The sequence below is a fragment of the Nicotiana sylvestris genome, chromosome 1 (genome assembly GCF_000393655.2).
Source record: "Nicotiana sylvestris chromosome 1, ASM39365v2, whole genome shotgun sequence".
NCBI classification, from domain to species: Eukaryota; Viridiplantae; Streptophyta; class Magnoliopsida; order Solanales; family Solanaceae; genus Nicotiana; species Nicotiana sylvestris.
Window position 1 is genome coordinate 105,051,815 of NC_091057.1, and position 51,145 is coordinate 105,102,959.

The window sequence follows — 51,145 nt, forward strand, 5'->3', positions numbered from 1 at the left end:
GAAGTCTATGAAGCCGTGTCCAATAGAGTTTCCTTTATATATATGTGCTGCCCATGCATATAAATGGTTAACTTCTAAGACATTCAGGATTGTCTCATTTCTTTCTGCCCTAGGTCGTGTCATGAAGCTTAGAGCAATAGGTAAACTTCGTTCCTATCGAATTCTAGACGTATCAAATGCCTAAGTGACGGGCAGGAAAAACTCAAGGTCCTAAAGAGGATGAATGCCTATTGGGGTATAATTATGGAGTATTGGTTGGTAACAAATGAGACTTGAAAGGATGTAATGTATAACAGTACAAATTAGGGCATTACATTATCAAAAAGTACAAAAAACAGTTATCATATTCTATGGTGTAACGACCCGACTGGTCATTTTGAGCATTTGCACTTCGCTCGGTATTTTGGGGGCACGATTAGCTCCGTATGATGTATTAGGACTTGTGTGCAAAATTTGGGTTCATTCCGAGTTTATTTGATATGTTTCGGCGTGAGTTTTTAGAAGACGCAAGTTCGAAAGTTCACTAAGTTTTATTTGAGGTGCATTTTGTTGTTTCGATATTGATATGTGTGTTTTGAGGCCTCGAGTAGGTCCATATTATGATATGAAAGTTTTTGGTATGTTTAGACGGGGTCCCGAGGGGCTCGGATAAGTTTCGGATAGGTTTGGGTTGTGTTGGGCTCGTTTTTCTTATGTTTCGACATCGTTTCTTCAAGCATAAAGCATTAGATCCGTATCGTAATTACGGAGCCATAGCAAAAAGAATCATCAAATTTAGACATCGTATGAGAATTTTATTGTCATTTTACTATGAATTGAGTTGCCAGATTTTTTTAGATTAATTACAAAATTGTCGCTGCTGCGTATTTAAAAATCTGCACTATTTTCAAATATTGAAACTAACATATCTTCTTCAATATAAGGTCAAATAGAGTGATTCAAGAGCCTAACTTGACTAGAATTCCATAAGGAATCTATTGGAGGTATCAATGTGAGTTGCAAGGTCTTATGGCACAAGAAACAAGATAGAACAGTGTTAAAACGAGGATTTTGTTGCATTTAACATATTTTGAGTTGGGGAGCTCGGAATTGAGCAATATTTCGAGGCGCTTTTCAGCATATAAATTGGGGTACGTGTTCTCTACTCGGTTTTGGTTATATTTCATGAATCTATCTTCGATTTTAGCTTTTAGTTGATGAATTTTAAAGAAGAAATTGGGGGCTTTGGCCTAAAGTTTCATCATATGAAATTTTGAGTTTTGAACACCGATAGTTGGATTTGAGTGAAACTAGTATGGTTGAACACATAATTTAATGGGTTAACGGATTTTGTGAGTTTTGTCGGGTTCCGAGGTGCGGGCTCGGGTTGGGCTTTTTGGCCAATTTTGGGCTTTTGATTAAAGATTCAACCTTTTTCGATTGGGATTGGTTCCTTTAGCACTATTTGATGTATTTTAGTTATTTTTGATTAGTTTCGAGCCATTCAGAGGTAGGAAGGCCCGTGATGGGATTTTTGGAGCATCACTTGGCTTGCTCGATGTCGGAATTGGCTTGTTTAAGATAAGTAACTCTTCTAAACTTAGTGTTGAGGGTATAAAACCCTAAATTATGTGCTATATGGTTGTTTTTGAGGTGATGCACATGCTAGGTAACGGGCGCGTGGGCATACACCCCATGAGTTGTGACTTTGTTGTTTCCGGGGCACTGAATAGTTGCCCTATTTTATTGATATATTTGTTTTCACCATGTGAGAAGATAAATGAGTTGTACATCATGCTAGATATCATGTTTAGGCTTTATGCTGATAATGCTAGGACCCATAGTGGTCGTTTCTTGCTGTCATCTCATTGAATTCGTTGATATTTCGTACTCAGTCACATTCATGAATTCATATCATATCTCAGTCTTAGTTGTTACTTATTGATACATCATATCATTATTCCGGGTTAGTTTTCATCACATTGTGAGCCCATGGGTGAGACTGGTGAGATTGATGATTAAGTGAGGCCGAGAGCCTGATTATGAGTGACAGCTATGGGATCGGGTTACAAGCCGCAGCAGATTATATATTATGTCTTCGTTGGCTTGTTATAGCACTTGGGCTGAAGGAGCCCCTCTGGAGTCTACACACCCCCAGTGAGCGCGGATGATATTATTGAGGGATCTTTTTCTGGACATGGATTTTTCTGAAGTATTGATTATATTCAGGGATGGATCTTCCCTTGGTATGGAGATGGATCTTCTCCATGAGGCTGGATTAGTATATATTACGGGATGGATCTTCCCTGGGCCGAATGGGCCATGTACAGTACTGAGTAGTTGATTATGATGAGTGAAAGGTGTGATACAGTGAGGTTGAGTACTTTGAGAGTGTGAATACATGATTTATCTCTAAGGTACATGGCATTGACATGCATATATGACATGCATGCATAGAGACATATTTTCCTCATTCTATACGGTATCACGTCATTCATGACATTTTTACACACATCGATATGTGGTCATATGGAGGTATCTCACACTTGTTACTTGGAAAGAAAATGAAACATCTTATTTATTGTGAAAAAGGATTTTCTGAAAAAGAAATACAGTTTACAAACTATCTCATATTTCATGACATTTTCGGTAAAGAAATTGTGTTTTTCACTGATTTTCTTAAAAGGCGGAATTATTTTGGAAAAATATGAAAAGGCTGAGCATTTTATCTCTAAGCAACTTCTTATGTACTTGCTTTACACTGTTATGAACCGCTATTGGTTATTGGTGTTGGACCCGACCTATGTTCCAGCTTGTCACTACTTTCAACCTAAGGTTAGGTTTGTTAATTTTTGAGTACAAGGGGTCGGTTGTACTCATACTGCACTTCCTGCACATTGCGTGCAGATGATGTCGATGTTGTTGCGTTCAACGATTGCTTGATTAGAAGGCGTACCTGTGTTCCTATTGTATGTTGCCTCTTGTTCATGGTAGCTATAGATTTATAAAAACTCTATTTATGTACTTTTCAAACAGAAGATACATTTATTTCATACCATCTTTGTAAACTCTATAATTAGAAGCTCATGATTTGTACTACCAGTCCTTGGGAAATGTAATAGATCCAGATAATTTATTTTGTTTAATTGACTTATTAGCATTATTGAACTGGATAGTTATTAGTTGGCTTACTTAGCGGATTGGGTTAGGTGCCTCACGACCAGTGGATTTTGGGTCGTGATAAAATGGTATCAGAGCTCTAGGTTCATAGGTTCTACAAGTCATGAGCAAGTGACTAGTAGAGTCTTGCGGATCGGTATGATGATGTCCAAATCTATCTTCGAGAGGCTACAGGACATTTAGGATATACTTCCCATCTTTCTTTCCTTTTCCTGCGACATTGATTCAGCTTGAAGTGTAACTCTTTGAATTCCTTCCACGCATTCGTATGCGCATGTGAGCGCTCGGTATCAGTTGTACAACGACGGCTTGTGATTCCATGGAAGAGGTGCAAGATGTAATTTTGGTATGTTGATGATGGTCCAGTCTGGAGGACTTGAGGCCGGGTTTTGACTGTGGTTTGATCATAAAGGTGTTGATTGTGTGAGCATGTGCTTTTGGAGTTATATGTCCGGCAGTGTCCCTATTCATAAAATTTATGGCTCGATGGCTACGTGATGAGTATGATGTGACTGTGATATATGTTCATATGGTTGAATATGACGAGAAAGATCTGCTTGGAGTGTAGAAAGAACTATTTGGTGCTTGATTTCCATCTTGATTTAATGTATAGTCCCGAGTTATGGGTGTGTTAAAGGGTATTTTCATGTTGATTAGTTGAGGAGTGAAGTAGATTTTATGTCGAGATATGAGTTCAGACACAGGAAGATTAAGTGATAGCAAAATATTTATGACCGTGGAAGGGTACAGAGAGAGGTCGGTTTGAGGCAAAGTAGGTGGGCTATCTTCTACAGATATGTTTCAGAATTATCTTAGTGTTTCCGCACTTAATTTATATCATTCAGACTTTCAGTATATCAGCATATTTAGTTTATCTTCCGCATACAATATGTCATGATACCATATGTTGATTAAGCCAGCCAGTTAGTATGCTCGGTCGCATGTAGTAAGGCACCGGGTGCTGTGTTATGTCTAGTATCGTATTACGTCTAGGCCCAGGTTCGAGGCGTGACAAAGCTTGGTATCAGAGCACTAGGTTCATGTGTCCTAGGGAGTCTATGGAGCCGTGTCCAATGAAGTTTCCTTTATATGTATGTGCTAACCATGCATATAAATGGTAACTTCTAAGACATTGCAGGATTGTCTCCTTTCTTTCTACTCTAGGTCGTGGCATGAAGCTTAGAGCAATAGTAAACTTCTTTCCTCTCGAATTCTAGACGTATCTAATGCCTAAGCGACGGGCAGGAAAAACTCAAGGTCCTAAAGAGGATGAACGCCTATTGGAGTATAATTATGGAGTATAGGTTGGTAACAAATGAGACTTGAAAGGATGTAATGGATAATAGTACAAATTAGAGCATAACCTTATCAAAAAGTACAAAAACAGTTATCATATTCTATGGTGTAACAACCCGACTGATCGTTTTGAGCATTTGCACTTCGCTCGGTAGTTTGGGGGCACGAGTAGATCCGTATGATATATTAGGACTTGTGTGCAAAATTTGAATTCATTTCGAGTTGATTTGATATGTTTCGGAGTGAGTTTTGGAAGTCGAAAGTTCGAAAGTTCATTAAGCTTGATTTGAGGTGCATTTCGTTGTTACGATATTGTTATGTGTGTTTTGAGGCCTCGAGTAGGTCCGTATTATGATATGGAACTTTTTGATATGTTTAGACGGGTCCCGAGGAGCTCGGGTGAGTTTCGGATAGGTTTGGATTGTGTTGGGATTGTTTTTCTTATGTTTCGATGTTGTTTCGTCAAGCATAAATGGTACCACCACTACTACAAAAAGGGCCTTTGGCGGCAATTATTTAGCGGCAATAAGGTAATTGCCGCTAATAGATTCTATAAGCTGAAATATTAGCGGCATATGACCATTAGCCAGTAAAAAATATCCTTTTACCGACAATAAAAATAAATTTCTACTAAAAATTACTAATTAAAATTAAATTTTTTATTATTTTAACTTTCCCTCCGCATCCGAAAAAAATTATCTTTCCCTCCAATTTTTTGGACAACAATGAATTATTCCCTCCAATTGAACATGAAATGGGTTTATCTATTCTCTCAGTTTTTGGGGCTTTTTCCTCTGGCTTTCGTACATTTAATTGATTATTACGTCAAAAAATTGAAGGCACATTCATAATAGCAAGGAATCAAAAAAGGCATCGGTCTCTCAATATTCTTCGAAAATCATTCCAAAATATTTCTCACCGCTTCAAATCTGGCGAACATATATCAACAATGAATAGAACCGCTTCCATTGCAGTGGCACCAAAAATTGATAATAAATCAACAATCAACAAGGAGAAGAAACAACCCAGCAATCGTTTCAAGCTAAATCTCAATTCCAGATGCAATAGCGAGAAGAAATCAATTTAACCATTTGTGAGAAAGATATGAAGGTACAAAGCTTCATATTTTGTTGGTATTTGTCTTTATCAATTTAATCAATTTGACTTTTACATCATTTGTCCTATGGAAAGAGGAAAAAAACTGGGAATAACATCTCCAACCGGTGTTTGCAGCATTTATAAAATTTATAATTCTGTTTCTACAAAAAATGATGGATGTATTAGAGTGACAAAATGAGCTAATCAACAAAAGGAAAGTGTTTTTCTTGTGATTTTATCGGATAAAAGAATGACAATTCAGAAGAAGATATAAGAGAGAGGAAATGTGATATGTCAAGATGATGGTAAGGTAAAAACTAGCTTTTTTAATTTCTATTTTTATATTTGCTATGAACTTTTGCTGAAGAGCAAAGACATGATAAATAGGAGTTGAGAATTTTTTTTCAAAAAGGTTAAATAGTGTATTTCTTCCCTCATTTTGCAGCGTATTTTTATATTGGTTATGAATCTAATGATTGTTCTTTAGCTGTATGATAGTAAAAATGCAGAAAAGATAGTGTAACAATAACAATTCCTCAACTGAACAAGAAGACAATAAATAAAGGGTGAAAAAATAAAAGACATCAGAGTGGTAGGAAAATCTTTGTTAAGGTATTATTCTGTTAATTTTTAAGAATAGGAAGAATATTTTAGGTGTATATCAATCCTAAGTTTCCTTTGGTATGTAATAATGATAACCATTTTACTTTTCCTTTACCTTTTAAGACCGATTCTTCGATGACCAATTGTGTTACATTTGCATCTTTGCCTTCTTCCCTTAGTTATTTTCAACTTTCTAGCTTTGCTTCTGCCTGTTGCAAGAAGATATTCAACGAATCACACGTGACGATGGCTGATTACTAATGCATCTTCTGATATGTTCATTTCATTTGTTAAATGCTGACTAATCTGGAGATTTCACGCTGAGCCATGTTCTTTTTCTTAATCTAATAGATGGAGGCATTTTTCCTTGAAAAAACTCGATTTGTTAGGATACTTGTCTGTCTTAATATCTAGGAGTGAATTTTTCATTTTTTGCCTGTGCTTCTTGATTAGAAAATTGTCGAATGCTATCCTAATGACTTTATTTGTGAAATAAATTATTTGTCAATTAAACAGAGTATCGTTACCCAAAGTTTGTGATAGCAGTATTTTAATATTTTTGTAGTTTGAATGCAATAGTATTCTCTTGATTGCTTCTTAAATTACTGTGTCATTTGTTTATGTAGAACTTGGATGTGAATTGAATTTATTTATTTTTACTAAAAGAGAAGGCTTAGCTTGCAAGTTGCAGTGTATGTGTAAAGTAATATAATACTTTGTGGATGACTATGTGGTTGATTATTTTTCTGGAAAATATGTGAATTGTCTGTGTAGAATCCACCTATTATGACTCTATTATTTGAGTACCTCAATCTAATATGACACTATTTTTTTACCTTCCTGTAGGTATTTGATCTAATTATGGGACGAAAATTTTGATATGTATGGATTCTTATATGTGCAAGTATTTACAGTTTTAATAGTGATTTTAATTGTTTATAAGATTTCTCTGTAATTGTAGGTAACTTGCAGAGGAGTTGCAGATGGTCGTGACTGAAGTGGAACCACTGAGACCAATGAGGTGCATAATATGAAACGTCTCAAGGTGTTTTTTTGTACTTAAATCATTGTTCATCTCTTAAGTTTTCATCTATTCCGTAAAGTTATTTGAATGTGCGAAAAGCTTATGGTAGTTCTCTGCCTCTCTCATATTGCATTCATAGACTCCGTGACATAGTATATCTGAGCAATTTTTGGACTAAGCAACAGTCCCTGAAAACTATAATCCTCAAACCTTTTCAAGTACTCAGTCTCTTTTTAATATACCATGTTGGTATTAGTCATGGCCAGCTTGCACACTAGAGAGTTGTTGGGATGGAGCATGAATTGTCACATCATATGATGAAGTTTACAACAGCTTTTATGCTTGTGTGTGCAAGAAAAGCTTGTGAGAAAAATCTATGCCTGTGATTTTGAGAATTCTTTTGCTATTCAACATATGACTATTCTTCTCTACAAAGTCTTGATGCTAACCAACAAGCACAATCTGGAACTAAAAAGCAAATTTCACGTTTACTTTATACTATATGGAGTATGTTTTCTTGTAAAATAAAGGGAGAAAAAAGAAAATAGTGATCTTTAACCAATCTCAAAATAGGAACATGAAGCTTCTCACCATATTATATGTTTGTTTGGTTATAATATAATTTATCAATGTTTGTGGCCATGAGGTAATGTTACAGAATATTTATCAGGAACATGATGCTAATAGTGTCCATGAACGAGTACCACAGACATCAAGGATACCTAATATTATTGAAAATACTTCAATGTCTTACGGTATTACTCATCTTTATCCTTCGGCAAGCTACTATTTGAGTTTTCTATTGTTTGAATTTTCCTCCAATTTTTTTTTTTTATCATTGGAGTCTAATTTCATGCAAACTTGCAAGAGTTAGCATGAACGGCAAAATCTTGCAGCTTTCACTTATTTATATTATAACAGTAACTTCACTTGCCTAAATAAACCTCCAGGGTACAATTTTGCATGTAACAAACAATACTTGTTAAGATGGTTGCTGTTGTTCTTTTCACTACTTGTAATTTCAGAATACATCATTTTCTTCTCATGTTTCTCTAATTTCTCCTGGAAATCTGATCCATTACAACCCTCAGTGGCTGCAAGATATTTGTGTTCTTTTAGGCATGGAAAGTCCATGAACTTGTGCATATTGGTATTTAACATGTAGTTGGTTTGCAGATGTGATAACTTATTTTTTTCCTGCTGGATGGTTGGTCTGATGGTGCTGTTCATTAGACAATGCACATGTTCTTAATGTCTAAATTTGTATGATCATCTCTCTCTTGCATTCCTCTTATATTTAGTGTTGCGCTAGTAGGAGAAGAAGATTTCTTGCTTATGTGTACATCTAAAGTGCATCGCAAACCTTTTAATTTGTGTTTAACTGATTGTATGCATACCTTACTCTCCTTTTATCTAATTTATTGTCGTTAAGATTTGTTTTGTTAGGTTTCGCATGATACCTTGTCATTTCAACCCCAACATATGTATGACTAGTGAAATAAATTAATGGTGAATCTTGCTCTATTTGTCATTCAATCTCTCTATTCAATGGAAGTACAAACTATACAAAGAAAAATAAAAGATTGGCCAACAAAGATAAATAACAACTTGATCATTTGTTTACCCCTTGTTTTTGGTGTTTTTCTGCTTTCATTTACCTATAAGAAAGATCAAGAAATTGAGATTCTATAACGTTATAGCCACTTCGTTTATCAAGAAACTAAATGAATCATGTTACTGGAAGCCTTTTGATACACATTTGTCTTTGGGACGAGAAAAAATGTTGCATATGCAGAGACTTCCTTCTATTCCCCGACAGGCATGGAACCAAGCCATAAGGCTAGCCATTGAAAGCTATAAAATGGGAACAATCTTTGGCAATGTGAAGTTTGTCAAACTTGTGATAGACAACTCTAATCCTTCCATACATAATCTTCCATCCTGCTGCACCAAGTATTAGGGGGTAAAGTTCTTAGACAATGACTTCTGACCTTTTCTGGAAAGATGGACATAGTATTTTGTAAACATCTCTGTATACCCTTTTTCTTTCTTTCCCTAGTGTTCTGTGATTCATGCTCATATTACCTCAAGCTCATATTAACTTACATACACTTTCTTTGTCTAATCTATTTAGTATTATGAGCAGATTAAGTGACATGCTTCACTATTATCACCGTTTCTCTTCCCAACATTGAATGAGCATTGTGTGTTCTCTTTTACTATATGGAAAAATTGACTTATCTAATCATAATTTCAAGCAAGATTTAACTTAGCCTGGAATTGAGGATTATTGTATTTCATCTATTGACATATTTATTTTATAATTTCAGATCATACAGTCTAATGTTCGATAATTTAGCGGGTGGAAGATTTTAATATGACAAAGAGTTGCAGAAATTATTTGAAGATTGTTATTCGTTAAGATTAGTTATATAATGACATTAGCTATTTACTTCAAACAATATAAATATATCTTTTAAGTTACAGTGATATTAATACCTTTTACCAGCTTTTGTTAGAAATACCGCTAAAGGCTTTACCGACCCCGGCTTCAGCGGCGAAACACCAATTGCCGGTAAATGATATAGTGGCTATTGTAATTCCGCCAATGCTATTTTTTATTGCCGCTAAAGTCCCTTTTTGTTGTAGGGCACATTGAACAAATGAGCTCCAATTATTGTTTTTATTGAAGCATTAGATCTATATCGTAATTACGGAGTCATAGCAAAAAAGGAATCATCAAATTTGGACATCGTATAAGAATTTTATGGTCATTTTACTAAGAATTGGGTTGCCAAATTTGTCAGATTAATTACGAAACTGCCACTGCTAAGTATTTAAAAATTTGCACTATTTTCAAATATTGAAACCAGCATATCTTCTTCAATATAAGGTTAAATGGAGTGATTTAAGAGCCTAACTTGACTAGAATTTTATAAGAAATCCATTGGAGGTATCAAAAGCAAGTTTAGAGATCTTTTGGCACAATAAACGAGGTAGAACAATTTTAAAATGAGGGTTTTGTGCATTTAACATATTTTGAGTTGGGGAGCTCGTAATTGGGCAATATTTCGAGACGTTTTTCAGCATATAAATTGGGGTAAGTGTTCTCTACTCAGTTTTGGTTATATTTCATGAATCTATCTTCGATTTTAGCTTTTGATTGATGAATTTTAAAGAAGAAATTGGGGGATTTGGCCTAAAGTTTCATAATATGAAATTTTGAGTTTTGAACACTGATAGCTGGATTTGAGTGAAGCTAGTATGGTTGAACTCATAATTTAATAGGTTAACAGGTTTTGTGAGTTTTGTCGGGTTCCGAGGTGCAGGACCGGGTTGGGCCTTTTGGCCGATTTTGGGCTTTTGATTAAAGATTCGACCTTTTTCGATTGGGATTGGTTCCTTTAGCACTGTTTGATGTATTTTAGTTGTTTGTGATTAGTTTCGAGCCATTTGGAAGTCGGAAAGCGTGTGATGGATTCTTGGAGCATCGCTTCGCTTGCTCGGTGTCGGAATTGGCTTGTTTAAGAAAAGTAACTCTTCTAAACTTAGTGTTGAGGGTATAAAACCCCAAATTATGTACTATGTGATTTGTGTTAAGGTGACGCACATGCTAGGTTATGGGTGTGTGGGCATGCACCTTGTGAGTTGTGACTCTGTTGTTTCCAGGGCATTGAATAGTGGCCCTATTTTATTAATATATGTGTTTTCACCATGTGATAACATAAATGAGTTGTACATCATGCTAGATATCATGTTTACGCTTTATGCTAATAATGTTAGGACCCATAATGTTCGTTTCTTGCTGTCATCTCATTGAATTCATTGATATTTCGTACTCAGTCACATTCATGAATTCATATCATATCTCAGTCTCAGTTGTTGCTTATTGATACATCATATCATTATTCCGGGTCAGTTTTCATGACATTGTGAGCCCGTGGGAGAGACTGGAGAGATTGATGACTAAGTGAGGCCGAGAGCCTGATTATGAGTGACAGTTATGGGATCGGGTTGCATGCCGCAGCACATTATTGATTATGCCTTTGTTGGCATGTTATAGCGCTTGGGCTGAAGGAGCCCCTCCGGAGTCTACACACCCGCAATGAGTGCGGATGATATTATTGAGGGATGGATTTCTCTGGATATAGATTTGTCCGAAGCATTGATTATATTCAGGGATAGATCTTCTCTTGGTATGGAGATGGATCTTCTCCATGAGGTTGGATTGGTATATATTTCGGGATGGATCTTCCTTGGGCTGAATGGGCCATGTACAATACCGAGTGGTTGATTATGATGAGTGGAAGGTCTGATACAGTGAGGTTGAGTACTCTAAGAGTGAGAGTACATGATTTATCTCTAAGTTACATGCTATTGACATGCATATATGACATACATGCATAGAGACATATTTTCCTCATTCTATATGGTATCACATCATTTATAACATTTTTACACACATCGATATGTGGTCATAGGGAGGTATCTCACACTTGTTATTTTAAAAGAAAATGAAACATCTTATTTATTGTAAAAAAGGATTTTCTGAAAAAGAAATACAGTTTACAAACTATCTCATATTTCAAGACGTTTTCGGTAAAGAATTTGTGTTTTTCACTAATTTTGTTAAAAGGCGGAACTATTTTTTGAAAAATATGAAAAGGCTGAGAATATTATCTCAGAGCTACTTCTTATGTACTTGCTTTACACTATTATGAACTATTATTGGTTATTGGTGTTGGACCCAACCTATGCTCTAAATCGTCACTACTTTCAACCTAAGATTAGGTTTGTTACTTTTTGAGTACATGGGGTCGGTTGTACTCATACTGTACTTTCTACACATTGCGTGCAGATCCCGGATGCCGATGTTGCTGCATTCAACGGTTGTTGGATTAGAAGGCGTACCTGCGTTCCTATTGTATGTTGCCTATTGTTCATGGTAGATGTGGATTTATAAAAACTCTATTTTTGTACTTTTCGAACAGAAGATATATTTATTTCATATCAGCTTTGTAAAGTCTATTATTAGAAGCTCATGATTTGTACTACTAGTCTTTGGAAAATGTAATAGATCCAAATAATTTATTTTGTTTAATTGACTTATTAGCATTATTGAACTGGATAGTTATTAGTTGGCTTACCTAGCAGGTTGGGTTAGGTGCCTCACGACCAGTGGATTTTGGGTCGTGACAGATTGGTATCAGAGCTCTAAGTTCATAGGTTCTACAAGTCATGAGCAAATGTCTAGTAGAGTCTTGCGGATCGGTATGATAACATCCATATCTATCTTCGAGAGGCTACAGGACATTTAGGATATACTTCCCATCTTTCTTTTCTTATCGTACGACATTGATTCAGCTTGAAGCGTAACTTTTTGAATTCCTTCCACTAATTCGTATGTGCATGTGAGCGTTCGGTATCAGTTTTACATCGACGGCTTGTGATTCCATGGAAAAGGTGCGATATGTAATTTCGGTATGCTGATGATGGGCCAGTCTGGAGGACTTGAGGCCGAGTATTGACATTGGTTTGAGCATAGAGGTGTTGATTATGTGAGCACGTGCTTTTGGATTTATATGTCCGGTAGAGTCCCTACTCGTAGATTTTATGGCTAGATGGCTACGTGATGAGTATGATGTGACTGCGAGATGTGTTCATATGGTTGAATATGATGAGAAAGGTCTGCTTGAAGTGTAGAAAGAACTATTTGGTGCTTGATTTAATGTATAGTCCCGAGTTATAGGTGTGTTGAAGGGTCTTTTCATGTTGATTAGTTGAGGAGTAAAGTAAATTTCATGTCGTGATATGAGTTCAGACTCAAGAAGATTAAGTGAGTGTGTAATGTTTATGACTATGGAAGGGTATAGAGAGAGGTCGGTTTGAGGCAAAGCAGGTGGGCTATCTTCTGCGGGGTATCATGAGGTTTGTGTGATCCCTATGATTATTTGTTGGGAGATCTCTTTTACCAGTAAAATATGTGTTGCAATTTGAGTTTGGATCGCTTATGAGAGTGGGCTTGACTATTACGAGGATGAATACGATATTTGCAAATGATTTGAGGTATTATATGGTTTGTGTTGCATGAACTTATGGAGGATTTAGTTGAATCTCACTATGATATTATGGTTGTAATAAAGTATGGGCATTGGGAGTTATGGTGTGTTTTGATCTATGGCTTTGAGCCAAGTGGGGGAGTCCGATATTGATAAGTTGATTCACGGTTATGTATTGTATTGGTTTCGATTTGAGGTATACTTGAGAATGAGTTATGCTCTGCAGAGGGTGAGATCGAGGATGACTTGAGTAAAGGAAATTCTGGGTAAATTTTATGAGCTTAAGAAAATCACGGAACGATTTGAGTTGTTATTGGTGAAGGATGTAATATGTGTGGAGTAGGAATTTATTTGGTTTCATTAAGGTGGAGTTACTTCCTTGGGTGTTGGAGTGCTAATGGGGCACCGATCGTTCGGTCCGTTTGGTCAGCCTTAGTGAGATTTGAACAGAGTGGAAGACTCTTGAGAATGGTTCAAATGAATTCAAGATTTGAGCGTGGCAATTGGGAATCTTCAGGATGTGTATTTGGCTAGAAACTGAGATTCATATCGGAGGATGTCAGGACTTGTGGCATTTCTATATCATTATGAATTCTATATATCAGTATCAAGAAGGCGAAGGTAATGGCTTTAGATTCGCAGAAGGCCTCTTCAAAGTGGGTATATCGGTTGTGGTTCTTTTGGGGTGATTAAGAGAGTATTCAACGCCTTATGAGCCTTAAGGTGATGTGGTTTATGCTAGGGTCTCGTGTGGTGAGTCTTGGTAGAAGATAAAGGTATTATGGCAAGGAGAAGTATCAATTTGAAGGTAATTCAAAAGGAACTAGGATAAATAGGACACCTTGGTAGTAGGTTGGATTGGCATGGTAATGGATGCGATTGGCTCTTTTGGTCCTTATGAGGTAGTAAGTTTCTACAGGTGTTTTGTGGCGGTACTCTTGGGTTTCGGTGGCCTGCGTGGCTTGGTTGAGTTAGAGAGATTTAGTTATGATGATTTGGTTATTTACAAATAGGTTTCGGAGAGTTCTCGATGGTTTCTACCACAATTTGAGATGTATATTTTCAACTGGCGTGAGGAGCATGTGATGTATGGTGATTTTCTCCGGATGAAATTAAATGGAAATTTCTTGGCTAATTGAGTGAGTATTTGCTTGTGACTCGGAGTGGATTACAAAGTTTTTGTGTTTTTCGTATGATGGCATAGTATATGCAGTGTATTGTGTAGGATTGAGATTTGCATGTGTAAGATCACGGTTCAGTTTTGAAGGGGAGGTCATGAGTCCTTAGGCAAAATAGATAGTTTCAGATGACTAGGTAAATAACATTACTATTTGGTCTGGCTTGATGAGAGTATACATTTCAAAAGGGGGATGTGTTTTGATTTATGGATACTTCACTGGTATTGCGGCACTCTCCTAGTTGATCGACTGCTGGTGTTCAAATTTTGCTTTGTGGCATAGAAGAATTATAGAAGTATTCCTCGCGGGATGATCGTATATGAGAGATGTGTTAGACATTCAGGCAGTGGGATTGGAATCAGATATGGTGATTCATGTGTTATATGGATTTGGAGACTGGGAGCTCTCAAGAGCATATTATTGCATGGTTATGGACTGTGAAGTGTGGCCGAAGCTAGCCAGGTGATAGTATGTGTTATGATTCAGTCATTGTGGACTTTTGGAGGATTATTTATCTATTTGTGGGTAACCAGATTTAATTTGGGGGTCCATTGGTAGGCCCAATTAGGATGTGTATTCTACACCGAGTCAGATTGGTTAGCTCTATACTGCTATTGCTGAGGGATGTGCCATTTGATTATTGTTGAGCTTATTCGTATTCTGAAATGATCTATGAGTTACTCTTCTATGCCACGAGGAGTTGTGATTCGTTGGTTATATGCACATATGGTGCGGTTCTATTTGAGCTTGATAGCAGAATATGAGCGAGATGAGTATTTGGGTATTGCATGATTGATTGCGCATTGGCTATGTTCTTTCATGATTGTGGTATTATGTTATTTTCTCTTTGTGGTTATGGTAATTCACTTTGGGTGCTTGATGTCGAATTTTGTGTGGTTATTGATTTTGAGCAGTGTGGCTCAAGGTACATAATTGGGTCCAACGTTTGGATGGGTCACGCATTGTACCGGAGTTTTGTTGAGACATGATCCTTTGTGTTAGATTCATGTATTTTGGTTATACGGTGTGTGATAGGTTCTTAGCATTGCTTTGTGGCGGTACTTGTTGAGCTTGCGATATAGTTCCTTCGTCTAAGTCATTTTTCATGACTGAGTACATTAGGAGTGTTACTTATTGGTGCACAGATTGCACGAGTTGTGGCTTTAGATTATATTAATTTGTCATGTCACTAGAGTGATTATGTTAGATGGGATGAGGTCATCGTACCTATAATGGGTGCTATTGGATCAGACTGCGGTATATTTGGAAGGATATTGATGTTGATCGGCTTAGAAATTTGCTATAGTTCCTATCAAAGGAGAGGGAGTTCTACTACTTATTGATCTGACGAATGGTTATGAGTTTATGCGTGTTTCTTTCATCGTTGGTAATATATGAAGGTGTTAGAACGAGGCTCTGTTTGATAAGATGTTTATTACCAGTATTCGGTTGTTTTGAGCAGCTACTGTGATTAGAAGTTATCGCTATGAGTGTTTGAGTTATATGGTATATCATGTGATTTCATCTTGAGTTATGGCTATGGCTTGATACAGCTTGTTCAGACTTATACAGTACGTAGATGCAAGATTCTGATCTTATAGAAAATTTTAGATATGGAAATTGGATTCGAAGGCTTATGGGCGAGGTTGGATTAAGAAATTTCAGTCATGTTGTTTTATCAGATCTATATGAGATAGGGTGACGTAGGATCACCCCCGGGTATGTTCATAGTAAGGTTACACGGCGGTTTGATGGCTTTTGAAACAACTCTGGGCACGTTCGAGGACGAACATATGTTTAAGTGATGGAAAATGTATTTGGGCTCGAGGCCGCAGTTCATGCTTTATGCATCTTTGGGCCTGAGGCCGCAATTTATGCTTTATGCATCTTTGGGCTTAAGGCTGCAATTTATGCTTTATGCATCTTTAGGCCTGAGGCCGCAGTTATGTATACGTATACTTGGGCCTGTGGCCGCAACTTGTGCACATATATATTGGGCCTGAGGCCGCGGTTTATTTATTCAGATAATCAAGTAGTTCATCGTTCAAAAGAGGGAGTATTCATATCCTTACTTTCTTTATTCAGTTCAGTTATCAGTTAACATTTCAGTTATTAATTATCATTTATCAGTTATCATTCAGTTATTAGTTATCATTTCAGTTTCAGTTTCAGCAGTTACAATTCTTTCTTTCAGTTGTTTTACATACTAGTGCAATTCAAATGTACTGACATCCTTTTCGCCCAGAGCCTGCATCTCATGATGCAGGTAATGATTTACAGGTTGACGATTCAGAGCGCTAGTATTCTCGTACAAGCTACTTGGTGAGCCTGATTCTTTTAGGGCATTATCATTACTTTCCAGTCTTTCAGTATTTACAAACAGTCAATGTGTCATGTACTTCATTAAAGGCTTCATAGATGATACATTAGAGTAACAATTAGATAGTGTCACATACTTTTTATATTAAGCAATATTTGCTACAGATATGTTTCAGAATTATATTAGTGTTTCCGCGCTTGATTTATATCATTCAGACTTTCAGTATATCAGCGTGTTTAGCTTATCTTCCACATGTATTATGATATGATACCATATGTTGATTCAGCCAGCTAATTAGTTCGCTCGGTCGCATGTAGTAAGGCATCGGGTGCTGTGTTAAGTCGAGTGTCGTGTTACGTCCATGCCCAGGTTTGGCGTGACAAAGCTTGGTATCATAGCACTAGGTTCATGTGTCCTAGGGAGTCTATGAAGCCGTGTCCAATGGAGTTTCCTTTATATGTATGTGCTGGCTATGCATATAAATGGCTAACTTCTAAGATATTCAGGATTGTCTTATTTCTTTTTGCTCTAGATCGTGTCATGAAGCTTAGAGCAATAGGTAAACTTCTTTCCTATCGAATTCTAGACGTATCGAATGCCTAAGCGACGGGCAGGAAAAACTTAAGGTCCTAAAGAGGATGAACGCCTATTGGGGTATAATTATGGAGTATAGGTTGGTAACAAATGAGACTTGAAAGGATGTAATGGATAACAATACAAATTAGAGCATAACCTTATCAAAAAAGTACAAAAAGCAGCTATCATATTCTATGGTGTAACGACCCGACTGGTCGTTTTGAGCATTTGCTCTTCGCTCGGTAGTTTGGGGGCACGAGTAGCTCCGTATGATTTATTAGGACTTGTGTGCAAAATTTGGGTTCATTCTGACATGATTTGATATGTTTCGGCGTGAGTTTTTGGACGTCGAAATTTCAAAAGTTCATTAAGTTTGATTTGAGGTTCATTTCGTTGTTTCAATATTGTTGTGTGTGTTTTGAGGCCTCGAGTAGGTCTGTATTATGATATGGAACTTTTTGGTATGTTTAGATGGGGTCCCGAGGGGCTCGGGTGAGTTTCGGATAGGTTTGGGTTGTGTTTGGCTCGTTTTTCTTATGTTTTGATATCGTTTCTTCAAGCATAAATGGTATCACATTGAACAAATAAGCTCTTATTTATGTTTTTATTGAAGCATTAGATCTGTATCGTAATTACGGAGCCATAGAAAAAAAGAATCGTCAAATTTGGACATCGTATGAGGATTTTATGGTCATTTTACTAAGAATTGGATTGCCAAATTTTTCAGAATAATTACGAAATTGACACTGCTACGTATTTAAAAATTTGCACTATTTTCAAATATTGAAACCAACATATCTTCTTCAATATAAGATCAAATGGAGTGATTCAAGAGCCTAGCTAGACTAGAATTTCATAAGGAATCCATTGAAGTATCAAAAATGAGTTTTGAGATCTTTTGGCACAAGAAACGAGGCAAAACAGTGTTAAAACGAGGATTTTGTTCATTTAACATATTTTGAGTTGAGGAGCTCGAAATTGGGCAATTCTTCGAGGCGTTTTTCAATATAAATTGGGGTAAGTGTTCTCTACTCGATTTTGGTTATATTTCATGAATCTATCTTCGATTTTAGCTTGGTTGATGAATTTTAAAAAAGAAATTGGGGTTTTGGCCTAAAGTTTCATAATATGAAATTTTGAGTTTTGAACCCTGATTCGGAGTCGGATTTGAGTGAAACTAGTATGGTTGAACTCGTAATTTAATGGGTTGAAAAAATTTGTGAGTTTTATCGGGTTCCGAGGTGCGGGCTCGGGTTTGGCTTTTTGGCCGATTTTGGACTTTTGATTAAAGATTCGACCTTTTTTGATTGGGATTAGTTCCTTTAGCATTGTTTGATGTATTTTAGTTGTTTTTGATTAGTTTTGATTCGGAGGTCGGAACGCGCGTGATGGGATTCTTGGAGCATCGCTTGGCTTGCTCGGTGTCGGAATTGGCTTGTTTAAGATAAGTAACTCTTCTAAACTTAGTGCTGAGGGTATAAAACCCCGAATTATGTGCTATGTGATCTGTGTTGAGCTGACGCACATGCTAGGTTACGAGCATGTGGGCGTGCACCCTGTGAGTTGTGACTCTATTGTTTCCAGGGCACTGAATAGTGGCCTTATTTTATCGATATATGTGTTTTCACCATGTGATAAGATAAATAGTTGTATATCATGCTAGATATCATGTTTAGGCTTTATGATGATAATGTTGGAACTCATAGTGGTCGTTTCTTGATGTCATCTCATTGAATTCATTGATATTTCGTACTCAGTCACATTCATGCATTCATATCATATCCCAGTCTCAGATGTTACTTGTTGATACATCATATCATTATTCCATGACGGTTTTCATGACATTGTGAACCTGTGGGTGAGACTGGAGAGATTGATGACTAAGTGAGGCCGAGAGCCTGATTATGTGTGACAGTTATGGGATCGGGTTGCATGCTACAACAGATTATTAATTATGCCTTCATTGGCTTGTTATAGCGCTTGGGCTGAAGGATCCCTCCGGAGTCTACACACCCCTAGTGACCGCGGATAATATCATTGAGGGATGGATTTCCCTGGACATGGATTTGTCCGAAGTATTGATTATACTCAGGGATGGATCTTCCCTTGGTATAGAGATGGATCTTCTCCATGAGGCTGGATTGGTATATCTTCCGGGATGGATCTTCTTTGGGCCGAATAAGCCATGTACAGTACCGAGTGGTTGATTATGATGAGTAGAAGGTGTGATATAGTGAGGTTGAGTACTCTGAGAGTGTGAGTACACGATTCATCTTTGAGGTACATGGCATAAATATGCATATATGACATACATGCATAGAGACACATTTTCCTCATTCTATACGGTATCACGTCACTCATGACATTTTTACACACATCGCTATGTGTTCATAGGGAGGTATCTCACACTTGTTATTTAGAAAGAAAATTAAACATCCTATTTATTGTGGAAAAGGATTTTTTGAAAAAGAAATACAGTTTACAAACTATCTCATACTTCATGATGTTTTCGGTAAAGAATTTGCGTTTTTCACTGATTTTCCTAAAAGGCAGAAGTATTTTTGGAAAAATATGAAAAGGCTGAGTATTTTATCTCTAAGCTACTTCTTATGTACTTGGTTTACATTGTTATGAACTGCTATTGGTTATTGGTGTTTGACCCGACCTATATTCCAGCTCGTCACTACTTTCAATCTAAGGTTAGGTTTGTTACTTTTTGAGTACATAAGGTCGGTTATACTCATACTGCACTTCCTGCACATTGCGTGCAGATCCCAGATGCCGATGTTGTTGCGTTCAATGGTTGTTGTATTAGAAGGCGTACTTGCGTTCCTAATGTATATTGCCTCTTGTTCATAGTAGCTGTAGATTTATAAAAACTCTATTTATGTACTTTTCAAACAGAAGATATATTTATTTCATACCAGCTTTGTAAACTCTATTCTTAGAAGCTCATAATTTGTACTACCAGTCCTTGGGAAATGTAATAGATCCAGATAATTTATTTTGTTTAATTGACTAATTAGCATTATTGAACTGGATAGTTATTAGTTAGTTTACCTAGTAGGTTGAGTTAGGTGCCTCACGACCAGCGGGTTTTGGGTCGTGACATATGGTTATCAGTTTACCTTAGTTACCAGTCATACAGTCTTTCAGTTAGCAGGTTTATTGTTATTCAGTATGCTATTATTCAGTTATATGTTTACCAGATATCCAATTTTCAGTGTATCAAAAATATGGTGACTTATGAGTATACAGTGATGCCTATAGGTGCTAAAAGAAAATGCAAGTAACAGTATTATAGTGAAATCATCACATGTTTTACGTTTGGATTAAGACCCAAGACTCACCAGATGGTGCAGGAAGTGATTTATCAAATGATGGCATACTCTGAAGGATAAGGTTATGTATGGTAGTGTATCCGTATATATTTTACCTCATAGAACAATTTCATTTTAATTCTTAGAAATTGAGCCACAAGTTGGATGATGATAGTTTAGATGTCAAATCCTAAGGTGTAACAAGATAATAATTTAATCGTAGTGGGCATATGATTGATCACAAGAGTTTTGGACATAAGAGTGCCTAAGGGCAAAACACATAGGAGTTAGAAGTGGTTGTTATTGACGGCGATGTGTTTTTTCTTACAACTCATGCACATAACTAAAAAGATAGTCCCTTTGTTTCAATTTATGTGAACCCATTTGACTAGGCACGAAGTTTAAGAAAAGAGAGAAGACTTTGAACTTGTGGTGTAAAATGAGACATATATATATTTTGTGTGGCTATAAATCATTGCATAAAGGTAAATTGTTTCCAAATATGGAAGGGGTCATTCTTTTTTGCACGGACTAAAAAGGAAATAGGTTCACATAAATTAAAACGAAGGGAGTATGTTGTACGAAATGAGAACCAAGAGCATACGATATTGAATTTCATGGAATAATTTCAAGTTGTTCAGATTTATTCAAATTAGAAATAGAAAGTACCATGTTAGTGAATTATTATAAGAAGTAGCTAGTATTGTAAGGTAAAAATATGACAGTTCCCCCTTAGATTATATGACTAAATGTTTACCTCGAATGTTTATAGTCTGATATGATTTTGAAGTGTATAGAAAGTTTGGGGTTAGATATTCCAATTTTGTTTAAGACAGATGAGATTTTCCTAAGTGTGATCTACGTACATAGTTTAAAAAAAGATAGTATGCGACTGTAGAACAGGGTTGGATGGTAAGGAAAGTTAGGAATAACCTTATGCTTCACTTTAGTTATTTAAAGCAGAACAAGAAAACATGATGCTAGCAGATAGTTAGTAAAAGAATAGCAAGTAAGTTTTGAGTAGATACAGTGAATTAGCAACTTCAGCAGAGCTAGTAGAGATATAATTTAATTACTTAGCCAGGTTAACACTACTTAGTTGGTACAGCTTGAAATACAAAACGTGTGTTAGAACCCAAAGAGTTTAAGTTAAACCCGAAGTATAATGACAATAGAAAAAAATAAGTTGGGTAGTAAGGGAACAAACTACTAAAGAATAGCCTTTAAGATTTATCGAAAAAAGGTTTTCCCAAGATTGATAGTGTGAGCAGAGTTAAATCATTAAGATTATGTATGATGATTGTAAATACATTAACTTTCTATTAATGTAAGTAATATAGTTTTTCCTAGTAAGAAAGCTTTCTCAGAAGTAAGTTGGAAGATGAGTCGTCATTGACATAAAGTGCAAAGAATTACAGAAGATAAGGAAAATTTGTTCGGATCCTAACAAAAGAGAAGGATCTGCTAGTACAATACCTTAACCTTTGGTCTAAGGGGGGGATGTGAAAATTGTCAGTAAGTCTAATTGGAGATTTGAAACCCGCATAGTTAGCATGGGATATAAAAACTATAAAATCATGCCCAGTTATGTATCACGAGGGTAGTGCCATTGCACGAGATTCTAATTGCGAAGTACTAGTCAAAGACTTAGCTCGCAACAATACTATAAGTATTTTCAGGAAGTACCTTAAGAATATCAAGTATGAAAAGTATAGCTCATGATTGAGGCAGACAAGAGAAATATGGTGAAAGAAGTTCACCTCTTAGCCAAGCTAGGAGTTCGACTTTCGAACTACGAAAATAGTAGAGTTGTTGTCCAAAATAGGACTTGTTCCTCCTTAGTAGCCGAAGTGAAAGAGAAACAGTTTGATGATCTCTACTTATTGCAAGTGAATGAGGGATTCACAAGCATAAGATGATAGCTTTTGAACAAGGGAAAGATGATTGTACTTTGAAGTACCAAAATAGATTGTGTGTTCTAGATGTATATGGACTTAGAGAGGGAAGGCCATGTTAGAAGCCCATAATTCCAGGTATTCTATACACTCCAGTTTTTGAAAGATGTATCATAATCTCAAGGAGATTGATTGGTAGACCAATATGAAAAATAACGTCATAGACTTTGTAGCCAAGTGTTCGAATTATCTGCAAGTGAAAGTCGAGCTGCAGAAATCCTAGTGTTTTACCACAAAATACACATATTCTTGAGGAGAGATTGTAAATATGGACTTTATAACAGAATTATCTCATTAATTTTGAAAGCATGATTTGATTGGGTGATTGTAGATCGACTTGCCAAATCAGCGCACTTCTTGCCAGTAAAGACCACAGATTCAGCAGAAGAATATACCAAGTTGTACATTCTGGAGATCTTCCGATTGCACGGGACTCCATTGTCTATCATTCAGATCGTGGTGCTTAGTATACTATGAAATTTTAGAAGACTTTTCAGAAAAGATTAGGCATAATATTTAACCTCATCATTGTTTTTCATCCTTAGACAAATGGTCAGGCAGAGCGCACTATTCAGACACTTGAGGCTTTGTCCTTGATTTTAAAGGTAATTAGGATGATCACATACCTCTCATTGAGTTTGCTTATAATAATAGCTAACATTCTAGCATCAAGATACCACTGTACGAAGCTCTGTATGGGCGAAGATGTAGATCGCCAATTGGTTGGTTTGAAGTTGGCAAAGCAGAGTTGTTGGGACCAAATTTGGTCTATCAGGCTATAGAAAAAGTCAAGTTGATTCAAAAGAGTTTGAAGATGGCTCAAAGTCACCAAAAGTTCTATTTGGACGTGCAGTGTAGAAACCTAGAGTTTCAAGTTGATGATTCGGTGTTCTCAAAGTTTGGCCTTTGAAAGGTGTTATAAGATTTAGGAAGAAAGGAAATTTCAGTCCCAGATACATCGGGTCGTATAGGATCCTACGAAGGATTGGTCAAGTAGCTTATGAGTTAGTGTTACCACCAGAATTGGTTGTTATACACCTAGTATTTCACGTGTCATGTTATAACATTCAAGTTTCTAGTATTCAGATCTCATGTTTCTAGTATTGAGATCTCATGTTATAATATTTAGGTCAGTTCAGTACTCAGATACTCATGTCAGTCCAGTACTCAGATATTCATGCCAGCTTAGTCTTAGATATTGATGTCAGTTCAGTACTCAAATATTCATTCCATTTCAGTATTCATATATCCATGTTAGTTTAGTATTCACGTATATATGGCAGACCAATATTCACGTATATGTTTCATGTTATACACATTATGATGCCCTATGAGGATTGTGATATGCTATGATAGCTGGCGGGTATTTCGGAGAAATGTTGAAGGTAACTAACTTTTTTATTTAGACTTTATATTATAATATCCATGTCTTTTATTATTCCGTCATCTCAATATTTAGCCAATGCAGTAGTCATTTAGTTAATTATCTCACCAGTTTAGTAATCATGTGTTCATTCAGTTTAGTATGCAACTGTTCATGAAAGTTCAGTGTCCACATATTTCCACCAGACCCGTTTAAGGTCCAGAGTTAGTTGTAGTTACAGCCAGGACAATCATTTGAGGATGAATGATCCCAAGAGGGAGATAATGTAACACTCCGTAAATTCGAACTAGGTGTGGACGTGTTAAATGAGCAATAATGTGACACCTTAGACATATGAAGTATTATCGGGAATGAGTATGAGTGGAAATATTTGTTTTGGAATCAAGATGGAGAGTGAGGTGCATAAGATTCGATAAAATCGATTAAGTTTATGGAAGGTCTATCTTCTAGCAGAATTTCATGAAAACCTGTTGAGAATTTAGTAAACCACAAAATATAAAAGTTGTATCCCTTTGAAATACCTTTCCAATGATATATTAAGGAGCCCGAACGGACCTGTGTGCAAAAAAGTTATACACCTTTAACTAGACAATGCACAGTCTGCGCCCAACTGTTCCCATGCACAGACGCGCACTTATGCCAATGGCACTACCTGTGATGCGCGTTCAGGTGCACGGTTAGGCCTTCAGTTGCATGGGGGCGCACCCGGAAAACCGGTTTAAAAGCCCTACTTCATCCCCTATATCCCAAAATACAAAAACTTGCTCTAGAAAAGGAAGATTTTAAGAACCCAACTTCCTCCAAGGTCCCTCCATTATCCAAGGTAAGTTCTAATGATGATTCTAAGTTGATTTCAATTCTCCAACACCTTATTAACATAGGTAAGCTTCAAATCATTAGATATTCGATTGGGGCATCATTGTTGAGAAAAGAAACCCTATAACTTGAAGTCAAGATGATTGAACGTCAAAAGGTAATATCTTCATTGTCTAATTGATTATAGCATTGGATCAATGATTATATACTCTAAATTCATGAGATATGAGTTGATGAGTTTGATAGAAAAGCATGAACGGACATAGGTTTGGGTTGTTGCTTGTTGATATTGGTTAAGGGTGTTTATCTCATGGGTGATGATGAATGATATTGATTATAAGAAATTTAAGATATTAGAATTTATTAGGAGTAATATAATGGGGTTGTTGGGTGTAGAGACTCCATTAATGAGGGTTACGCGGCTTTATGCTCATAAGGTGTTTGATAAAATGCCTAAGTGACCAAAATATGAGTATTACTGCTAATATGGAATCCCTTTGACTTGTATTGCTACAGATTAAAGTTGAAAGGGTTGACAAATATTGTATTACGCTCAAGAGTAGGAAGTTCAGGTATGTAAGGTTAACTCTCTATGTTTGGGAATGTTAATGATTCTCCATACACTACATTTCTTCTACAACATTACTAATTGTCTCAGAAATATATTTAAGTTTAGTTCCTTGAATAGTTGCAAAACTTCTATTCTCTAGCTTCGTAATTCGTTCATGACTTTCATTCTGAACACTGTGAGTTCAGTGCGTAATCAATATAGACTTGTGTTTGATGCCCATGAGTCTCAGTCTAGATTACTCAGCATGTCATAAACAGTTAAAGTTTTAATTTTCATAATCAGTTCATGAATACATGTCTCTGTCTAGTTCTATTCAGCATTCAAGTATCCTGTAACTAAGTATGGTTCAGTATAATGTATTACAGTATGATTCTCAGTTCCTGTTTTTAAATCCCTGAATGTTGAACACCTATAGTTGGGCCTAAGGCCGCAGTTTATGCTTTATGCATCTTTGGGCCTGAGGCCGCAGTTTATACTTTATGCATCTTTGGGCCTGAGGCCGCAGTTATGTAAACGTATACTTGGGCCCGAGACCGCAACTTGTGCACATATATATTGGGCCTGAGGCCGCAGTTTATTTATTCAGATAAACAGGTAGTTCATCATTCAGAAGAGGGAGTATTCATATCCTTACTTCCTTTGTTTAGTTCAGTTATTAGTTATCATTTGCCAGTTATCATTCAGTTATTAGTTATCAATTCAGTTTCAGTTTCATCATTTATAGTTCTTTCTTTCAGTTGCTTTATAAACCAGTGCAATTCAAATATAGTGACGTCCCTTTCGCCCGAGGCCTGTATCTCCCGATGCAGGTAATGATTTACAGGTTGATTATTCAGAGCTCTAGGATTCTCGTACCAACTACTTGGTGAGCCCCAATTTTTTCGGGGCATTATCATTACTTCACAGTCTTTCAATATTTACAAACAGTTAGTGTTTTCAGTACTTCATTAGAGTCTTCATAGACTACACATAAGAGTAACAATTAGATAGTGTCGCATGTTTTTCATATTAAGAAATATTTGGTACATATATGTTTCAGAATTATATTAATGTTTCCGCACTTGATTTATATCATTCGGACTTTCTGTATATCATCATGTATTAGCTTATCTTCCGCATTCAATATATTATGATACCACATGTTGATTCAGTCAACCAATTGGTTCGCTCGGTCGCATGTAATCAGGCACTGGATGCCGTATTACATCCAGGCCAGATTTGGGGCGTGACATTTGTTCTGATTATGATGTTTGAGTTTCATATAACAAGACTACGAGTTAGTTATAGACCAAAATTTGAGTTATGGAAGTCCAACTTTTGAAAGTATAAGTTTTTAGCTATTGTGTTAGTCTTTGATTTATAGTTTTTCTTTTTAGAAGTTCCTTTGGTGGAATGAATCAAGAGTTCCAGTAATCTAGGTTTAGTTACGATCTTTTTTTAGGTGTGTATCTCATGTCTAAAGCTTGAACATGTTAATACTCAAAAAACCCTAGTGAACAATCCGATCACCTTTTTTATTAAGCTCTTCCTGCTTTGGATTTTGAGATATTCAAGACTGGTTTTGCTTGGAGAACTATTTAGAAAGGAGTACAGATTTCTAATGGATAGAAATCTGAAATTGCTATACTCTTGCTCCCAAATTTTATACTGAAAAGTTTATAGCTGAAAAGAAAATTCAAGATATTGAATATAGGATACAGAAACAAGAGGAAAAGGCAAAAACGAAGAAACATGAGAACTTATTAGAGATAGAAGTAAATATGCACATCGGAATACAAACTCCCTGCACATAGTTACACAACAAAAGATTGAAAACTAACTTGCTGCCCTAGAACCTTCGAGCCCAGCCCGCAACTCCCTTGCAGAAGACTCCCACTTCAACTTCACCTCCCTAACCCCTATCTTAAAGGGAAGATGGTTGCTTATCTCCAGAAGGAATTCAAACCTAGGTACGTGGCGACACACAAGGACCAATCCGTAAAGACCATTCTTTTGTCTAATATGCCTAACAGCCGCACAGATCATTCCAGGGGAAGCGTATACACATCATATATTGCAGAAATTTTCTTATTCGGACACTTCTTTTTCCAACCACATTTCTTCCTTTTTTTCCGATTTAAAACCCGGGGGGGGGGGGGCGCATTGGATAATTTTCTATGTTCTATTCACTGAACATCTAAACTGAAATTGGTAATTGTGATGACAGGTTAAGCATCAATCTCCAGATGAGGAGTACGTTCTTGTATACGCTTCATTCATCTTTGTTAGATATTTCATGTCTTTTCCTCTGTCCTACTTCTACTAGTAAAATTAGAAGAGCTTCACAAACTTGAGATGCATCAGCCTCCATCGGGTCATCGTTTAATGATGAATATACCATCCAAGCATGGTCTAATTTCCGTTTTGGCCTAACAACCACAGACCCAGGGACTTCTGCGTCACGACAAGTGACAAGCCCGTCACTCTTCTCACCATACCTGATCTGAAGAAGCTGGGCACATGCCGCCATCACAGCACCAAGAGGCATCACCACCGGAAACGTAGCAGGCTGGGCAGTAGAAAAAGTTGGCATTTCTGCGTGCGCCACACGGGATAATGTGGCCAAGACCGCTGGAGAAATGCTGGCCTCCGTTTGGAAGGAAACAACAGGAAGCTCCTTTGGCAAGTGGTATTTGCTCAAGAACTCCTTCCTCCTCTCATAAGTTAAATCTCCCAAAGCTTGCATGTCACCCTTCAAAACAGTTGCGGATATTAGAATACCCTAAGAGTAAACAGAAAGCTCTGAAAGAAACATAACATGCATCGGACAAATGGAATATGGCATCTATCGGAGTTTATTTCGCTTTGTTGTGTATGAGCAGCATAAAAGCAAACAACATGCAAAGAACATCCAAGACAAGGGATAGGCATGTTTCAGGACAACTCGAACTACACCCATTTGCTCAAAATGTAAATTTTGATGTGACAGAATCTGATCATCCAGTCTAAAAAAGGCAGTGGTGGAGTAGCATAGTACTATTGTAAACCCGTTTGGGATTCTACTACACCTGATGAGGGACATGTGATATATTATCTAACACACTCACATACGTGTGACCTGGTTCTAAAGTTTACACGGGGACTTGAAAGATTTTTTTATGAAGAAAGAATTTTCTTGGTGGAAGTAAGAGTTGCTTGAAAGGCTAACAAAGAGACCTGGAGTAGAGAGAGACAACTGACCACTAGACCTGTATAGCAGATACAAAGAGTAATCTCAACGGGATAAAAGTTAACCGAGAGTAACTTAGTGACTCAGAAGTGCTGAATATAGAAAAGAAACCTACAGAACTATAATAGAGAGAGAGAAGAATCATAAAAATGAGCTTGCCAAGTTTGATTCGGACACAATGTGAATGGATCTGAGCATCCAACCCAATATATTAAGGCAGTGAACAGAGTAGTACTAGACAATTATAATCTTATAAGTTCCAGATTCAGACCATTAATCGGAATCTTAATATCTTAAGCAAGATATTAATCATGATATTCAATTTCTGAAACTTCCATAGGGCATCTCCTAGCTCATGTACAAATCGTTCTCTAAAAACAGGGATGAGAGTCTATCATTTCCACAACCATTACATCCAGTCACCCAATCTAAGCGTGTTGGACCACACAATGTGCTTTCCCCAACTTATTGGAGAAGGTCATACTCTAATTGGCATAATTAAGTCATAAATCCAAAAAAGAGAGAAGGCATGTTTTTCAGTTTATAGATGATTAAAGTACTAGTCGTTTCAAGCTTAACCTCCAAGAAATTTACAAGTAGCATTAGATCAGTTTTGAGTCAATGCTTGGAGCAATATATATGGTTAAAAAATAACTATTCATAGTCGTAACATAACCATATTCAAGCAGAAACCATCTATAACAACTAGGCCATAGTGTCTTGAAACAATGTGCCCTTATGCATGAAGCTACTAATCCATCATAAATAATAAGTGAGAGATCCCAGAATATGACCAAATCTTGATGAGAATTCTTTAGTTTTACAAATTATCGAGAATTCTTTAGTTTTACAAATTCAGGTTGGTTCAATTTGAAACTGTAAAATAATACTTCAAATATATCTCCTCTTTTACACCTCCCTCGCCGGGATTAGTAAGGTAAAGTCCACACAGGAACCTTGCTCTGGCTGGTATTATCTTTTCAGAAAGGAAAAGAAAACAAGAGCTCACTGATACATTCTCACCAAAATACCCTAACAGTACTCTACATAATTTCTCTCCCAATACAGGTTTAAACAGCACTTTCCTGAAAGGAACTAAGATAATGAATATATTGAAATGCCTTCCAACTTCTCATCTATGAAAACAGATTATTTTTCCATACCCTCTCTCTCTCTCTAATCCACTCCTAATAACAGGAAGGGTAAAGAAAAACTGCAAGGCTATGGGAGTCTCTAGGACACCATAAGTGACTTAGGGGTCGTTTGGTAGGGTGCATAAGAATAATGCTGAATATGGTGTACTAGTAATGCTAGTATTAGTTATGATGACATTAGTTATGATGACATTAGTTATGCTGACATTAGTTATGCTGACATATTTCTTATCGATTGTTTGATTTGAAGAATTAAAGCATTGCACAATTTCTAAAAGAATTGTTTGTTTACAAAAATACCCTTATAACCAATCCAATGTAGAGTCAAAATTTATAAATTTATAATGAAAAAATTGGCGGGGCATAGATATAAATAGCGGGAGCAATTTCAGTGTCAAACTTGCATTAATATAATATCATATTTTAATCAAGCATAAATTTTGAAGGGTAATTTTGTCTCTAAGGGCCCCTTTGGTATGAGGGATAAGGAATAATTACCCGGGACTAATTTAAGAAGAGTTTATCCCATGTTTTGTTGGTAGAAAACTGCGGTATAATTAATCCCGAGATTAATTATCTCGGGATTGTAGTGGTTTTTATCCCCATGGAAAGGTGGAATAACTAATCCCGGGATAATTAATCCCGGAATAACTTCTTTCCAACCAAACGACCCCTAAGTTAATGCATGTATCAAAACCCATTGTATTGTTAATACCATGGTTTCCTATGCATTAGTTATGCATAGGATAATACCAAATAGGGTGTATAACTAATGCATATGTTCAAAAAATGTACAAAACAAGGTACTATTAATACCCAAAGCTAATGCATGCATTATTTTATCTAATACATCCTACCAAACGACTCCTTAATGCTTTATCACCTTTCGTAGTTTGATGACCTAACTTCAGTAGATGTCTTTAATAAATAACTACGCACCCACTAATACCTCTACTAATGGGTAACTTGTCAACTCCAAGTTTGAACTTTTCTTGACCACAATCTTTACCTTTAATCTCTTTCTTTTTATCGCCAAGAACAAAGCCATACGCAATCCTTGTCAGAAATACGTATCATGGGAATCTTGTATTACTCTTATCTCTTATTTGTACAAGTTGACCCACAACGTGAAACAGAGAATTTCCCTAGAGCTATTGATGATTTTAAGCATGACAGAAATTTCAATTGCTTGTACTCCATTGGAACAGAAAACAAGACAATCCCATCCCACACTCTTTTTTCATCCCACACTAGAAAAACAATGCACATCAATAACAAATAAGCAATTACTGGTGGATATACCTTGATTACTTTACAGATGAGAATCTCCATAATCTTGCGGATGTTTACATAATCACCAAGCTGTCCTTCTCGCAGAATGTCTGAAGCAATTGGACTTCCACCATAGGGACTTTGCGCTAAAACCAGCCCTGCAACCTTATCTTTCAAATCAGACCAATACATGGACAGAGCAGCTGCTGCATCTACTCCACCTTTACTGTGTCCAAGAAGTAAGACACGTTTATTGGAGCCCCAATAAACTTCTTCAATGTAATCCTTTATTTCTCTAGCATTCTTTTCCACAGAGGCCTGCATATGTCATGTTCGATGGTAAGAGATAAAACAATAAACTGCACATATGGTTTACAAACAAGAGAGATACCTCACTATGAATTTTGGCTATATGACAAGTGAGTCCCAGTTTTGAAAAGCTTGTTTTTGTATTAACAAAGTAAAGTGGTCCATGATTGCTAAAGAGACCTGCACAGAGAAGAGACGACTAGCAATTATCAGGAAATATGCTACTAAAGATGATTAGCTTGCTCATAAATTCAAGACTTCTTGAATGATAAGATCATTTTTCCAGCATCCCCTAATAACTAATAATTAAAAAGATCACGGATATAGCATGGTCCAACAGTGGTCAAAGACACGTGCAGGGAAATGAGGGAAAATAATCCACATAATTGTACTGATGAGAGACTTTTGGCACAACTAATGTGCTTTAAATTCTATGAGGCTGATCTAGTTTGTCCAACAGTGGTCAAAGACACGTGCAGGGAAATGAGGGAAAATAATCCACATAATTGTACTGATGAGAGAGACTTTTGGCACAACTAGTGTGCTTTCCATAAATTCTATGAGGCTGATCTAGTTTCAAATATTAACCATTTTGGTTGTTTACTATCGCTACTGATAGGAGGAAGGGTGCTTTTACCTGGTACTAACAAGTAAACCATTGAATTTGGTAATTTATGTAGTCCATGCCTGACAAAAAAGATCCGAACAAGGTCAACTTGTATTCGAGTAGACAGTCGCAGTCAATTTGTACATATGGTGTTTGTACCTAATATCGTCAAGGATTTCCACAAATCTATCAGTTTGATCTTCGACAGGAGGCATATGTGAAGCACGCTGTAGCCATCCAATATCATCAGCTGACCCACGAACTGTCCTTCTCACCTTCTCTATAAGGCTAAAAATAAAATGCAAAAACCATGAGGAAAGGTACTTCAATAAGAGCACGAGTTATACCAACCGGTAGTACCACAAACATCAATTGTTTTTACAAAATCAGTAGAAAAAGAAATAGAGTGAGTTTTACGGAAACCAGCAATTTCTATGTAGTTTCAGTTATCCATGTGCAGATGATTATACATACATGATTATGTCTAACAAGCATATGATCTGGCATTTAACATGCCAAACTTGTATCCATTCAGATAATCATACCCTTGGAAAATAGAAATGCCATTTGGGCTGGCCTGCGTTGATTGAACCTGTGCACAGGAACTGTCAGATAGATCCTCTGAGTTCCTTGTTGCACTACCACTTTGAGAAGACTCTCTAGATAAGGTTCTACTTAATCCTTCATGGAGAAGCGGAGCATCAACAGATGGCTGAGATGAGTTACAAACAGCTAAATGACTTCCACTTGAAGAAACACCACTGAAGGCGGGGGATCCTCTACTTTCTGCAGAACCAAATGTAACCATCTCTTGGCCTCCTAAGCCTCTGGAGGCAGGTTCTGCTACAGCTGGAAGTAGAAAACACATCATACAAGCACTAAATTGCAAATCCATAACTAGAGTTCATATCAAATTCTAGGAGAAAAGAAATTTGCTGGCGCCAGAATTCAGGAGTTAAATATCATGTCATTGACATTTATGACCAAATTGCATCTCAAAGAGAAGGGGGAAAGGAAAAACGGAAGGAAGCGTCTAAAATCTCAATTCACAATTTTCCAGAGCCTCAAAACCTAAAATTCAGTGGCACTAAGATACATGGCTTCAATTTAAAACAAATATAATCCAAGCATGCAAACAAAAGAACAGGATAGTTATTGTATCCCTCACCTAAAGGATTAAAACTAGCTTTGCTTTTGATCATGGTAGACAATAGACATCTTACATTAAGGAAATCAACATCTTCCATTAGCTTTTGCCACATAATTTATCATCAGAAGTCTAACCTGGAAGATATTACTTGGGTACAATTGGCAAGAAATTCGGAAGGAAATTTTTTTAATACTCTAAAACAATAAAATAGAAGACTTCAAAAGGTAGAAATTCGACTATTCATGGAGCATATAAAATCTTAATGCATCAAAAATCACGTAGGGACCAATCTCAGCCAATCATCATTAACCAACAAATTGGGGGAATAAAAAATTTACTACGGGGGGAGAGAAGGAACACATGAAAAAGTTCATGAAGCTCACCAGAAAAATCCATGAAACAGCGAGTAAATAATGATGTTGTATCAGCAAGATAGGAAGCAGCATCATTGAGAGCTGGGACAGAAGTAAGTAGCTGAGGGATACCCCTATTGCTTCTCAAAGAACTGTCATTCGCCTGGCCGAAAAAGGAGACAACATTAGGCAAATGATAAAAGACAAGAAATGTTTTCAGAGGTTAGGGACCAAATGATTCAGAACAGTAGGTAGAGGATTATCAATAGACATGTACACTTTAAAAGATGAAACACAAGGATATCTGATAGAAGTTGATAACTTTAGCCCTTAGTTCTTGGACAAAAAGTTGATATCTGAACAGAGACCAAATCTGCACAAAATGGTAGTGACCTTTCCAAGCAAACAGAGACATGAACTTCCTGGAGCAACATGACGGAAAAAGCAGAAATGCCAAATGCAGTTATGGATGATAATGGGCCGACCTTTTACACTATATAGGCCGCCTGAAACCACCTGAGTCTTGATGTGAGTAGATATGTGGATTTGGTACTGGAGAGGAGATGTGGGCAATATAGGTATTCTTAACCACCCAGTCCTGCACCACAGTTTTTTTCTTTCTGGTTATAAATCTTGTCTGACGTAATTTCATGTCAACACAAGGATTTGGATATACAGGACTGGCCATAAGTCACACTGCATAATGATAGTTGAAGATTGCAATTCACACTCCTAGTATCAGGAACTATTTTCGTCACAGCCCACAACCCCTAAGCAGTCAGCTAGTGGATCTGCATAAATTACTGGAGAGTGGAGGCTAATCCAAACCAGGGCGAAAAATAGAGAGTGTGAGTGCAACAACAAGATGTCAGTAGGTTAACAACCATTTAGGATAAACACAATGTAGTCTCCTCTTTTTTGGATAAGTAACTACACAATATATTTACTTAATATATTGGATCCTTCACCTTCAGTTCACATATTCACAACTTCTTTTCTAGGCAATTAATTCCAAGTACTTCAGTCACTATAATTTTCCCAACAGGTACATTTGGTTCAGCCTTAACTCACGACTTCCATGTACTTTACTTCAATTCCATTCAGCACTTACACTAACCTAGGAAGTGTCATTCAGCTTCCTCTAACTCCTGGTTACCATCTCTCATCAAGCATGAAATACAAAATGCAATGCCTGAAAGTCATTCCTCATCGCCAACAATCTTCTAATGCTTTCCCGATAGAAGCAAGTTAATACAAGCTTATATTAATATTGAGCAGAAACGACAGGAATGTCCATTCACAAGGCAAAGGTTTTTCCACGTAACAGATCGAAATCAAAAGTTCAAGAATGAGACATTTCATTCAACAAAATGCTTCCCACTTTCTACTTTCTCCCACCTCAGTCTTAAGTTTCCATTAATTGAAGCCTCAAATTCGTACCTAACTATTTTCACTGTGCTCAGCTGCTCTGTCAAATTCCAGAACTGCATGTGATTTTAAGCCAGATTTGTGAAAACAGAAGGAGGTCAAGAGTGAGGTTCTAGCTAAGTGCTACCGAACAAAGAGAAGTGCTCCGAGTCTCAGATGCTTGGTTCTGTGGGCTATGGCTACCTGAGAACTAGCCCTCCCACTTAATTTTCTTATATAGCCACTACTAGAGGAAAAACGTAAAGATTTATAAAGTGGACAATCCACTAAATTATGATTCAATAATTTGACAAGATCAACGGGGAATCCTGTCCATGCTTAATGCAGATAGTTTTAATATGTCACCATGTCAAAAAATGAAAAAACTCGGACTTAAGATAACTCGAAGAAAAATCACGAAAATTTAGTAACTCTGTCCATGAACCAGTCCTTGTAGGTGACAGCTCCAACGATCCTGGTACTACAAATATAGAGGACTTTCAAGCGGATGGGCTCGTAACCAAACGATCACATTAGTTGACAATGCAGCCAACCCCAACTAATGCACTCTTCAACTAATAGAGAGAAGAGGAAAGGAATGCCACAAGTAATATGTTATTTGAAGTTGAAAGATGTCAAATCAACACATTACAATTCACTGCCACACAAAAAAACAAACTCTAAATTTCAACTGAAAAGCAATCTGAATTACAGTGACCTAAATATAATGTTAAAAGCAGAAACTACTTGAATGTACAAAGAAAGCTATAACAACTATTAGTATTCATGGATAAGTCTTCTTAAACTATTAGTTTTCAGTGGGAAAAACACTCTCGTTTGAAAACAAAACAAGCCAAATTTTGAAAAAAGATTTATCATACGGGACAAGCCTGGGATGCCAGACTAAAAATGAAATGGGAGAATTTTCAGGTATTGTGAAATACGTGCTGGATGCTTAGGGAAAATGACCAACGCATATTCTATGCCTTTATGGATGGAAGACAACTTTAAGGCAAAGGTCAAAGTGTTGAAGTACAGTATAGAGCTCTGCAATTCAAATGGTATATATTTTGTCTCTAAACTTCATTACTCTAGTATATAATTCGTGGTGAATATCTCACACAGGGAGAGCTTCGAATGACATTGAAAATATCTAAAGCTTCTATCCCTACCCAGAGGCAAAATTATAGCACTGTTTTATGTAAGCAAAATCATGGCAAATTCATAAAGATCTTCCTAGCACTAAAGTTTGCTTCGATCAAACTAGACGAGTAATTCAAAATGTACATCCTTGGATATTTAAATTTCCCTATTTGTTTTCAGCATAAATGAAACTGGTTCCCAGCATTCAAGATGGATTTTCTATTGTTTTTATTTAATTTCATAAATTAGTAATCATAGGCAGAGGAACCTTACCGCAAAGGGGTCACTCGACTCCTGAGTTGTGTTGTTACGTCTGTCCATATCATCCACTGCTAATAAAGCAAACAAATAAATAAAAGTTATCAACAAAATTTAAGTAAAATACATGAAAACACATCTTCAATGAACAAAATCTTAAAATTAGGATGTGAGATTAAAAATTTGAAATACATCAAACAATACTTAAAAAACGAAAATTCAGAGTATATTAACAAAAAGCATGTACCTTTAATCTGCAAAAGAGATTGAATTATGCTTAGGTAATTTTAAGATTCTGGGAACAAAAATAATTGTTTTTGCCAACAAAATAAAAATTATAAAGAGGAGGTTCGAGAATGATGGAGAAAGGGTAAATTGCTTAATTGCAAAGCAATGCCAAAGTTAACGGACACTTCATGGAGAAGAGGAAGACGACTAAGAAATCACAAGAACGACGTCGTACCCAAACTTACGTACGAAGGATTACCGATTAAATGTGAAAGAAAATGACGGTTGTCGGGGAAAAAATGACGGTTGACGGTTAGGATTAGCGGAATAAAGATTGGTAAAAATAGCACGGTATAGCCAATTTTGGGACTGGTTATTCAAAAATAGCCAGCATTTATGAAGACAATGAAAAATAGCCACTATTTTGCTGCAATAGAAACCGATCCAGCATAATATACTGGAGTTCGGTGTACTCTGTATGAACTCTAGCATATTATGCTGGACCGATATACTTTGATGACTCAAGTATAATATATTGAAGACTGGAGCACCGGTGCTCCAAACTCCAGTATATTATGCTGGAGTTCTAGTGTACTTATGCTGGAACTCCAGTATAATATAGTGGCGTATTTTCCGGGTTTTGAACAATATTTTCGCTCAAATTTATCTTTACATGAAAAGTGGCTAAATTTCGATTACTTTTGAAACTGGACTATTTTTAAACGATAAGTTGTAAATCCGGCTATTTTTGAATTTCTTCCTAAAGATTGGGCACCGCCCTAGGTATTTGGGCTGGGGCCCATAGCAGCTGTTTTTGGACTAGTCTTGAAAATCAATCTATTTCTCAAAATGGATCTTGATCCAAAAAAACATTTTTGAGTTTTGATATAGACTTTTTTCCTAAAAGGGTAAATAAATCCTTTTTACTTTAATTTTTTGGCCAAATTAATTTTTTTTCTGATTGAATACCACATCCAAAAGAATAAAGATGTATATGTCCATTACTTGGTTTGTTTTTATATGTTGATGGCTAGTAGTATTTAACACATATATTAAATATCATATGGTATCCTAGGATAGAAATAGGTGAGTAACATGTGAGAGCTAGTAAGATTATGCTGAATGCATAAACAAGCATGTTCACACCATTAGTGGATAAATTTAAATCATTTCTCCATTAATTTTCTTTCATTTATCATATGACATTCTTCCATAGTTCCAGTAACTTTAACTAAAATTGCATGAGTTGTGAACTCATGTCTCTTATTTTACCTTCGTATTTAGGAAAGGAAAAAAACAGTGAAACAATTTTGTTCTGTCTAAGGACAGTACAAAGAAAATGAACAACCTAATATCATAACATGACATTTAGAGACTCCTAAGGAGAATGCCTTCAAAAGTGATGCCAGGGCCAAATGCTAAAGCAAGTCCCCATTCTTCACCACCATTTTTCTTATTCTTCAACTCTTCCCTCATATACTCCATCACATAGAATATAGTATTGCTACTCACATTTCCATAATCCATCAATGCCCTTCTGCTACAATCCAGTTTCTCACTTTGTAACTTCAGTGTGTTCTCCAATCTGTTAAGTATAGCCGGTCCGCCTGGATGAACAGCCCAGAACAAGTCATTGTACTTAGCTTCCCTCAAATCAGCCTTAGCTATAATTTTCTTGCAAAATTCCTCAATGTTGTCCTGAATTTTCTCAGGCAGGTCCCTTCCTAATTTGAAGTTTATCCCTTCTTCAGTAAGTCGCCCATCGATCACATTATTTGTCCCTGGCAAGAATTGTTGAGTTGCAAAATTCAATTCCATGAAAGGAGATTCTTTTCCCATAATTGGTTCAGTTCCAATTATAACAGCAGCAGCTCCATCACCGAAAAGTGCAGCACCAACAAGATCATATGGTCTAGCATTATTTGGTGGCCTAAAACCAAGAATTGTGGTCTCAGAAGTTGTCAATAGAACTCTGCTCCCTGGATTATTTTCAGCTATATCTTTGGCAACTCTAAGGCCTGTGACACCACCATAGCAACCCAAAAAATACAGCATTACGCGTCCAATGTCATTCCTCAATCCAAGCTCAGTTGCAAGGTAAAGATCACCTCCTGGTAAACGTATTTCGCTGGAGGAAACATACACAATGTGTGTGATTTCCTCTGCTGATCTTCCCCATTCCTTAATGCAAGCTTGGCTTGCTTGTTTTGCCATTTCCACAACTGCTGGATTTGCAATTTCTAGCCTTTGTTTGATTGTTGGTGTGCCTTCAGTTGCTAGTTCTGGATACTTGTCCAAAATTTCTTTTGACATCACTGTATATCTGGTCTTCACAGTAGTAGTTTTACCTACAGAAAAACATGGAAAAGTCACTAGAAATGTTTTAAAAAGTTTAACTTATATACACTGACAGTCAAAAGAGTTTTTCACACAATCATATCATCAAAAATAACTACAGGTGTCCAACAAAAGTTGGACTTGTAATGTGGAAAATTAGACTTTTTACCTACAGCATGTTAAAATACGTTGATAGTGTAAAAAGTCTTTATATTGTTAGTATATACAAGTTAAATTCATGAAAAAGGTCAGGATTATAAGCATGAAACAATAATTAATGGAAGTAAATTTTTGCTTACAAAGGCGCTCTAACTTCTCCTTAATAGCCAAATCTTGACAGTTGGTATCGCGAATGTAGCCTTCAACCAAGCAATCCTGAGGGACAAGTTGTGCAGGGAAGGCTTTGCCCATGGCAAGAATGGTGGCTTTTCCTGGAGTAGGAAGGCGCGTCGACGGCTGAAAAAAGTACTTGGATGCACCATTAATGTTCTTGCCGTTCTGTGACATATTGGATAAAATATGGAAGCTAAGAGAATGTGACTTGAGATTTGCTGTTGTCTGATGAAATCTTAGTATGAGATTGTTTCAAACATGTTATTGCATCAAATATAAATGGAGAGCTAAATCTGTAGTTGGAGAAAGGTTGGTATAATTGTGTTAAGAGAACTTCTGGCATGACAAATTATAAAAACTAGTGCATGCTTTAAGAGTGTTGCAGATTTTAATATATTATGATTGATTCTTGTGGCTTGTTTGTGTGAAAGTATAAATAAAACGAAAGCAGTCTTTTCACTTTTCACACTTCCTTTTGTTTTTTTCTTTCTTTTTACTGATATTATTTTTTAGATTTTTTTATGCGCGGGGGAGGGGGCAAAGAGGGTAATGCACCAACTAGCTGCACCACTAGTCATTGTTCAAATGTTAATTCTATAAATGTGTTGTGTTTGTCTTCTTATTTTTCATTGCTAAAATGTTGTTGTTCTTCTTCTTTTTTTGTCGAAAAGATGTACTTATATTATAGGGAATTAACCAGGTACATGAGAACAGTTTACAAGATACATAAGAGGCATCATAGTTACTAAGCTAGAGTTTACTACAAAGACCCCCGTATGGGAATCATTACAAGAAAGATAGTTAGTACTAGATAGAACACTACTATTAGTACTAGATAGAACAATACTATTACACAAAGTAGTTAGAGCAAAGAGCGGTTGTGTTGAGTTACTGGAGTTGATTGTAACGAACCTCCTTTGTAGCGTGTCGATATGATCTTGGTGGTAAGAAGGCTCTGCAAAAGATGATGGTCTCCCACAAAGTATGCAGCTCTCCTGTGCATGCATGACTTCATGTTTGGCTAAACTATCTGCAACACAATTTTGCCCTTTGTAGATGTATTGTATAGGAGGGCTATCCAGCTGTAGGAGTAATAACCTGCAATCGTTAATGAGATTAGTGTAGTGCATAGTAGTTGAGTTAAACATACCGATGATTGCATGTGCATCTGTCTCAATGATGATGGGGTTGAGATATTGTTGCACAACAAGTTTCAATCCCATGAGTAGTGCAAGGAGTTCTGTCTGAACATTTGCGCCTGGATTGGATTTACCTGCAAATCTCATGATCCAGTTGCCTTGGTAGTTTCGAAAAACTCCACCAATACCATATTTTGCTGGGTAGATGAGCAAGACCCATCAATGTTTAGTTTATAGATAGTAGCATTTGGTGGATGCAATTTTATGTATAGAGGTGTTACAGATTTGTTTTTTAATTTTTGATTCGTTAAAAAATAATATTCAGTTGCCATATTTAGTATAAAAGGAATATTTAAAGGAATTCTTTGATGATCTAAAGTGTTCTTGTTCCTTATAATCCAAAGATGCCATAGTGCAAAACTTTTCCCTTCATTCATGTGGAAGAGTTGTAGTACAATGTTCTTGTAGTGGTTGTGCAATTTTTTGAGAATTTTTTTTTTGATTTATCAAAGTTGATAGTTTGTCCAGAGTGATGTGTAAAGTGAGTAATAGTATTAACAATTGATTGACAAGTGTTGGTTGTAATTTTTGCTGTGAGAATAATATCGTCAGCAAAAAATAAATGAGATAGCTGAGGTCCCTTTTTAGCAAGGGAGAGTGGTAGTTAAGTATGGTAATCAACTGCTGTATTTATTTTTCGCAAAAGCATTTCAAGGCAGAGGATAAACAGATAAGGTGATAAAGGGTCTCCATGTCTTATGCCTCTCGTGGGTGTGAAATATTCCGTAGGGTTTCCATTAATAAGAATTGAAGTTGAAGTAGTTGTTATGCAAGACATAATTAATTAATTTAGTAAAAGTTGGGGGAAAATTTAAGGTGATTAAGGTATTATGTATGAACGACCATTCTAATTTGCCGAAGGCCTTTTTAAGATCCAACTTGAGAAACATATTTAAATTGTTACCCTTCATTTTTTGGAATTTGGTAATGATTTCCTAGACAATAAGAGCATTATCTGCAGATCTTCTATTTTTCTGGACACTAGATTGAGTTGGATGAATAATGTGTTCCAGAATAGGTTTTAGTCGATTTACGATTATTTTTGTGATGATCTTGTAAATAATATTACAAAGACTGATGGGTCGATATTGAGATATGGAAGAAGCATGCCTATTTTTATGAATTAGGCAAATGAGTGTAGTATTAATGGTAGGGTTGATTTGATGGTCAAGAAAAACTTTGTGACAAAAATATTTGACGGAGTTGCCTATGGTGTCCCAATATTTTTTATGGAAGAAAGGGTGTAGACCATCTGGTCCAGGAGCTTTAAAAGGTTTAAAGGAGTGAGCTGCATTAATAATTTCATAATCTTGTAAGGGTTTAGTTAAGCAAAATTGATCCTGATGAGTTAATACATTAGAGGGTTGTATTGTATTTTTTATAGTAGAAGCAGTTTGTTATGTTGTGAAAAGATTTTGGTAATAATTTATAATATTATTCTTAATGATATGTGGGTCAATTATCCAATTTCCCCCTTGATCTTGCATCGCAGTTATACGATTATGTCTTCGACGATTTAGAGTTGTGAGATGGAAAAAATTAGTATTTGCATCGCCATCATTTAACCAATTAATACGAGACTTTAATATCCAAAAGTCCTCCTCAAGCTTGAGTAGATGATTGAATTTCATCCTTAATTGATGTTCCAGATTGTGTAATAAAGTGCTATTAGGATAGTTTATAGATGATTGGAGACCACCTAATCGAGCCAAGATTTTCCTTTTACGTTTAAAAATATTACCAAATGTACTCGATTTATCCCATTCTTGGACTAGGTCAGTGAAATGATTAATTGTTGGTAGCAACAGTAAGTTATCATGCCAGGCTTGTTTAACTATAGATGGGAAAGTAGGGTGTGTAGTCCAAATTGTTTCAAATCTAAAAAAAAATTGCCGAGGTAATGGACAGCGTTGTAATTCTAGTAGAAGGGGACAGTGATCGGAATGAGTACGTGGAAGATGTATGACAAGTGCCTCAGGGTATTGACTTAGCCATTCATAATTTGCTATAATACGATTAATACGTTCAAAAATATTATATTTATTATGCCGACCATTTGTCCAAGTGTATCGGTTTCCTTTATAACCTAAATCAGTAAGGTAGCAGTAGTTTATACAATCTAAAAATTTATTAGAGCGTGAATTGTTAATTTGTAGGCCACCAAATTTATCAGTTGCATGAGTTATTTCATTAAAACCTCCCCCTATAATTCATAGACCTTTATAATTATCATATAACTATTGTTGTTCTCCCGACATATCAACTTATAATATTTGCACTACGAATACACGATATACTGTTAAGATTATTATTATATTATTATTATTATTATTATTATTGTTGTTGTTGTTGTTGTTGTTGTTATAATTATTATTATTATTATTATTATTATTATTATTATTCAAAAAATTACTACTGTATAATAATACTTTTAAGTTTTAACAGTAAGTAGTCCCAATATTCAGAAAATCGCGTGAAACATCGCTTACAAACCCTTTAGTTGAAATCTCATGACTGGTCAAATGAGCCACTTTTTCTTTTTCGAGTTTACTTGCATTCTTTCGGAAAATAAAATTCTTTCTTTTCTTAGCATATAATTTACTTTCTCTTCTCTTGTTAATACTGGTGATCTGAAAGAGAGTTCTCTGTTGAGAAGTTTCAGCTATGGCAGAACTGTAAGTTCTAGAAGGTGGAAGAATGAGAGAAAGTCCGAAAGAAAGCTCGTTATGTTATTGAATACTAGTACAAAAGCTAGTAAACTACTCTAATTATATTTGTACAACTAACTAACTCTAAGTGGTTACAACTAACTATATACTTAATATAAATAGCTGGGACCCAATATACTCAACATTCTCTTACTTTGATCTTTTCTTCTTCCTCAAAAATATTTTTTTTTTCTTTTTGATAGTTTTGATATGGACAAATTATGAAATATGGATTATAACGTGAAACATCAATAAGAATCTACCCAAAATGTAGAGTTGGTCTGAGAAAAAACAAAAGATTGGGTAAGTAGGCCGTCGAAGAAGCCCAAACTAGAATCAAACCTTGGGATAAGAGTGTCAAATAGGCGAGTTGAGTGAAATTTGGTCGGATCATGTTCTGCAGAATTTGTTTCCTTTACATTAGATATTTGTGACCTTTGGATTAACAGCAATAGCTGATTCACCATAAGATACACATATATCTATGGACTGTCTTAAGGAATCAATCGACATGAATGATCCAATGTTCAATCCAAGAGAAATAAGCAAAAAACCAAAAATAAATGACGAGAGCATCACATGAAAAATTATTCAAATTTTTCAAGTCATTATTGACATTAGAAATTTTATTATGTAAAAGATTGCCGGCCAAAGATAAAGACAATAATTGATGTAAATCACTGGGAAAAAAAATATTAGTCGTCTTGCTATATATCAGTATTAATGAGATGTAGTATATATGATTCAGATAGCTACCTCCTACAGTCCTAATATACATCTCTAAAGTCTTAGTTGTGGACCACTTAATAACCATGGAATCCCAAAGAGTCATTCCTGTTATCAGATTTAGCCAAGAAAACATGAGCCCAAGTTCAAGTTGTTGGGTTTCAACATGCCAAGATGTTCGAAAAGCTTTCGAAATCTATGGCTGTTTCTTAGCAATCTATGAAGAAATTTCAATGGAGCTATGTAAACAAGTTTTCCAGGCAGTGGAGAAGTTGTTTGATTTACCTGTGGAAACAAAAGCTAAAAACACTTCGACAATTCCTAATTTTGGTTATATTGGACCAGAATCCGACACTCGGCCTCTTTATGAAAGCATGGGAATTGAGAATGCCGTCAATCTTGAATCAGTTCAAAGCTTCACAAATGTCATGTGGCCCTCTGGAAATACTCATTTTTGGTATGATTTCTGAATTAAGATTTCTTTTCCTCATACTAAATTAGAGCCCGTTAGGACATTTTAAAAAAATCACTTTTTTTGAAATTAAGGTTTGGCCATTAAATTTTAAATTTTCACTTGAAAATGAATTTTGAAATTTTTCAAAAATTTGAAAAACTCCAAAAAACTGTTTTTCAAAATTTTCACTCAGATCACTCACAAAACTTCAAAACAACCCAAAATTATATTCATGTCCAAACACAACTATTTTCACTTGAAAAACAATTTCACTTTTTTTGAAATTTTACAATTCTTATGTCCAAACGCCCACTAAATTTTGGTTTGCACATCAAGGAGGTTTTTTACGATCCTTATAGCCTATTTGGCCAAGTTTCTTTTGGCCAAAAATACTTTTTTTTGTCAAAAGTATTTTTTTCCCAAGATTTTTGGTCAGAAACATTTTTTGAAGCAGAAAAAATAGCTTATTCCCAAAAGTATTTTTTTGAAAAGTATTTTTGTGAAAAATACAGTTATAGCCTATTTGATCAAGTTTCTTTTGGGTCAAAAGTATTTTTTTCCCCATAGTTAAGGTGTTTGGCCAAGTTTTTAGAAGAAAAGAGTATTTTTGAGTAGAAGCATAATCAGTTTTTGAGAAACAGAAAAAAATAGTTTCTCCCTAAAATTACTTTTTGAAAAGTATTTTTGAGAAAAATACACTTAGAAATACTTTTTAAAAGTTTGATCAAACATTAATTGTTATTCAAAAGTATTTTTCAAAATAAGTAGTCAACTTAAACACATTTCTTGTCACCAAAAGTCATTTTCAAAAAAGATACTTTCCAAAATAAGTTGATTTTAGAAACTTGGCCAAAGACTAGTAACGGTATATCGTTACCTTCCCTCCTCAATTTCTCTTCTTTTTTTTTCTCCTTTAATATTCTTAATTTTGTTTTTCCATTGGCCTTTGTGTGAATAGTGGACTACTTCATTCCCATTCAAAGCAATTGATGGAACTAGACAACATGGTGACTAAAACGATGTTTGCAAGTTATGGTGTGGAGAAACATCATGAATTGTGTGTTAAATCTAAGGGTAACCTTGTTCGTGTCATGAAATATGGAGTTCCAAAGTCCGATGGGCCTAACATTGGTCTTCCACCTCATTGTGACAAGGGCTTCATTACTATACTCCATCAAAATCAAGTAAATGGTTTGGAGATCGAAACAAAGGATGGTCATTGGATTTCTGTTGAATTTCCTCCTTCATCCTTTATTGTTATCGCAGGTGATGCACTTAAGGTTAGTCCTATATATTTTTCCCTATCTATGAAACTTTAATTTATCTGTCACTCCTTCTGTTTCATTTTATATGATAATATTTGACTAGACGCGTACTGAGCATAAGAAGAGAAAAATATTTTTTGTCGTTTGACTAGGCATATAAGAAGTTTAAGAAGCAAAAAACACTTTTTGTCTCATATACCAAAAGTACGCACGGAAATTATGCTCTTAAACATATCAAAATATTTTAATGGCTATAGGGATCAGTGCCGGCTCAAGGGCCAAACAAATGAAGCAATGGCCCAATTTAAAATTAATAGTATATATTAATTCTATGGTAATTTTCTTGAAGGAATATTAACTATCTATAGTAAAAAATTATAAGATATGCATAAAATAGGAAAAGAATTATTTTGTCAATGTGATTGATGATGACTAATACTTAATTTATATTCTAATATTAATTTTTATTTTTTTTGTCATAATAAAACTTGTATTTTATATTCTCTTTTTTCCCTCTAATCACTAAGCTGTCTATTCTCTAAAAAAAGGGAATGAAAAACATGGAATAAATTTTTATAAAAATTTATTATTCTGAAGTCCTCAAGCATTACAACAAACAAGTTAAAATAATGAAATTTTATTTTGATATATATATATATATATATTACCTCATAGTAGCCTATTACTTTTTATTATTTATCAGATTGCAGGTATGTCAACTATAAAGCATTAATCAAATTAATCAATGTGAATTTCTTTCTAAAGTTTGAGGAATGAGAAGCTGAAAGAGTTTCAAGATAAAAATGATGTCATTCTTTTTAATATACTAAAAATGGAAAGAGTATCATATAAAATAAAATGAGTGGAGTAGATTGTAAACGCTAATTATGCTGTTTAACTTGATCATGCAAAAATTTGGGTTTTTATTGGCTAAGGAATGGAGCAACGATAGAGTACATGCTGTTACACATAAAGTTACAATGAGTGGAAATGAATCAAGATATTCACTTGGGCAATTTTCACATCCAATGAAGATAGGAACACTAGAAGAGCTCATTGCTTCATCCTCTGCAGTTTAAGCCTTTTGATACTATGGAACTGATTCGTAACCATAAATAAATGGGGTGAAGAACCACAAGATGAAGATATTCTGAAGGCCTTTCCTTCAAGTGCTGATAATATTTAATTTGATGTTTTACTTCTACTATTGGAGAATAATGGACTTGATTGTTGTTATCTGTATTTACTGCTCTTTCTGTTCATTTTTACTTTTCACGTCCTTTAAGAAACAATAAATAAAATATATATTTTATAATTTTACCATAATAATGATAGTATTTCCAAAAAGTCTTGAAAAATAATTTGCGGAATGAGTAGTTAATGATAAGGGTAAAACAGGAAAAAGAAAAAAAAAGATTGTCTTTCTCTTAATTTAGTATAATGGACAAGTAAAAGTGAAACTAGATTTCTAATACAGTGGATAAGTAAAACTGAATGGAAAGAATATTATATAAGCATGAAACTTCAACACAAAATTAAAATGATGATCGACTTGTCTATGTATCCTTCTTGAAGTGTATTTCATGTTATGATTAATACGTGTATTTATAACATAGAGAACGGTGAGGAAAAGAATTGGAACTTCTAAATCAAATAATATTTCATGTTGCCGAATTGTTTTGTTCCCATTAATTATTAATTAGAAATCTGACCCATCTAGTAGTAATGTATACGCGATTTTAGCAAACTCTATGAAATATATATCATTTCTAACCAATCACATAAACACCTACTTCCTAATTATTTACCTGGATCCTTCTTTTTTGATAGTTACGGAATATTTATTATAATAACTAGAAGTCTTTTAGCTTGTTACAAGTAGATGAAAAGTTCCCACTCATTGGTGGAATATCACAAGAAATATTTTGATTACCTAAAGTTCCAAGCATATTACAAGACGTAGTTGCTACAGATTTTTCAAAAAGACAGTTTCGATTTTGTTCCGTCGTCAATTGTAGCTTCACAAAAAGAGGTGGAGTTGCATGGAGCCTTGGCCTGTCCGAACTAAACGGCTTAAAGTCTTTTTTGGTGGCGTCTTTAGCTAGTAGATACACCACTTGATTGCCTTCGTGGAAATTATGTCGAAGCAGGAGGTCCTTCTGCTGGTGCTTTAATGGTCTGTATGCATAAACAATGTTAGAAAAAGCTATATGGTCTTGATGTATTGCATTGATAGCCGCTGTTGAATTTGTTTCCACCTCAAGGGGAAAAAGTTTGAAATTTGTGGCAATTTGGAGCCCCTCGTATATTGCTTGCAATTCAGCATGTATAGGAGAAATGGCAGTATCTTGTTTTTGGAAGCCAATGATCCAATTACCTGTGTGATCTCTGAAGACTCCTCCTATTCCTGAATTCGTAGCACAATTTTTGTATGCTCCATATTAAGTTTATATCAATTTTTATGTGGTGCATGCCAGCTTATTTTGACCGACATTTTGCTTTGGAGAGGTGCACTTGTGGAGTTTAGCAAGAGGAATTCCGGAGCATGCTCTATTATGGTTTTTAGTAAGGGTGGGAAATTTGTTTTGTTTGAGTTGTTTTTGTTTCTGGAAATCCAAATTAAATACCCCATAAGATGAAAGGGAGTATATCAACCCATTTAATAATATTCATTTTTAATGTAGGATTTAAGTACCTTAAATTGAGAAGCCAATGGTTACTACCAAGAATACTATTGATGTTGATGTCAAATGACTTTCATATTTCTCTAACATAGGGGCATTTTAGAAAAATATGTGTAATGTTTTCATCATCTCTATGGCAAATAGTGCATTGAGGATCAATATTTAAATCTATACGACAGAGATATTGACGACAAGGAATTCTATCATTGAGACATTGCCATAGGAAGAATATAATTTTATTGGGGCAGTGTAACTTCCCTATCCAGTTGAAGTCAAGTTCCACTGGGGGTATATCATTAATCAATTGATAGCATGTTTTAGCGGTGAATGCCCCATTGTTGTTCAGGCTCCATAAGGGCTTGTCAGAGTTGCCTTGATTGAGAGGTTGTGGGATGGCTTTTATGTTATTAACAATGGTAGTTGGCAATTCGAAGGAGATCAGAAAATTTTTAATTACCATTATGAATGATATTTTTGACCTTAAGATACAATTTCTCAATATAGGAGAATTAGGGATCCAACGTGTGTCTCAAATGTTAAGATTTGAGTTTTGGCTTGGTTGCCAGAAAATACCTTTAGAGCACGTAGCCCATCCTTTGAGGATGCTTTTTCCAAATGAAAGAGGGATTTTTTGTTTTTTTTGATGAGAATATTTGTCCATGGGGCGATGCGATTGGTAAGGATTCACCATGTTAGGCCACTTAGAAGCGTCATGTTCTTTGAATTAGCATTTTAAATGCCAAGCCCTCCAAATTCTTTAGGCTCTGTAACGGTATTCCAATTAATAAGATGAAGCTTTTTCTTCTCATTAGTAGTTTCCCAAATGAAGTTTCTTTGTATTTGATCAATTTATTTTTGGATTTTGGTAAGAAAGATAGTGCATTGCATTGCATGATTAGGGATAGAGTTTAAGGTTGATGAGGCTAACGTGGATCCTTCACAACTAAATATCATGTAATTCTTCAATTTCTCGGAAGATAAAAGCGATTTAATTACATTTAGATTATTAAGTTTCCTTATTATGCATAGCTAGATCTATACCACAATTACAAATCCTTCATTTTTTTAGTAATTACCTAATTTTACAGAATTCAAATGAGGAAATAATTTATATAAGTAAAGTTTTAGTCGATTTTTAAATTTCTAAATATTACGAGTTCCTACATATATATAGTTAAAATAAAGAAATATAAAATATTCAAAACTTTAGTTAAATTTAAAGTTCTAAATATTATAAAATTTTAATTGATAATTTTATCTTATGTGAAATATATATTTAAAAGGTAAAAAAGTATATACTACTTTAGTTGGGTGCTTTATATTTTTAGTTGTGTGTGTGCACGTTGCGTGAGTGCATGCGTGTGTGTCACACATTCACAATTGAGTGTCTCTTATTTTTCAAATAACTAGTTTCATTCATTATGAGCAGTTAATTAAAATTATTTTTTAGATGGCAAATAATATTTAAAGAATTTACAATATTCGTATATAAAAGTTAAACTCATATCTAATGTAAATAAGAACAAAGTCTTAAACTAAGCTCGGTAGTTGAGCTTAGCATGATCTTATGATTAGTTGTTATGTCTAATCTAATCGAAGTTGATATATATATATATATATATATATATATATATATATATATATATGCTAATTTAATACGAGCAGATTAAAAGAATATTAAAAACAAACCCACATGCATTAGGTTGTGTACGATAATAGACCTGAACCTATCTTAATCAACAAATTTAGAAAATTATTTGTTTCTTGACGTCATACGTACGATTGATAAATATTAATCATATTTAAGCATGTCTTGATTAGTTGAATAATCCTACGCCAAATAACTCTGTGGCATTTTTATTTATTTGCTAACATTTTGTTAAATATAGTTTGTTTAAAACAAAGTATTTAGACTCCAAAAGTGCCCCTTCGGAACATTGGATAAATTATTTTTTTTTTAAAAAAGGACTCCAAAAAGCTAATTATAGTTTGCGCAACGATATACAACCAAGGCAAAATACAAAAAAATAAAATGCTTCTGTGAAAGTCGAACTCAAGACTTCCACTTGCTATGGGGCACTCTAAGTCTCTAACCAACTAAATTACGAGAGCTTGTTAATCTCTTACTTCAGTTCAAAAGAGTTAATCTCTTGTTTCAGTACTACAAGCGGATTTGCTATAAAATTCAAATATAGCTACAAAATGGTAATTTTCTAAAAGTATAACTACAAACTATAAATACAATGTATATATTTATTGTATCGCGTAATTTTTTCCATAAATGATCTAGCTTTGACAGAAGACAGTCGCCATATTTTAATTTCATTAATTCTTTAGTCAATGCACTTATGCACCCTAAAATCATAAATATATAACAAATATGAGCTCATGCATGAGCACATCAAAATTTTATCATAAACGAATCAATCCCAGTGATGGCTACTTGAAATTCATTTACAATATATCGTACCAACTATGTATCATAACTAAAATAATTCAGCTTTGATTTTACGAAATAGTTTGCGAGGTTCGGTAATGAGAAAGACAAGTTACATTTCTCAAATTGACAGTATGCTGAAAATTTCATTAATTTGAGCAATCAAACTTAGTAAATTTGTCATAAATTGATAGCTCATGTAGCTTACTTGGTCTCGATTCAAGCGTTATAAACGAAGAAATTCTTGACTGAGAATATTTTTTCCTTAAACAAATCCTACGCGACATGAATCTAGTATAGCCGGGCTAGTGGATTTCGATAACAGATGGTTAAACACCAAGAAAAATTAAAAGTTTGATTTAAAAAACTCAAATAAATTTGTCATAATTTTTAACATGAACAATAGTCATGTTTTGCTAGGAATATTGCACTTTTAGGTTTCTCTGTTACCTCAAATTTTCACTTTTGAGCCATAACTTTTATACTTATATAAAAGTGGTTTTGATCCCTCCATTGAAAATTCCCAAAAATACTTTAGCCTATTCTTTATTTCT

The 51,145-nt window shown here is 35.4% G+C and overlaps 3 protein-coding genes and 1 long non-coding RNA gene across 5 annotated transcripts; 2 read left to right on the top strand and 2 right to left on the bottom strand.

Moving 5' to 3' along the window:
• Positions 1–5,319: 5,319 nt before the first annotated feature.
• On the top strand, positions 5,320–9,779 carry LOC104233648 (uncharacterized). Its single transcript, XR_011402743.1, has 3 exons — positions 5,320–5,565; positions 7,118–7,201; positions 9,511–9,779. It is a non-coding gene; the product is annotated as an uncharacterized lncRNA (long non-coding RNA).
• Positions 9,780–27,079: 17,300 nt separating this feature from the next.
• LOC104233647 (uncharacterized) lies at positions 27,080–36,628 on the bottom strand. 2 transcript variants are annotated; one of them, XM_009787073.2, is made up of 9 exons: positions 36,468–36,628; positions 36,236–36,291; positions 33,443–33,575; positions 32,455–32,758; positions 32,069–32,197; positions 31,940–31,989; positions 31,385–31,482; positions 31,024–31,311; positions 27,080–28,090 (listed from the first exon to the last, which is right to left on the bottom strand). In XM_009787073.2, the coding sequence occupies exons 2-9, from the start codon at positions 36,281–36,283 to the stop codon at positions 27,611–27,613; spliced, it is 1,530 nt and encodes a 509-aa protein (XP_009785375.1). In that variant the 5' UTR covers positions 36,284–36,291; positions 36,468–36,628; the 3' UTR covers positions 27,080–27,610. The 2 variants fall into 2 exon arrangements, with proteins under 2 accessions (XP_009785375.1, XP_009785376.1); XM_009787074.2 differs by having other exon boundaries at positions 36,236–36,294; positions 36,468–36,555.
• Positions 36,629–37,596: 968 nt separating this feature from the next.
• LOC104233646 (type III polyketide synthase A) lies at positions 37,597–40,615 on the bottom strand. The gene is made up of 2 exons (XM_009787072.2): positions 39,085–40,615; positions 37,597–38,796 (listed from the first exon to the last, which is right to left on the bottom strand). The coding sequence occupies exons 1-2, from the start codon at positions 39,290–39,292 to the stop codon at positions 37,817–37,819; spliced, it is 1,188 nt and encodes a 395-aa protein (XP_009785374.1). The 5' UTR covers positions 39,293–40,615; the 3' UTR covers positions 37,597–37,816.
• A 3,140-nt stretch (positions 40,616–43,755) lies between these two features.
• On the top strand, positions 43,756–46,712 carry LOC104233645 (probable 2-oxoglutarate-dependent dioxygenase AOP1.2). The gene is made up of 3 exons (XM_009787071.2): positions 43,756–44,208; positions 45,164–45,485; positions 46,406–46,712. The coding sequence occupies exons 1-3, from the start codon at positions 43,838–43,840 to the stop codon at positions 46,547–46,549; spliced, it is 837 nt and encodes a 278-aa protein (XP_009785373.1). The 5' UTR covers positions 43,756–43,837; the 3' UTR covers positions 46,550–46,712.
• Positions 46,713–51,145: the final 4,433 nt, after the last annotated feature.

Bases quoted from the DNA above. Each gene is read 5' to 3' on its own strand.
- LOC104233647 (XM_009787073.2), bottom strand. From the start codon at position 36,283: ATGGACAGACGTAACAACACAACTCAGGAGTCGAGTGACCCCTTTGCG. The intron at 31,990-32,068 runs GTACAAACACCA...CTTTTTTGTCAG, and splicing joins GAAATCCTTGACGATATTAG to GCATGGACTACATAAATTAC. The intron at 31,312-31,384 runs GTATCTCTCTTG...TGACATATGCAG, and splicing joins TAGCCAAAATTCATAGTGAG to GCCTCTGTGGAAAAGAATGC.
- LOC104233646 (XM_009787072.2), bottom strand. From the start codon at position 39,292: ATGTCACAGAACGGCAAGAACATTAATGGTGCATCCAAGTACTTTTTT. The intron at 38,797-39,084 runs GTAAGCAAAAAT...GTTTTTCTGTAG, and splicing joins GGAGAAGTTAGAGCGCCTTT to GTAAAACTACTACTGTGAAG.
- LOC104233645 (XM_009787071.2), top strand. From the start codon at position 43,838: ATGGAATCCCAAAGAGTCATTCCTGTTATCAGATTTAGCCAAGAAAAC. The intron at 44,209-45,163 runs GTATGATTTCTG...TTGTGTGAATAG, and splicing joins TCTGGAAATACTCATTTTTG to TGGACTACTTCATTCCCATT. The intron at 45,486-46,405 runs GTTAGTCCTATA...TTATTGGCTAAG, and splicing joins TCGCAGGTGATGCACTTAAG to GAATGGAGCAACGATAGAGT.